The sequence below is a fragment of the Triplophysa rosa genome, unplaced genomic scaffold, assembly GCF_024868665.1.
Source record: "Triplophysa rosa unplaced genomic scaffold, Trosa_1v2 scaffold402, whole genome shotgun sequence".
NCBI classification, from domain to species: Eukaryota; Metazoa; Chordata; class Actinopteri; order Cypriniformes; family Nemacheilidae; genus Triplophysa; species Triplophysa rosa.
The window spans coordinates 12,466-84,554 of NW_026634401.1; the positions used below are offsets into that span (position 1 = coordinate 12,466).

Below are 72,089 nucleotides of genomic sequence, written 5' to 3' on the forward strand. Positions count from 1 at the left end.
TCCCTTGCGTTGTCATGAAAAAGTTTCTCCAGTGTGGCAGTGATCGTTTTTCTAGACGGAACAGTAAACTCGGGCTGTACAAACTCCATAAGATTTTTAAAACCCTCTCCTTCGACAAAGCTGATCGCAAGCATATCCTTAGCGAGCATCTTAGGTGCATGAACGCGTTTGGATGCATGAACATGTTACGCGTGAAAACACAGCGATTTTTTTGAGATGGCACACACTATTTGAAATTCTATAGTTAAATAAACTAATCGAATATTCAAAATTCGTGACTCATCCCTAGCCTTGGGAGGGATCGTCTTCAATTCTGTGCCTTGTGAACTTTTGTAGACTGTGAACGTATAGTATAAAGAAAGACACAAAAGCCCAGATCAATGTTTCTTCAATTGAAGAGATGTCTTGGTGGTTTCAGTGTCCCAGTCCTCCAACACTATGGTTCCTATTAAACTTAATTTTAGTTGCAATTAGTAACTTTAAAAAAAAAATACACAAATCTGTTTTTGAGCATGGACATCAAACTCATTGTTCAACACTGTCGTATCACAACTCTGTATCACAACAATAAGCTAGTAATAATTTTAACATTTTACATAATTGATGCGCATGATTTCACAGGAGATTTTGTCATCATTTGAGTAACCTGCAATTGTAGGATTCAAACAGCGATGGCTATAGAAAGACAAAATGAGCAGACTGCATATTTAATTTCCTTTATGTGAAATATAATTTAATATGGATGTAACGATTCACTCAGCTCACAATGCGATACGATTCGCGATACTGATCTCACAATACGTTTTTTACGTGGGTTTTTTTTACAAAATGAGTTGAAACAAAGTGCCCTTTCATTATTTCTCAAATGCTGCACATTTCTTTGTAAAATAAAAATATATTTTATGTCAAATAACAAAACTAAATTGCAATTATTTAAAATGAAAACAAATTCCATATCAAAATAAAACATGAATAATACAAAAGTCTCTTATAATATAAACAAACTATGACTTTTTAAATTAAATATAGCATTTTTTTTTTTAGAAATATCATCCGAAATCATCTGTGAAATACGCTGCACACTCTTGAATATTCGGATTGTACTGTTCTGGAACAGTATTGTAAATAAAATGTGACCATTAGTTTTTAGTTGTCTCATCTTTTGGAAGGGCAATCAAAGAGGCTTTTTTTCGAAACGAAACACAGCGTCTCCACGACATGGCTGCGGCGGCGACGATACAATGAGATTTACAGGTACGCCCACCTTACTTGCATATACATTTGGGCGGTCTTAGTCAACTCATACCACGAACTGACGTAGATTTGTGAGGGTGTGGTTACACGAGGCGTTTCAGGCAGGTCTGGGTGAGCATTCGCTTTTAGATAGAATGCATCTTTTGTTTCCGACACTTTCATTTTTGCAATTTTAAGTGTCTAATGCGTGCATGGGCAACTTATAACACACCAAAGAAACAGAAAAACACCTATTTGCGCCATATGACACTTTAACATAAATATTTGTACGTGTAATGTGTATTATTAACTCATCTCTGACATTAGGACATGTGCCTAAAGCATATAAGGTGGCTGTTATAAGGCCCCTTGTCAAAAAAACCCAACTCGACCCTAGAGAACTAAGGAACTACAGGCCTATATCGAATCTACCTTTCATATCTAAAGTTCTGGAAAAAGTAGTTTCAACTCAATTATGCTCCTTCCTCGAAAGGAATGACATCAATGAAGAATTCCAGTCTGGATTTAGAGCATGTCACAGTACAGAGACTGCTTTGATCAGAGTTACAAATGATCTGCTATTGGCGTCTGACCGAGGTTGTATCTCGTTATTGGTGCTGCTAGACCTTAGTGCTGCATTCGATACCATTGACCACAGCACACTCCTACATAGACTCGAAAATTATGTCGGCATTAAGGGAATAGCTTTGAAATGGTTTAAATCTTATTTATCCGACCGTTTTCAATTTGTAGCAATAAACAATGAGGTGTCACGCAAATCGCAAGTCCAGTACGGTGTACCACAGGGCTCAGTCTTAGGGCCTCTGCTCTTCGCATTATACATGCTACCTCTAGGAGATATAATAAAGCGACACGGAGTTAGCTTTCACTGTTATGCTGATGATACTCAACTTTATATTTCCTCGAAGCCTCATGAAACACAGCAGTTCCATCGAATAATGGAATGCATAGTCGATATAAAAAACTGGATGAGTAACAACTTTTTATTACTGAACTCGGACAAAACGGAAGTGTTACTTATTGGACCGAAAACTGCTATAAGTAACAACCAAGAATACTGTTTAACTATTGACGGATGTTCCATAAAACCCTCGTCGTCAGCAAAGAATCTTGGCGTTCTATTCGATAGTAATCTGTCATTTGAGAGCCACGTCGCCAACACCTGTAAAATTGCGTTTTTCCATTTTAAGAATATATCTAAACTACGTCATATGCTGTCAATCTCAGATGCAGAGAAGTTAATTCATGCATTCATGACATCAAGACTAGATTACTGTAATGCACTGTTAGGTGGTTGCCCTGCAGGCTTATTACAAAAACTCCAATTGGTCCAAAACGCGGCAGCTCGAGTTCTTACACGTACAAAAAAGTATGAACATATTAGCCCGGTTCTGTCAACCTTGCACTGGTTACCTATAAAGCATCGCGTTAACTTTAAAATCTTGCTTATTACCTATAAAGCCTTACATGGTTTAGCTCCTCAGTACTTGAATGAACTCCTTTTGTATTACAGTCCTTCACGTGCATTACGCTCTCAGGCGTCCTGTCAGTTGGTAATACCTAGAATTTCAAAATCAAGTGCAGGTGGTAGATCCTTTTCCTATCTAGCGCCTAAACTTTGGAATAGTCTTCCCTGCACTGTCCGGGAGGCAGACACACTCTGTCAGTTTAAATCTAGACTAAAGACGCATCTTTTTAATCTTGCATACACTACTCTTCCATAATATAAATCTTCAGAGGGTTTAGGCTGCATTAGTTAGATCAACCGGAACCAAAAACACAACTGATGTACTTGTTGCATCAAAGAGTACAGAACAGTACTCTACTCTCAGCCAGTCTTGTCTCATTGTTCCAAGGTTACCACAGCGAGCAGGATGCAGTTCATGGCCTGACCTGATGGTAGAGCGGAGAATGGGAAGTGGGGACCTGACAAGAGCTGAGATGATAGAGCTGGATAAAGAAGGACGCGGTCTCTTGACATGTCTTCACCACAAAACTTCAAATGCTATTAGATTATTAATGATAATCTTAAACTATAATTTATTTTATTATTAAGTTTATTTATTTTATTTAGCCTTGTTGTGCAAGTTCTCTGGAGCTTGTGCAGAGGCAGCAGCTTTTGCCAGAGGGGAACTGGAATCCCCTGGTTGGGCCTGGGTTCTCCTGAGGTTTTTTTTCTCGATTAGAGTTTTGGGTTCCTCGCCACCGTTTGCATACTGTTTTTGCACTATCTGCCTGACCGGGGGGGCTGCTTTAGAATCTTAAAGTTTTACTTAATTAATATTGCATATAGGAATTTATTATCTGCTATATTTGACCTGTGCTTCTCTCTCCTTTATCCTAAATGTGTGCTCTCACTGAGCGTGTGTGTGTGTGTGTGTGTGTGTGTGCGTACTTGTCTGCGTATGTGCGTGTGTGTGTGTGTGTTGTGTGTGTGTGCGTGCGCATCCGTGTGTGTGTGTGTGTCTCTATGTCTATGTGTGTTAGTACGTGTGCATATTGTGTGTGTGGAGTGTTTTGTATGTGGGTATGTCTGTCTTCTGTGTTTTCAACCTTTTCTTGTTTCTGCAGGTACAACTTTAATTATTTTGCTTATAGTCAATATGTCTCATGTACAGCTGCTTTGTAACAATGAAAATTGTAAAAGCGCTATATAAATAAAGTTGAGTTGAGTAATGTAACTGGGATGGGTGCATAAATAATATGTTCATGCGATTCAGTAAACGTACTAAATATTAAAATGTGAATTTTTATGTTTATACTTTTGGACAGAATATTATTATGCATATTATTAACTGTAAGTGAATAAGCAGTTAATGATAAATTGTAAAAGAAATGTAAAGAAAATTGTGTACTTAAAATAAAAATATTAAAACTACTTTTTTATTTCAACTGTAAGCCCTTGTCAGATATTGTGTGCAAATGAAATCTGCTGTTTTTTGAGGTTCTCGGCTGCGTCTGTACTGGTTGACAATCACTGTGGATATGTTGGTGGGCTCTAATCGAAAGGTACTAATGAGTTTCAGAGCGGACCCTTATTGATATTCTACAGTGCTTGCACAACAGTGTCTGCAGACGTGATAAAGCAGCACGAGGCTGAGGCCGCGGGCTAAACGCTGAAGCAAGAGAGCAGTCAGGCTGCTACTCAAGCCACTCTAAACACAGTGTTTTCCAAAACGCCTTGAGCTTGTGTACGCCGCATCCAAACCGGACTCCACTAATCACTAAACCAGCAGTTTTAGCCCACCTGCCCTCTTTCTGCTGCCTATAGAACTGACACTACTGCCTGTCCTCTTCAAATTAAAGTTGCTTGATGTAATAGGATGGTCCTTTAATGTTATAGAAGAATGTCACACCCTGATAGCACACATACATCTTGGAGACGTCTAATTGACGTCTGCATTTACATCTGCAATACGTCTCTGACATGTTTCCTGTCAGATGTCTATGATTCAGAATGTTTTTAAAACCGCTGTTTCTAATACGTTTATCAGATGTTTTCCAGATCTCCAGATCTTTAGCAGACATTTTACAGACGCACCTATGAAATATGGGTGTGATGCTCTATTACCCTGATAGCACACATACATCTGGGAGATGTCTATTTGATGCCTGCATTTACATATGCAAGATGTACTATATGTTTTTGATTGTTTGCTCATCTGCAATACGTCTTTGCGACGTCTGCTGTCAGTTGTCATATAGACATCTAGAAGATGTCTGTAAGATGTTTATGATTTAGAATGTATGTAAATCTTAGCAGATGTTTTTACACAGCAGAGGTTTTCCAGACCTCTGGATCTTTAGCAGACATCTTACAGACGTACCTGTGCTATCTGGGTATCTGCCTTGGTGATCTAAACTAATCTGAAGAATGTATAGAACCATGGGACCATTTCAAGAACTTAATGAAGCAAAAAACCTTCTTGATAAGATTATTTGCTTCAAAGAATCTACGTAGAACCTGATTTTGGCCACCAAAATTATTCAAATCATTTAGAAAGGAAAACTCCACTCTGTTAAAAGTGGAATCCCATTTCAAGTCTCATGGATCTTGTCACACACTTTGGGACCTTGAGACTGATATTTAATCAATCTCTTATGTCTTGGATGGCTGCCAGTTTCTGTGATTTCTCATGATGGCTCCGACTTGACATTTCACACAGAGAATCCTGTTTTGTCATTTTCATCATAGTTCCATGCTGTAATGCTCAATTTATGATTTCCACACGTGCGGCACACAATGGGCGTCTGTCTCCGCAGAGACAATAGCAACTCGTGTGCCATTATTTCTAATGTCCCTCAAGCTTTTCTCTCAATTTCCAGATGGAGATGAAGCCTAATGAAAAGTTTAATGAGAATCTTCACTGCCATTTGACTTTTTGACACACTACAGCTCCACATCAGCTGTAGATTTCAATTTAATTGTTCTCCGCTGACGTTTATGGAAGCAAACGGCGCTCACTTTTCATTTGTAACAGCAGCCGTTCCTAACAGCCCACTGTATATTACACCGTACCTTATTTTATAAAGCGCTCTTATTTTGTGTGCTACAAATGTAGTATGTTTGCACGTCAATCATCATGTCCCCCTGGTAGCGTTTCATTGTATTTTTTATATTGCGTCATCTTCATGGGCACATAGTTACAAACAAACTGAAACTGTTACATTTATTTAGCTTTGATTGACATCCATTTAGGAAATTTCTCTAGTTCCCTTTTGCGTATCTAATTATTTGCAACAGAACTCCAAGGCCTGTGGAACATTATGATTTCATAGCACGACTGATATGTTTTTATTTAAGTTTAGATGTGTGTTGTCACCAGGGCCCTAGTAGCCAGACATGCCGGTCCACAGCGAAGTCTGTTCTTGCCAAGATTCACCTGTTTAAATAGACAGTTTGTTAAATTAAGTTTTGAAAAATTGGTTTAATCACAAAGAATAAACAAACTGAGGATTAAACAGAAAATAGTAGTACAAATAATTGGAAGCTGAACAAATTTAGAGCACGATTATAAGTACAGAGACATAGCAAAAGCGTTTTGAGTTTTTTTTATATATTCTGAATTAGCTTTTATTTTTATATTTTTTGTTAACTAAAACAAATTTGAACTTAAATTATTAATGTTAGCATTTTTGTTATGTGACTACCATTTTATTTGTTTTTTATTTTATGATGCATTTATTTATTTTTATTTATTTATAGATTTTGATTTCATTAAACAAAAAATGTTTTAATAGTTTTGGATTTAGTAAACTATAGACCATTTTGCAAGAGGAAAACAACACTGGACCAGAAGTAACTCAAATAGTAGAACAAAATACAACCAACAGAGTATTTAGAACTATATGACAATGTTAAACAGATTTTATATTTAATTTGACTAATTTGACAAATTCAAAGGAGGAAGAACTCACTTCAAAAAGGGAAGAACTCACTGACCACGTTTACATGGACGACAGTAATCAAATTATTTGCCTTATTCTGAGTAAGCTAATATTACGATTATTAAAACAGCGACATCTGCTGACGGACACAATGCTTCGTTCTCACGGAAACATGCCAGCTGAAGATAATGAGGAAATTACGTCGCTTCCTTTGCCAAGTGCATACCAAACGTCTACATAATGGCATGTAAATGCCCTGTTCACTCCAAAGTCTAAACTCCAAGGGCTCTGCCCTTCGGAGGGAGTAGGGCATAGGAATGATGACTTCATTTGGAATTTTCCCCGTGACGGTTCGGTACGAATACGCGTACCGTTACACCCCTAGCGTTTAGGATTGTCCTAATATAGTTTCAACAGATACTACGATGGACTGATACAAAATATATGTTTGGGACTAAATCAGCACTCTCGTCCGTTAACTAAATATAAAGTATACAGTATGTAATGTATACTAGTAAATAAAATTTATGGATGCTTACACAAGGACACACCATGTTTAATGAGAACATGTTGCGATTTAAGTGGCGTGTGGTATAGGCGAGAACATTTCCCAGGGGAATGTTTACTCCGCTTCCCTTTAAAAGCTCCCATCTATTACAAGGATGCGTCTTTTTAACCTCTGACACTCGAGCGCATTGGCATTCACCCCAGAGCTGAGAGCTTATTTCGAAGTCCACTGTGATGCTTTACACAGCAAAGTGCTTTATATCATAAGTGTGTCTGTCCTTGAATGTCCCAACAACATTATCAAATGCAATTCAAACACCACTCTTGTGGCTCACTTTATCCTCATGCGTTGTAAAGACCAACGTTTTATCTATCTGTTATCAATACGGAGGTTATCTTTAATATATCTTGGAGCTCTCCTATGGGAAGAACTCACTGACCACGTTTACATGGACGACAGTAATCAAATTATTTGCCTTATTCTGAGTAAGCTAATATTAACGTTAAGGTGTTTACATGAGTTGCTTTAAGAATATGTCGGGACCTGAGGCTAGCACTGTTCGTTTGTTCTCTTTGTGTGTGTGCAAGTATGTGTACTGAGCTGGCTGCGGTTGTCTTGGCAACCGCACACGCTCACTGTCGGCGTGTATGTGTGTTTATGAGAATCACCTGTCGCTCCGCATCTACCCTCATTAATCTGTGTTCTCACCTGGTGGTCATTAACTCAGCCTATTTATTCTCGGTCACTTTCTCACTTCCCTTGTACATTCGTTGTATTCAGTTGCCGTACCGTTAGTAGTAGTGGTTGACTACCCCTTGTCTTGTCCTTGTTATCCAGTGTTCTCTTGTCGTGTCGTGTGGATGTTTGTGTGTTGGATTATTTACCTTGTGGATTCCTGTTCTGTGTTCTCTGTGTCACTTCCCCCTTTACCCAGAGGACTGCGTTCGTCACAGCACCACCCGAACCTATCTTGCCAGGAGTACGGTCCCAGGTCTACAGTCTTTCCTCTGCTGTTGGTCGCAGGCGGCCTGGTTCACCAGAGGGGCGGTACAATCCACTTCGCCCTCGCCGCAGTTGTTGGAGTTATCCACCGTCTCCCGTTCTCACCGTGGTGGCAGGTCAACACATCACCTCTTCCGCCGTCCTAATCACATAGGGCTGACGCTGCCGTACACTGGGTCTTCCCAGTTGGCCTAGCAGTCAGCTAGGACGGTTGGACTTTTCTCTAGTGCCTGGACTTTTGGAACTCTCTCTCAGTGTTCATTTTGTTGTTTCAACTAAATAAACCGTGTTACCCCGCTATTGGATCTGTGTGTTTCTATACCGTGACAGAATATACCTTTCATGTTCCCGTTTTACATGTTACACTACATAGTTCGATTAATGGCATACATCATTACGTCCCTAAGCGACGCCATTCGACGTTCCCTCCATAATTTCCATAAAAACATACAGTTTATGGTTTTTCCTTTATTTTCTAGAATTGTTGGCATCTTTCTTGTTTCCCTTTCAGACCAAAAATGTGCTTTCTTGCTTGAAGCCATGTTGTTTGCCGTAAAACAAAATGGCTGTCCACTGCCGTGCGTGTGTGTAACCTGTCGCAAAGTGCAGCGAAAGTTCCTACGCGCCGGTAATAGTGCGATTAAGGTGTGTACATGTCTATACCGCACTTCCATAATGCGACTAAAATAGGAGTACTCCGCCCGTCTTAATTCGATTTGTGTTTACTACGATTATGAGTTTAGATGGATTAAGCTAATCAAAAAGCTCTGTTTACATGGTCCACACTTAATCAGAGTATTGTCTTAATCATGTTAATATCGGATTATTGTTGTCCATGTAAACGTGGTCACTGTGTTCTATGAAAAATTGAAATGCGGATGTCTGATGGTTTCCACGCTCATGGAACATTTGTGACATTAATGGTGTGTATGGACAACATCAACTTTATCAACAAGCACGAGTCCTCCGGTACTGTGGCTCTAATTGGTTGCTATGAAAAAAGCATCTGCCAAATGCATAAATGTAAAAGTATCATTGCGTATTCGGATGTATCACTGATCTGAAGGTACATTAAATATTTCCTCTTTCTGGTTTCAGGTGTTACAACTGTCCTGACAATGACAACGTTGAGTATAAGTGCCAGGAACTCACTTCCGAAGGTTGCCTACGCCACAGCCATGGACTGGTTTATGGCCGTATGTTACGCCTTTGTTTTCTCCGCCCTCATTGAGTTTGCAACGGTCAACTACTTCACTAAGCGCAGCTGGGCCTGGGATGGTCAGAAAGAGGCCCAGGAGCAGAGGGTAGGTAGAATTTAGTGCCAGAGTAATAAATGAGTGTATCTGAATACTTAGGGTGTAAAGATAAAGTGTTTAATTCAAGTGAAATTAATGCTTGTTTTGAAAAAGGCTCCATTGTTCTATTGTTTGTGCTGTTGGCCGCTCGGGATTCGGCACTCTTGTTTGCATTTAGACCAAATACTGATCCAGGCCGCTGTTAGATATTACAACTCTTAAGTAAAGGACATGTTCGCACAAGTGCATTCTTGCATTCAAACTAGATTGAATGCCACACAATGGCGCAAAACACTCTCTCATTGCATCATGCAAAAAACTGTGAGGCGCGGAATAGAAAATAATACAAATTCACTGCCTAATAAAATGGTTGTTATTTCTAAGAGCATAATTTTCCTCCTTTGAATTTGCCTAAAGTGTGATTGCGGGGGACTGCAGACTTTCAGAATCCAAGAAAGCTCAAGTTTTAGAGTACTTTCAGTTACGTGATCAATCACGGTTTAATATTCCAGCTATTTTTTACAGCGTACATCACAACGCGCAATAAACATTCAGCACATTAATCCCAAACAAAAGCGGGCTTTCTTGTTAGCAAGCTCGTCACCATTGTAATTTTCATTGAGGTTGTTCAATAGTTGGATGCTGCCGGCAATCTTTCTCTCTCCAGCGCCATTGCTTACTCTTGATTATTGCCAGCTTCTGTCCTGGACCTGATAACCTTTGAAAAATGAAGTGCTCAGAACTAATGGATGGGAATTGCAGTAGAGAACACTGAGTGAGGCGTTGTATCGCTCGCAGGATGAGGAGATGTTGTAATATAAATTCCTGTTTCGTCCCGCTGTAGTCACCCATGTGTAAGTGTCGAGAAGCACTTTACTTCTTCATTAACTGTTCAATAGAAGGGAAACTTTGTGTGTCTGCAGGAAGTTTTGAGAGCAGCTGCTGTGTTTCTCAAAAGACAAGAGAGAACAATACAATACTGATAGCAAGGCTAGACTTGGACAATAGAAGTTAAAGCCGACAGGAAAAATGTAGCATTTAAATGCTGTTTTATTATAGCGACGAAGTGAAACTTTTTCAAACTTTCTTTCAATTCTAAATCCACTTATATTAAATGTTCCATCACCAAGTCGATATTTCGTTTTTTAAAGGTACATTTTCGCACGAATGAAAATTCTCTCGTAATTTACTCACTGTACATTACTTGTTTTATATTGACAATGACGTCATGTTATCTTAAATGGAATCCAGCATTAAAGTAATACAAATGACTCTGGGGGTGGTTAATAAGTGTCTTTCGAAGCGAATAATTCTATTGAGGTTATTAAGCGATATTGAAATCAAAACACGCACATTTGAATGCTAAAATTAAATATGGAGCCACATCGATAGCTTCAAATCTCATCGGTTCTTGCGTGTCTCATAACTAGTTGTCATAGAATATACTGCACTGTCATGAGACGCACAAGAACTAAAGACATGTAAAGCTTTCAATGTATTTCTTAAAAGGGATACTCTACCCAAAAATGAAAATTCTGTCATGAATTACTCAAGTACAGTAGTTCCGAACCTGTATACATTTCTGTTGAACACAAAGAAAGATATTTAGAAGAATGTTAGCGACTGAAATTTCTGGGATAGTCAAAAAAATTTGTTTTCCTAAATTCTTCAAAATATCTTCTTTTGTGTTTTACAGAACAAAACAATAATAATTGTTTCTACTATGGTAGTCAATGGTGCCCCAGAAATTTCAGTTGCTAACATTCATCCAAATATCTTTTGTTGTGTTCAACAAAATATACAGGTTTGGAACAACTTGAGAATGAAATGACAGACAGAATTTTCAGTTTTTGGGATGGACTGTTCCTTTAAAACATGTTTTCCAAACTTGCTAAGCCCCTTAAAATGCATGTGAAATGAGTAGCAAGGATTGTTTACAGACAGGGTGATCAGGGCCACGACGTGAGATTTTTCTGCAGAAATTAATTAACATGACAGCAAGAGATACAAAGTCTGTTTTTCAGGACAAATTCATAATTATTTGAAAACCGTGGTTCTTTTTCCACATTGTGTTACAGACCTGTGTGGTCTCCGGGTGGGCCGCACGAGTTGAGCTGGTAATAATTGGTTGCATGCGACAAGCTTGAGCAAGCTCCTCTAATGACAGGCCCCGGGCCTCTTGTGTCGGTGGTCTGCCCAAAACAGAGCTATAGGAAGAGACAGTTCGAAATTGCTGGACCTTTGTGATAGAAGAAAATTGAATGGCTATTTATAACCAAAAAGAGAATGATAGAAAGCAGAAGAATGCACACAGATGAAAGATAAATTGAAAACAGGCTCACTGGGGTCTATGGCTAAAAAGAAAGCCGAAAACTGATTTTCCATCGCAGCACAAGCGATGAAGAAACTAGATGAGACAAGCAGGAAGAAAAAGAATATGTTTCGAGAAAAGAGCAAAGAGAAGAATGAAAAGAACAAGAAATGGGTTGGTATCGAATGTTGGCCCCGTAATGAGAAAGCAAACCGGCTCTTGCTTCACAGGAAGGGTTGATGAGGTCGCATGGTTGTCGCTGAGCAATAGGGTGTGATCAGAGCGAGGTGAATTGTTCCTTTTCTTTGTGTGTGAGAGCTGTGTAACTACAGACGTTACTAGACATCACTCGACACTAACTGGAGGCCGCTTACTACACTCATAGCAGACTGTAATTTCCCAGCACTGGTTTGAGTCGGACACTGACCCCTGTGCCCTACGGGGTTCACTCGTCTTTAAAGCATAGAATGACATTACAGATTGGGGTCAATGTGATTTAACCTAGCGGGAACTAGCCGTGCTAGTCTTTTAAAGTATCGCTAACACTGTTCCTCGCGTTGATCAGGGTCGTATAACAACGGATTGACTGCCGTACCAAAGCAAGGTTGCCTGCGATATACTGTGCCTCACACAAAATGAAAGGGATAGTTCACCCGAACATTTCTTTTTACCCTCATGGCGTTCAAAACCTTTAGGACTTACTTTCTGTGGACCACAAAAGAAGATATTTTGAGAACTGTGTCCCTGGATTTGTGTTCATAAAATGGAAGTCAATGGAGTCGATGCTGTTTGGTTACCATATACAGTATATACAAGTTTGAATTGACATGAGGTTGAGTAAATAATAAAATAATTTTCATACCTGAATGAATGGCAGTATATAAAAATATTAAACCACAAATGTTACTAGCGGGTTAGAATAAACCCTCAGATTAATAGTATATAGTACTGTATATAGATTAATATTAGATTAATAATATAGATATTTAATTTAATATATACCTATTATTATAATTTCCTATTAACGCTCTGCCTGGACATATACATGCTATACATTTTAAGATAGTACCCATAAATTATGCCATCAGTTACAGTTTTAAGAGTGCCATTGTTTCCATTTGTTGTTTAAATTTGGGTTTGTGAAGGGATTGGGATGCATTGTGACATGGGAAATGTTCATTTCGATTGTTGCATCTATGCTAATGCTTACCCAAATAAACACTGAAAATAGGTTAAGCGTGTGCGCGAGACAGCAGAAGGGGACTAAAGGGAACAGTCATGCAGAAGAGACAGCAGTTACCTAGATAAAAGACTTAAAGCATGTTTAATTCATTCTGCCTGACACACAGTATGTAACACAGAGCCCCATAATGAGGAAACGATACGTTGTCATCCCAGTCACCCACTGAAGCTGTCTACAAATGTTAGAGTTGAGCCTGTGCTTTGGCACATTTATTTAAATTCAATATGCAGGCTGAATGCATGACTGTAAAATGAATGGGTGCCACCCACTGGAAAGAAAAATTGCAAATGTTGAAATGCTATTAAATTGAGAGCATATTGAGACTCATTCTGAAATGATTCTCTTGAGTACAATACCCCGGTTTCAGAAGAGTTTGTCTCTAAATGTGTTCTGGTAAGTGTATTCACACAGATTTCAATATGAATTTAAACATGTCTTATTATATTTTCAATGAATCAATACACATCTATATACAATATACCAACCCAGAGGCGAATGTTATTGCTCAGATGTTACTATTCTACTCTAAGTTTCAGATTATCAACGTAGCCTCAGATGTTTCTCTTAAAATTGCTTAGGAGCTTTGCGCTTTGAAATGAATGTTTTTTAACATTGTTGAAATATTTTCTAAAACTTTTAGGTATTAGACATTTTTTTAAGATTTCTTTATTTTTCTCAGGAGAAATTTCACAGCCCCATGTCAATATTTTGAGTATTTGTCATCCAGAGAATTTAAGGTGATACTCTTCTGAGCAACATTCTTGTGTTCTAGTTTTTTGTGTGTGGTTCTCACAAACAGTCACTGAAAACATGATTTCATGATTCTTCGATAAAACCCAATGCTAGTATAGACACGTGTGCTGTTATCCAATTAAATTGATTTTATTAGCAATCCATCAAGATTTGAAATCAACTTAAAGAGATTCGTCTCTCTCTGTGAATATTGCAATCTGTTTTGCAGTGATCTGCCCGTCACATCACCAATGACTGTCAAAGCTGTCAGGAAATATGAAATTCTAGAAACATGTATCAAAGAGCAATTATATGTGTAAACCGGATCACCGTCATAAAGTTTCATTTCTTTCGAAGATGTTTGGCCTCCTCACGGTTTTGGCAGGGTTGAAAACCCCTGTTGGCACGTTCTTCACTTAATTTAAATTGACTGGAGTATATTACAGCGGTAATATATGAAAATGTGATATTTCCCCGGTGACCACTTATGGGTTTTGTCGTTAGATATACATCCCTACAGATATCTTCAGCATTATATTCAGCTCCTATTACCAGTGGCCTTGTAGATGGGGTATCCACATGAGAAATTGAACAAATGCACAATTCTTTGCACAGCAGGAATGCAGAGTCTGCCTGCATTAATCTGAGCATGTCCTCAGGAAAAGCCAGAGATGCTGTCAAGACGGGGAGGAAAACATATAACATTTTGGATATTTGATGAAGCGAATAGCGAATGGTGATATTAAAGGATTGCTAATTGAACACCAACCAGATATTTTTCTACATTCAATTATTGTATTGGGACAGTATACACCATATCAGTTTTTCATTAGGGGAGTGTATTGTAAAAGTTAAGTTAAAGATCTGGCCTGGTACACAATAGGATGCGGGTTCAATCTGAATTATCTCCATCTTGCCCAGAGCAAGCCACTACTCCAAGATCTCTCCAGGGAAACTGAACCACTAGCTGAAGATGGTATCATTGTGTATCACACAAAGACTGAATAGTTTGATAAACAAATAAAAGACTATGTAAATGATATTTCATGTTGATTTATTTTAAATAAACATATTTTTTGCCATATATAATTATATTTTTAAAATTTATTTTAATAATGTTATTAGATATTTTTTTGATTGATTGCAACATTTTTCACATATTTTTAAATTGTAATTATTTTTTTATAAAACAGATATTTTCCAGTCCTACATGCTAATAGCACTTCGTCATAATAATCCTGGAGGTATTCATTATACTGTATCTCACTGTATCACACAACCTCACTGCTTACAGTATACTGTATATACTTAGTACAATGTTGTGCTCTAAACATGCCCTTAAAACAGAAGTTCCTTTTCTGTCGGTCTCTCGACATTGTGTCGAGCCGACAGATGGGGTTCGTCCCTGAGAACCAATCGCTTCCGACTTCTTAGAAAAGGCCAATGAAATTGGCGAATGAAATTTGCATGCCGGACTCCGCCCCCGGATATCCGGGTATAAAAGGGAGACGGCGTGCCTCATTCATTCACCTTTTGTTCTTCGGAACCTTCGCTCATGATCAACAGACTTCGCTACAAGTAGCAACTACAAGACTGCCGGTTCTACAACGTGGTGCAGTGGACTGTCCCTTCCTGCGGCGACTTCCCCTGGGCGTTTCGGCGGTTCCAGAAGTGTTCCAGTTTTTTCTCTAAAAGAGCAAATTTCTCCAGCGTGGCATGTCCCGCTGTTCTCGTGGGTGCAACACACTCATCGAGGAGGGAGACGGACACTGTACGCTGGGGCAGATGTTGTGGATACGTCCTGCCCGCACTGCGGGCGGTTGACGGTTCAGACGTTGCGTCATGGGTGGCTGTGTTCCCGCGGGACTCAGCCACCGCCTCGTCTGCTTCCCGTTCCGTGACGGCAGGACTACGGCCCTGCCGCCCGCTACGGCGAGCAGCGAGGGTGATATGAGGATTACTGTGAGCGCTAATCCGTCAGCCACTGGCTCGCGGACCGTTCGCACCTAGTCTCGCTCGTCTGACCGTTCCCCATGAGACGGTCCCACCATCTTGTTCCTCAACCACGTATCGGACAAGGTACGTGATGATGAGATGTCTGTTGCAGCATCGGAGGGTGACTTACTGGCATCAGACTCCGACGATTCCTTGAAGCTCCCTCCCTCGGGGGGTCGAGCTCAGGAAGAAGCGGACGTCGAAATGTCAGCCATGCTTTCCCGGGCCGCCGGCATTGGGTTACGGTGCACCGCACTGCCTCTCCCAACGCTCGCGGCTGGATACACGGTACCTCGGGCTTGAGAGCGGCTCCAAGCCGTACTCACCCCAGTGCCGTGTTCCCCCGGAAGTGCATGACGAACCTAGTACAACCTGGAACGCTCCCCTTCGGCACGTACACGTCAACTAGTTCCATCGCCATTTCTTCCCTCGATGGTGGGGCAGCTAGAGGATACGTCGATGTCCCCCAGGGGCTCGACCTAGACTCCCGTCCAAAGCACGTAGGCTTTTCGGCATCTGAGGTGTCGAGAGCTTACTCTGCTGCGGGCCAAGCTGTCCCCTCTCTCCACGCTATGGCCATCCTGCAGGTCCATCAAGCCAATGCGCAGAGAGAGCTCCACGAGGGTAAGACCGACCCAGCACTTATGCAGGAACTCCGCGCAGTCACCGACCTCGCTCTACGGGTGACCAAGGTGATCGCGCGGGCCCTGGGTCGGGCGATGTCCACACTTGTGGTCCAGGAGAGACACCTCTGGCTGAACCTTGCACAGATGAGTGACGCCGAGAAAGTCCGCTTTCTCGATGCACCCATCTCGCAAAGGGGGCTGTTTGGTGATACTGTCGAGCTCTAGTTCTCGACATTAAAGGAGCAGACAGAGGATATCAAGTATATCCTCCCCAGCCGCGACTCGACCGCCCTCTGGCCGCCGAGATCCCGTGCACCGTCTGCTTCCCAGCAGCCCTGGTCCTCTTCGAGACATCAAAGAGGAGACCACCACCCCATCAGCAGCTGCGGCGGAAGCCAAAGCGGCCCTCATGGGAAGACCCCAGGGAGATCGAGAATACCTTCGGGCCCGACCCCAGCCATTCCATTGCTGGTTGGTCAATCCGGGACGGTTCCTGCCCCATACCAACAGCCCGCTTCTAAGAGTTTTCTCTCTCTCTGGGCGTTTATCACAACCGCTCTCACCCTCTACACGACGGTGTTCGGCAACTCGACGTTGCATCACAGCAAGACCCAATGTCGAGGATAATCGTCAGCCTAAGCACTCTCATTTGATGGTGCATTGTGCTACATCATCGCCAGGCAGGTAAAACTGCAGAGCCGATCTCCTCTCTGGGCCCCCCCACAGCGAGGGATCCGCACTGCCAGCCATCGAACCACCCCCAGGAGGTCGATGAAGCAGAACGTACCCCTAGCCTCCCTGTCTCGGTCCCTGGGAGCCTGACAAGAGCTTCCCAAACCGTCACAGTGACTATGGGATATGGTCCATCTCGGCTACGCGATCCAACTCCCCAGACGCCCACCCAAGTTTAGGGGCATCCTCTCAACCTCAGCAGAGGCAAGGATGCTCCCGTGCTTCGGGCCGAGGTCGCCACCCCTGTGGTGAGGAAGCGATCGTGCTCGTCCCTCTAGCCGAGATGTTCAACGGGTTTTACAGCCCGTACTTCATCGTCCCCAAAAAAGCGGGGGTCGCTAGATCTGCGTACCCTGAACAGGCACCTACTCAAGCTGCCGTTCAGGATGCTCACGCAGAAGCGCATCCTGGCATCTATCAGATGTCAAGATGGATTCATGGCAATCGACCTGAAGGACGCTTACTCTCATGTCTCAATTCTCCCTCGTCATCGCCCATTCCTACAGTTCGCTTTCGAGGGTCAGGCATATTAGTACAGAGTCCTCCCTTTCGGTCTGTCCCTGTCCCCACGAGTCTTCACGAGGATCGTGGAAGCCGCCCTCACTCCCCACAGGGAGAGAGATGTGAGGGTACTAAACTATCTCAACGACTGGCTCATTTGACAAACTCGCGAGATCTGTTAAGTACACACAGGGACCTAGTGCTTTGGCACCTAGATCGATTGGGAGGACAGGTCAACCAAGAAAAGAGCACGCTCTCCTCTGTGCAGAGCATCCTCTTTTTTGGTATGGAACTCAGCTCTGTCTCCATTAGAGCGCGACTGACTCAGAAAGTGCTCAGTCAGTGTTGAACTGCCTGGAATTTTTCAAGCAGCCAGCGGTCCCCCTGAAATTCAGAGGCTCCTGGGCACATGGCATCCTCGGCAGTGGTGATACCCCTCGGGTTGATGCACATGAGACCACTCCAACACTGGCTACAGAGTCGAGTTCCCTGGAAATCGTGGCACACGGGCAGCAGGCGGATGGTGATTACGCCTCTCTGCCGACGCACCCTAACCCCTGGTCTTCAATGACCTTTCTACGGATGGGGGTCCCTCTCGGGCAGGTCATGAGGCGCGTCGTGGTGACGACAGACGCCTCCCTGCAGGGTTGGAGTGGCGTGTGCAACGGGCACGCAGTGTCGGGGCGATGGACGGGTCCCCGCCTGCGCAGGCATATCAACTGCCTAGAGTTGTTGGATGTGCTACTTGCACTGAAGGGGCTACAACCTCTCGTGCAGGCCAAGCACGTGCTGGTCCGGTCGGACAGCACAACTGCCATAGCGTATATCAACCGCCAGGGTGGCGTTCGCTCACGGCAGCTAACACGACTCGCCCGACGCCTCCTCCTGTGGAGTCCGCAGGTGAGCAGATCCCTGCGAGCCACACATATCCCAGGCAACCTGAACCAGACAGCCGATGCGCTCTCTCGTCAATTGACGCCTCGAGGAGAGTGGCGACTCCACCCCCGCGCAGTCCAGCTCATTGGGTACAGTTCGGGCAGGCTCAGGTAGACCTGTTCGCCTCCCTGGACACCACCCATTGCCCGCTAGTGTACTCCCGTCCGAGTCCCCCGTCGGCACGGATGCTCTAGCGCACAGCTGGCCGTGGGACAAGCGGAAGTACGCCTTCCCCCCAGTGAGCCTCATTGCACAGACTCTGTGCAAGGTCAAGGAAGAGGAGCATCAAGTGTACTAGTTGCGCCATACTGGCCCAACCGGACTTGGTTCTCGGAGCTAAAGCACTTGACGACAGCTCACCCCAGACCGATTCCCCTGACAAAGGACCTGCTTTCCCAGGGGAAAGGCACATTATGGCATCCCAGGCCAGACCTCTGGAACCTCCATGTCTGGCCCCTGGACGAGATGAGGAGATCCTGAGTGGCCTACCCCCTGCGGCGGTTAGGACCATCACTCAGGCTAGGGCCCTGGCCACTAGGCGGCTATACGCCTGTAAGTGGTGCCTCTTCTCATCCTGGTGCTCTTCTCGAAGAGAAGACCCGCGGAGTTGCTCGATTGGGAACGTGCTGTCCTTCCAGAGATTCGAGAGTAATCTCTCCCCTTCCACACTGAACGTGTATGTAGCCGCTATTGCCGCTCATCACGACCCAGTTGCTGGTAAGTCTCTAGGACAGCACAACCTGATCAATTGGTTCATAAGGGGTGTGGGAAGACACTGCCTCACCCGCGCTCCGTACCCTCTTGCGACCTTGATGCGGTCCTGGAGCCTCTCGGAGATGCCGCTCTTTCTCACCTCATGATGAAGACGGCTCTCCGGATGGCGCTCAAGAGGGTAGCGGGCCTAAAAGCATTCTCCGTGTCCACAGATTGCCTAGAACTCGGGCCCGGTGATTCTCACGCTATCCTGAGACCCCGGCCCAGCTACGTGCCCAAAGTTCTCACCACTCCCCCTACACCAGGTGGTGAATTTACAGGCGCTCCCCACAGGGGAGGAAGACCCAACCCCATCCGTGTTGTGTCCAGTGCGTGCATTTGCTTGGACCGTACGCAGAGCCGCAGGAGCTCTGAGCAGCTCTTTGTCTGTTTTGGAGTTAGGGTTTTATACTACCAATTGTTTATTTGTGTGTTAGTTAAGTGTTAGTTAATCAAAAAAAAGAATGCTTATAACCAAACAGTTCTTGGACTCCATTGTAGGAAAAATTACTTTATTTATTTATGTTTTGTTCTCTGTAAGACTGCAAAAAGTTCTTGGGCATTTTTGACTACCATTGTCATTTTTCCTACTATGGTAGTCAATGGGGTCCAAGAACTGTTTGGTTACAAGCATTTGTCCAAATATCTTTCTCTGTGTTCAACCAAACAAAGAAATTTATACAGATTTGAAACACCTAGAGAGTGAGTTATTCATGACAGAATTGTCATTTTTGGGTGAACTGTCCCTTTAACTGGCCCCCATTCACTTGCATTGGTTTTGTGTCCATGGGGGCCAGTGCTGTTGCTGAACTCTCTTCAAAATAGCTTATTTTGTATTCTTCGGAAGAAAGGAAGTCATACAGGTTTGAAATGACAAGAGGGTGAATAAATGATGACAGAATTTTCATGTTTGGGTGAACTATCACTTTTAACTTTAATTGTTCAGATGTCCCATCTATTTGTTATATCTAAGCTTTCTTTGCATCTTTGTACATTTGCTGTTTTGTGCATTACATTGGGTAATTTATACTTTTAATTTGATTTTTAATAAGGATTTTTACAATCCAAAGAAACATCTTAGCACTTGTATTCATAATTCAATTTTCTCTCTCTCCTTTTGTCTCTCTGTTGGTTCTCACAGAACAAAAGCGCTTGTATTGCATCATTTGTAGTGTCGAACACGTAGTAATTCTCATCAAAGTATGTTCTCAGTGTACTCCGGGAGCTTATCTTGCCAATACACAATGCAAATGAGACCTAAGCCAAAAGTAACAGTTGTATCAGTGTGGCTCGTGTTGGGCTTGTACCAGGGATCTCTCCTAATGCTGACATAAGCCCAGACTGTGATTTAGAGACTCAGGTGCTGATGTAGCAGCAGGGATCGATGGCGGGTGATTGAGGAAGCAGCGTGCTCCAGCACTCACTGTGAGTTCCATCGCACAGATATATTGGCATTAGAAAACCGAGCCAATGGTCTGGCATCTCCCACTGCAGAATGCTGAGCTGAGCGGTTTCTCTTCAGTTTCCCATTTGTGTTGGTGTCAAGCGTTTCTTTTCTCTTATTGGAGGTCCACTGGGGCCACAAATTGTTTTTTTGTTCTTCCTTTGGCGTAGCGCTTTGTCAGTCCTGCCAGAAGATGCAACACAATGCGTTACGAAGAGGAATATCTGGACTCTGGTCGCATTGGACAATTTTAGACGAAAACGGCACTTCGTAAAAGTTACGGTTTTCTGTAAGAGCACGTCGTATAACACGATTGTTCTTATAATTCTTTTAACTTTGTCAAATCTCTCATATCCTCTAAAGCTAATCTCTGCATGCTAAATCTCTTTGCCACAGTGGATTTAGCTTCTGTTATCCACTGCGCTTTTCCCGTTTCATTTCTGAACTGATCAGAGACTTAAATAGGCATTCAAATGTATGCACGCAGTTACTGTGCCATGGACGATGATTATGGCATTTCAAATACTCGCCCATCAGATTCTCCTACGCTGCTTTAACGCCAACAAAACCCTTTATTGTGTCCAAAGTGTGTGACTAAATGACACATTAAGAGATCCTTATTGAGTTGACTCATCACAGCTATGAGAAACTGTGAAACCAGCATTTGAAGACGATATTTTGCCTATTCATGCCATGCTATTTTATGTAGATTAAAGGAATAGCTCTGCAAAAATGGAAATTCTGTTATCATTTATTCATCCTGATGTCAATCCAAACCCATATGACTTGATTTTTTTCTGTCCAAAATGCCGCGCAATGTTCACGCTGTTCTCTTCCATACAATGAAAGTGAATGGAGACTCCAGAATTCACCTTAAAAGTCTAGTCCTTGTAAAACTAGTACATGTATGGCTTTAGAAAAATACTGATTTTTTTATATGCCTCATATAAACCTAAACCTTTCATACTGCACATAGAGGTCAATACAGTGGATAGCCATACAATAAGCTTTTTCATGTATGGCCATGGGTTTTGATCAGAGTTATTATAGTTTTGAGTTTAGTTTTATTCATATTTTATATTAGCTTTTCATTTTAGATTTTGGTTTTTATGTTAATTTTAGTGAAATGTTTAGCCATTTTGTTTTATGCTTTTGTCATTTGATTATTTATTTGATCCAGAAGTGTTCGAGTTTCTTCTCTAAAAGAGCAAATTTCTCCAGCGTGGCATGTCCCGCTGTTCTCGTGGGTGCAACACACTCATCGAGGAGGGGGATGGACACGATGTCTGCTTCCAGTACGCTGGGGCAGATGTTGTGGATACGTCCTGCCCGCACTGCGGGCGGATGACGATTCAGACGTTGCGTCACGGGTGGCTGTGTTCCCACGGGACTCAGCCACCACCTCGTCTGCTTCCCGTTCCGTGACGGCAGGACTACGGCCCTGCCGCCCGCTACGGCGAGCAGCGAGGGTGATATGAGGATTACTGTGAGCGCTAATCCGTCAGCCACTGGCTCGCGGAGCGTTCGCACCTCGTCTTGCTCGTCTGACCGTTCCCCATGAGACGGTCCGCCGTCTTATTCCTCAATCACGTATCGGACACGGTACGTGATGATGAGATGTCTGTTGCAGCATCGGAGGGTGACTTACTGGCATCAGACTCCGACGATTCCTTGAAGCTCCCTCCCTCGGGGGGTCGAGATCAGGAAGAAGCGGACGTCGAAATGTCAGCCATGCTTTCCCGGGCCGCCGGCATTGGGTTGCGGTGCACCGCACTGCCTCTCCCAACGCTCGCGGCTGGATACACGGTACATCGGGTTTGAGAGCGGCTCCAAGCCGCACTCGCCCCCAGTGCCGTGTTCCCCTGGAAGTGCATGAGAAACCTAGTACGTCCTGGAATGCCCCCTTCGGCGCGTACACGTCAACTAGTTCCATCACCCTTTCTTCCCTCGATGGTGGGGCAGCTAGAGGATACGTCGATGTCCCCCAGGGGCTCGACCTAGACTCCCGTCCAAAACACGTAGGCTTTTCGGCATCTGAGGTGTCGAGAGCTTACTCTGCTGCGGGCCAAGCTGTCCCCTCTCTCCACGCTATGGCCTTCCTGCAGGCCAATGCGCGGAGAGAGCTCCACGAGGGTAAGACCGACCCAGCGCTTATGCAGGAACTCCGCGGCTTCACCGACCTCGCTCTAGGGCGACCAAGGTGATCGCGCGGGCCCTGGGTCGGGCGATGTCCACACTTGTGGTCCAGGAGAGACACCTCTGGCTGAACCTTGCACAGGTGAGTAATACTGAGAAAGTCCGCTTTCTCGATGCTCCCATCTCGCAAGGGGCGGCTGTTTGGTGATACTGTCGAGCGACAGTTAGGGAGCAGACAGAGGATATCAAGTATGTCCTCCCCAGACGCGACTCGACCGCCCTCTGGCCGCCGAGATCCCGTGCACTGTCTGCTTCCCAGCAGCCCTGGTCCTCTTCGAGACATCAAAGAGGAGACCACCACCCCATCAGCAGCCGCGGCGAAAGCCAAAGCGGCCCTCATGGGAAGACCCCAGGAGATCGAGAATACCTTCGGGCCCGACCCCAGCCATTCCATTGCTGGTGGTCGATCCGGGACGGTTCCTGCCCCGTCACAACAGCCCATTCTAAAAATTTTCTCCCTCTCTGGGCGTTTATCACAGCCGCTCTCACCCTCTACACGACGGTGTTCGGCAACTCGACGTTGCGTCATGGCGAGACCCAATGTCGAGGATAATCAGCAGCCTAAGCACTCTCAATCGACGGTGCGTTGTGCCACATCATCGTCTGGGTATTATCACAGCCGCTCTCACCCTCTACACGACGGTGTTCGGCAACTCGACGTTGCGGCAAGACCCAATGTCGAGGATAATCATCAGGCATCATCGCCAGGCAGGTAAAACTGCAGAGCCGATCTCCTCTGGGGGTCCCCCCCACGGCGAGGGATCCGCACTGCCAGCCATCGAACCACCCCCGGGAGGTCGATGAAGCAGAACGATACCCCTAGCCTCCCTGTCGGTCCCTGGGAGCCTGACAAGAGCTTCCCAAACCGTCACGGTGACTCGGGATACGGTCCGTCTCGGCTACGCGATCCAACTCCCCGGACGCCCGCCCAAGTTTCGGGGCATCCTCTTAACCTCAGCAGAGGCAGGATGCCCCGTGCTTCGGGCCGAGGTCGCCACCCCTCTGGTGAGGAAGCGATCGTGCTCGTCCCTCTAGCCGAGATGTTCAACGGGTTTTACAGCCCGTACTTCATCGTCCCCAAAAGAGCGGGGGTCGCTAGATCTGCGTACCCTGAACAGGCACCTACTCAAGCTGCCGTTCAGGATGCTCACGCAGAAGCTATCCTGGCATCTGTCAGATGTCAAGATGGATTCATGGCAATCGACCTGAAGGACGCTTACTCTCATGTCTCTTCTCCCTCGTCATCGCCCGTTCCTACGGTTCGCTTTCGAGGGTCAGGCATATTAGTACAGAGTCCTCCCCTTCGGTCTGTCCCTGTCCCCACGAGTCTTCACGAAGATCGTGGAAGCCGCCCTCACTACCCTCAGGGAGAGAGGTGTGCGGGTACTAAACTATCTCGACGACTGGCTCATTTGACACACTCCTGAGATCTGTTATGTACACACAGGGACCTAGTGCTTCGGCACCTAGATCGATTGGGAACCCGGGTCAACTGGAAAAGAGCAAGCTCTCCTCTGTGCGGAGCACCCTCTTTTTTGCTATGGAACTCAACTCTGTCTCCATTACAGTGTTGAACTGCTTGGGTTCAAGCAGTCAGCGGGAAGAGGCTCCTGGGCACATGGCATCCACGACGGTGGTGATACCCCTCGGGTTGATGCACATGAGACCGCTCCAACACTGGCTACAGAGTCGAGTTCCCTGGAGAGCGTGGCACACCGGCAGCAGGCGGATGGTGATTACGCTTTTCTGCCGACGCACCCTATCCCCTTGGTCTTCAATGACCTTTTTACGGACGGGGGTCCCTCTCAGGCAGGTCGAGACGCGTCAGGGTCGCAGACGCCTCCCTGCAGGGTTGGGGTGCCGTGTGCAACGGGCACGCAGTGTCGGGGCGATGGACGGACCCCTGCCTGCGAGTTGTAACTTGCCTAGAGTTGTTGGATGTGCTACCCGCACTGAAGGGGTTACAACCTCTCATGCAGAACAAGCACAAGCTGGTCCGGTCGGACAGCACAACTGCCGTAGCGTTTTTAGACCAGGTAGCTCAGGTAGACCCCTTCGCCTCCCTGGACACCACCCATTTCCCGCTAAGGTACTCACTGCCTCGGCACGGATGCTCTAGCGCACAGCTGGCCATGGGACAAGCGGAAGTACGTCTTTCCCCCAGTGAGCCTCATTGCACAGACCCTGTCAAACAGGCGATCCCGAGCCAGCACAATGACACACTGCGTTCCAAATTATTATGCAAATGATATCTTTCTCTGGTTTTCCTAATTTGTCGATGCAAATGACAGTCAGTATAATTTTCAAGTAATCAACAGTTAGGGTACATTTGGAATTTTATTGAACAAACCTCCCACTGACAACAGTATTTATTTAAAAAATGAAAAACTCAAAATGCACTGTTCCAAATTATTATGCACAACAGAGTTTGAAAACATTTCATAGGTTGTAAAAAACTGAAAATGGTCATTTGTTGAATTTGCAGCATTAGGAGGTCATATTTACTGAAATCAAAAGCTATTTCAATCAAAAACATCCTAACAGGGCAAGTTACATGTTAACATAGGACCCCTTCTTTGATATCACCTTCACAATTCTTGCATCCATTGAACTTGTGAGTTTTTGGATAGTTTCTGATTGAATTTTGATGCTAACTGCCTCCCACCATCATAGATCTTTCGCTTGAGGATGCTCCAAAGGTTCTCAATAGGGTTGAGGTCAGGGGAGGATGGTGGCCACACCATGAGTTTCTCTCCTTTTATGCCCATAGCAGCCAATGACACAGAGGTATTCTTTGCAGCATGAGATGGTGCATTGTCATGCATGAAGATGATTTTGCTACGGAAGGCATGGTTCTTCTTTTTGTACCATGGAAGAAAGTGCTCAGTCAGAAACTCTACATACCTTGCAGAGTTCATTTTCACACCTTCAGGGACCCTAAAGGGGCCCACCAGCTGTCTCCCCATGATTCCAGCCCAAAACATGACTCCGCCACCTCCTTGCTGACGTCGCAGCCTTGTTGGGACATGGTGGCCATCCACCAACCATCCACTACTCCATCCATCTGGACCATCCAGGGTTGCACGGCACTCATCAGTAAACAAGACTGTTTGAAAATTAGTCTTCATGTATGTGTGGGCCCACTGCAACCGTTTCTGCTTGTGAGCATTGGTTAGGGGTGGCCGAATAGTAGGTTTATGCACAACTGCAAGCATCTGGAGGATCCTACACCTTGAGGTTTTCGGGACTCCCGAGGCACCAGCAGCTTCAAATACCCGTTTGCTGCTTTGCAATGGCATTTTTGCAGCTGCTCTCTTAATCCGATGAATTTGTCTGGAAGAAACCTTCCTCATTCTGCCTTTATCTGCACGAACCCTTCTGTGCTCTGAATCAGCCACAAATCTCGTCACAGTACGATGATCTCGCTTAAGTTTTCGTGAAATATCTAATGTTTTCATACCTTGTCCAAGACATTGCACTATTTGACGCTTTTCGGCAGCAGACAGATCCTTTTTCTTTCCCATATTGCTTGAAACCTGTGGCCTGCTTAATAATGTGGAACGTCCTTCTTAAGTAGTTTTCCTTTAATTGGGCTCACCTGGCAAACTACTTATCACAGGTGTCTGAGATTGATTTCAGTGATCCAAAGAGCACTGAGACACAATACCATCCATAAGTTTAATTGAACAATATAAAATTAAATGTTTACGACACTTAAATCCAATTTGCATAATAATTTGGAACGCAGTGTAGTTGCGCCATACTGGCCCAACTGGACTTGGTTCTCGGAGCTAATGCTCTTGACGACAGCTCCCTCCTGGCCGATTCCCCTGAGGAAGGACCTGCTTTCCCAGGGGAAGGGCACATTATGGCATCACAGGCTAGATCTCTGGAACCTCCATGTCTGGCCCCTGGACGGAACGAGGAGATGCTGAGTGGCCTAACCCCTGTGGCAGTTAAGACCACTACTCAGGCTAGGGCCCTGGCCACTAGGCGACTATACGCCTATAGTGGTGCCTCTTCTCATCCTGGTGCTCTTCTCAAAGAGAAGACCCGCGGAGTTGCTTGATCAAGTGGGTGCGGTCCTTCCAGAGACTCGAGAATAATCTCTCCCCTTCCACACTGAACGTGTATGTAGCCACTGTTGCCGCTCATCACGACCCAGTTGCTGGTAGTCTCTATGACAGCACAACCTGATCATTTGGTTCCTAAGGGGCGCGGGAAGGCTACCACCTCACCCACGCTCCGTACCCTCTTACGACCTTGATGCGGTCCTGGAGCCCCCTCGGAGATGCCGCTCTTTCTCACTTTCGATGAAGACGGCTCTCGGGAGGAAGCTAAAGAGGGTAGCGGAACTACAAGCATTCTCCGTGTCCACAGATTGCCTAGAACTCGGGCCCGGTCATTCTCACGCTATCTTGAGACCCCAGCCCGGCTACGTGCCCAAAGTTCCCAGCACTCCCCCAAGACACCAGGTGGTGAACTTACAGGCGCTCCCCACCGGGGAAGAAGACCCAACCCCATCCGTGTTGTGTCCAGTATGCGCATTGCGCCTCTGCTTGGACCGCACGCAGAGCCGCAGAAGCTCTGAGCAGCTCTTTGTCTGTTTTGGAGATCAGCAGGGAGGGCTGTATCAAACAGAGATTGGTGCACTAGATCATGGACGCCGTCACTTTGGCGTACCTGTCCTAAGATCGCCTACGCCCACTGGGTGAGAGCTCTCTCCACATGGAATACAGCCTCCTCGTGGGCACTGGCTCGAGGCACCTCTCTGGCAGACATCTGCAGAGCTGCGGGTTGGTTTACACCCATCACCTTCGCGAGGTCCTACAACCTCCACGTAAAACCGGTATCGGCTCGAGTCTTGCAGGCATCAGGCAAGACCGGCGGCCGGTAGGGTGTACGCCTATGACAGTACCTTCCCCCCTTTCTCCTAAGGGGGTCAGCGTACTACTAGCCTCCCTTCTTCCCCCACTGGGTGAAGAACAGGCACTCCATCCATCACTAGCAAGCACCTCCTGCGGGCGGACTGGGCAGAGCAGCCCTGCCCCTTAGGCCGGGTATCTCCGGAGTTAATCGCAACATAGCTCTAACCGGACCTAGCGCTACCAGACGTTGCAACCCCCCAGTAGGGCGGTTCCGTCTGATGTATCCTCATGCTGGTTTCCACCTTGGTAACCACCTCCACCTCGTGGTTTTCTCTTCAACCGCTCTTTCTTCCCATGAGTTCTCCCCCATCGGTGAGACCATGTTGGTATCTCCACTAGACTCCTCCCTGCGGTAGGATGTGGTCTCTGTAGTGCAGCCCCCACTTCTCGCTGTTAGAGAAACAAGGCCGCCGCCTGTGAGGCCGAAGGTGGGGGCCTTCCCACCTTTCAAGAAAGCTCTGGGACCCCCTACCTACCCACTGGTAGGTTACAATTTCGCGGTAGCGCTCACGGCTGACACGCCCAGGCCAGTCACCGTCGCTTCGCTAGAGATTGTGACAGGGCACAGTGTTATGGCGTTTTCCATAGGAACCCCATCTGTCGGTTCGACACAACGTCGAGAGACCGACATAAAGGGAACGTCTCGGTTACGGATGTAACCTCGGTTCCCTGATGGAGGGAACGAGACGTTGTGTCCTCCTTGCCACAACACGTGCTGTCCACTGCAGCAGTCGTGAGAGGTCTCAGGCTCCTCAGAACTAAGGTGAATGAATGAGGCACACCGTCTCCCTTTTATACCCGGATATCCGGGGGCGGAGTCCGGCATGCAAATTTCATTCGCCAATTTTCATTGGCCTTTTCTAAGAAGACGGAAGCGATTGGTTCTCAGGACAAACCCCATCTGTCGGTTCGACACAACGTCTCGTTCCCTCCATCAGGGAACCGAGGTTACATCCGTAACCTAGATGTTTTGATGGCATACAGTAGTTGCACATCAAACACTCTAGTGCATCGTCCTATAAGCTGTGGAAAATATGGACAAATACTGAAAACATGCGTTTAAAAAAGTTCAAATCTTGTTTTTTCATGCCTTAAAAGCAATAAGATTGCATGATAAAATCAAATCCCGACTAAGGTTTTTATAAATTCACGCATAAAAGGGTTAATGTATGGAAAATACCTTCTTTTGATATCCATTAAAGACAGAAAATCATAAAGGTAAATAAACGTAAATATATATTTCTGTAAACTATTTCTTTAAAAACAGATTCTTCGGGCCAAATAAAAGCAACACAAAATATAATATGAGCATGCATGGTTAGTTTGATGTTTGTTTCTCCTGTAGGTCTGCTTTTTAAAGGCTTTGTTTGTTTACTGGCATACTAAATTTCCTGTTCTGCCAACCATACAAATGTCTTCTCTGATAGTGACACAAAAATTGAAGCTCGGTTAGATAATCTCAGAGACGTGGGAGCACCGACTACCCAGACCACCAGCGTGTGCGTGCGTGCGTGCGTGCGTGCGTGTGTGTGTAACTGTATGATCTGTTCCAGGGCTTATTTTGCTTATGGTCATATTTCAGCAAAAACAGCTTCCGTGATTTACCACGAACACGCATTCATTTAGCTCACTCAAGCTGTCAGCTTGGAGTCGTGCCTTCTGTCTGATTCGTCTCCGCTTTGAAATATCCTCGCACGTGAAATAACAAAAAAAAACGTCACTTTTGGGAATTGACAAAGAATGAAACGTACCCGCTGATAGCGTTATCGGCCCCTCAGGAGCTTTATGCGACTGTACGCCGTGGTTCCACCCCAGAGGCCCAGGAAACCCAGAGCCATTGAGAGAGAGTTTTTCACTGCAATGGAACAATTAAAAGAATTGAAAGAATTAAAAGAAAAAACATAACTGAAGGCTCCATGAATCATGTGACGCTCTAAAATTGCGAACTTCCATCGTCGCGACTCTCTCTCTCTCTCTCTCAACGGCTCTGAGGAAACTGAATCAGATCTTAAAAATGCATAAAGTGTGCTCATCTGCTCCCCCCATCTGGATAAAAGGCCGGTTACAATGCTGTTCTTCATTATTTAATCTTTATTGAATGAATTACTACTGCCATAATCAATAGGACAACCAAATTTCTTTCAGCACCTGCCCTCTGTATAAGCTCTTTGGCTTCTTGAGGTTTATTACTTGAATATTTTCAGATGGATGTCTGACTATATTGAAACTATATTGTGTACAGATTTCATTTTGTTTTAATTATTAAACATTTGATTATGCAGCAGACATTAACACAGTTAAAGGGATACTTCATCCAAAATGAATATGATCTCATCATTTTTTCACCCTCATGTCATTCCAAACCTGTATGACTTTCTTTCTTCTGCAGAGCACAAAAGAAGATATTTTGAAGAACGTTGGTAACCAAACAACATTGACCCCCATTGACGTCCAATGTATGGACACAAAGCCACTAAGACATTTCTTCATTTTGTGTCACAATAGAAGAAGTATACAGGTTTTGAACGATATAGGGTGAATCAATTATGACTGAATTTTTATTTTTGGGTGAACTATCCATTTTAAAAAGTTTGTTATATGAGCCTTCTTTATACCATAGCTGAAATATTTACAAATTGATCAAGCCAATACATCTCTATTAAATGTGCATGCGGCAGGACTATGTCAGCGCTGATAGTTTTTGCTTAAACTGGATTACAGGTGTTTACTAAAGAAAAATTACTCAAGGTTAACTCCTGAAATTGGCTTATTGTGTGGAAAAATACTGTACATGCCGTGTTTAGCCGAATGGAAAAGCATGTCACTACGCATGTCCACTTTTGACCCGTATGCTTGTTATAAGCCTCCGTGATGGCTTTGGGATTCTTCGCGCTCCTTTTGATTTATGTACAGATTGTGGGGCAGATCGCTGTTATTTTCCACTTACATTTACCTACACAAAATCTCTGGCCTTTTATCTGGAGTTTGAGGATGCCCACGGTTTCAAGGATGAATCCCACCATAGCCTTGGCCAGTGAATCACAGCTGTTGTCAAAAGCGAAATGTAAAAGCGCTTTTATCGGCCTGCAGTCATAACATAACAGTACCCAGATATTTGTTTGATTGGCGAAGTGGATGAGCACGTCGTGCTTTAGCTTGAAGGTATTTCCACACAGTACATAAATGCTCAGTAAAGCAATAGCAAACAAGCAAAGCCTCCGCTGCGGGGCAGGGATAATAGCATAACGCAAGCCAGTGAAAATATCGCAACTAAACCATTGTGTATGCTACAATTTGGCGAAATCAGTAATATACATGTTTATATCTTGCCGCAGTATTATTCCCAAAATGTCATTACTTTAAATACGTTATCAGCAGAATGAATTAAAAGTTGCATTTGCTTTTCAGATCAGATGCTATCGTGAATAAATCATTTCTTTAACGTGATTCCCTCTCCAGTCAAATATAAAGTAGATAAATTGTACATACATTACCCCAAATGGTTCAATTTGTTGCATTTTGTGCAGTAAGAGGAAAAAAAGAAAGAGCTGTTAGTTAGACAAATAATGTTGAACTTTTGCACGAGAGATCTTACGCTGCACTTTCCCTTTTCTCATCATCGTCCTCATTTTTTCCACAGAGACGAGAGTCTGCTTCCTTCTCCAAAAAGACCAACAACACTTTCAACATCGTGGGAACCACCTACAGCATGGGCGTGGCCAAAGACCCCGGACTGACCACCGTCGCCAAGAGCGCCACCACCACGTCCACCCCGTCCCTGCCGGTCAGAGAGGTCCGGTTGCCCAAAATGGATGGCGAGTACGTGCCGGAGGGAGTGAGTAAGTCGTACAATCGCGTCAGCAAAGTGGACAAGATCTCTCGTATCATCTTTCCCGTCCTCTTCTTCATCTTCAACCTGGCGTACTGGGCCACTTACGTCAACAGAAAGCCGACCATCATCCGATCCAGCCCTCAAAAATGAATGCAGCAACCAAATTGCAAAAAACTGCCAGTCCAGTCTTAGCTGGACGTGAGGCTACTGCTTTCAAAACACACGTTTACTATTTTTTTTTACAATTCATAGGTTTGTGTGTAGAAACACAGTCCTGGTTTACTGGTTTGTTGTTTTGGTTTTCCAGTGTCACAGTTCCTGTGTTGCATGAGTTCAAGTATGATTTGTTTTATTACCGGTCTTGTACGGATGATCATTACATACCCACTGTATCACACTGTGTATCACCCGGAGGACAACTCCAGTCACCATTGCTGTCGGTCGCCCCGGCGAGCACCTTCAGCCTCTCAGCAGCCAGTAGCGATGTCTGTAAGCATCATTAATAACCGTCCTTTCCCAGTACACCGCAGACCCAAAGCAAAATCACCTAGAATCATTTTTTTTGGGCTCTCTCTGTGCATTTACCTGTCCAGTGACTCTTATTGTTTAAACAGCCTGAGCAGGCTGCGAGATAAAGAAACTGTGCCTTTTTTAATCTCTCGCCCGCAGAGATGAATAGTTTGGCACATGCTGACATTGTCTTCGAGCGTACGCCTACCTAATGAAAAACGTCAGCGTTGAATGAACTCTCACAGGTCGGTATTAAACTCGGTGTTCTGCTGCGTGCGAGTTGATTTAATGCTGACGGCTAACTGTGAGGTGCTGGGCCGGTCGCCGTTGTTTTGATCATGGCAGACGGGATGGGAAAAAGTGTTCGGTTTCAATTATTTCACCGTAGGAGGTTGTAAACAATTTCAGTTGTGAGGAATTTCAAGGCCTGACTTTAGACCCGGGCCAGTGCCACACCAGGAGGTACATGCATCGAATTCCATTACCTCATGCTGAAGTGTTGCTGGCTTTGATATTTATACCGATTTCTTAATTTGTTTATCGAACAACCCAGTATTCATCTTTGGGAATGCACTATTTTTATCGCTGTTAATATTTTAATTGTACAAACTCATTACTTTTGCAATGGCAAGCCACCATCGTTGTTTACCGCTGTGAGATATATCGATGTTTTGCGAGTAGTTTTCTTAGTGTTTTTTTAATATGTAATCTGAGTACATACACACAAAGTGGATGTGTACATATTTATGTGTTACCAGTGGTCCTCTATCAATGTTTTTATTTATGAATATTTATTATTTATTCACATAGTGTGATCGACTTTCTTATGGAACTTGAGTTTGAAAATATCCTTTGCATTCACGTAGAAAGTGCCAGGTTTACATGTGAAATTAAAATCAAGACATTTTTTTGTAGATAAACAAAAAAAGTTGCGTAAAGTATGTACTTATGTGACAGCAAGCTATATTAAGCAAAAAAGCATTAACTTTAACATTTCATTCATTTCACGAACCATTAACGTAGCTGTTGATCGATAGCTTTAGACGCACTACGTTGAATCTCACTCGTCATTTTTAATATGAATATTTATGAGTAGGAGAAAGAATAGGGCCTGGTTTTATTTTAATATCATACACTCTAAAAAAAATTTGAGTTGTTTCAAAACCCATGGTTGGGTAAAATATGGGCATCTCAAACCTTGGATGTCCATTTTTGACCCAACAGTGCGTTGAACCAACCCATCTTTTTTTGAGTGCAGATAAGGCATGAGGAGGTTTTTTCCATGACATAGTACATGGGATGTATAAAGAATAAATTAATGCATGACAATCTCTTCATTAGCTACATCACCAGACACACACGCTAATGTGTTATCTTTCTGAATTACGGTTCATGGTTTTATATCTTGTAGTGGCCGTTAAAATAGCCGTGTATCTGGAGTACATATCTGTAGGCTCCTCTTCATCCTATATGAGCTACGGTAGGGCTAGATCAAACAGTGGTTCAGTATTGATTGTCTACGCAATTAGTACTAATCATAAATAAAGCCACATCTAAGAAGTATATTTATATAGGAGTTAAAGCATTTATTTATGCGAACTGCATATAAAATGGCATACATGATCTATGTTTTTTACCGTATAAGATATAACCTTTATAGCGTCAGTACAAATGTAAAAAAACAATATTGGGTAGAGCTATGTAGTGGCATGATAGTCGATTCAAATATAAGAACAAGTTGTAATATTTTAGATATCGTCAGCCCACTTGAAATCAGAGACTTGGGAAACATAGTCGTGTCGATTACCGTAATCGTTCTGTAAACGTCAACGTATTCGTCAGTTATGTGGGATTTCTCACACACAGATCAGTGAAATATTACGTGTTCAAGAGGGTGACAGTAAAATGTACAGTATATGTTAATGATGTTAGCGTTTATTAGCGACGTTTTCGCTATCATTTGAGTGAAGCTTAATGGAGTACAAATGCTAATTGGTCATTTTATCACTGCCGGACGCTAATTGAAAAACTGCTAAAAATTGTACTGATCTATTCCATGTCTTGCTTTAAAACGTGCATCTTACTGCCCCCTTGTTCCAGAACCGACCCGGATCATTCTGGATCATGTTTATCGCATCGGCTAACAAGTCTAGCCTAGCGCTACTCTGCCAGATGTACCACCTTGTGTGCACTTTTCAAAAGTTTACTGTGAAGAGGCAGATGTTCAATCTGCCAGGCTCCCTGTACATACTGGATCCAAAAAATACATCTTCAGCAATTTTACTGCATGTCCCAAAGCGTCAGAGTCGAGATGTCTGACTCAACCTTGCGGTTTCATAGACAAGTGATTCCTGGTAGATGTTATCTTATAAAAGTTCTTTCACACTGTCTGGCTTTGATAAGCGAATTACTCTTTGTGAGAAGCCTCATTCTTGACAAGCTATAATAAACGACAGCGGAGAAACCCAGAGGACGTTGTATGTACTTCTGTTAATATAAAAGACGGTACGAGATGAACGTTATCAACTGAGGACGGTCGGTTTGTTTTGACGACATCAATTTCGTGCCTCTTGGTGGTTCGTCACGTCATGTGAGTTGTACTCTGGCGCATGCTAGCTATTTCGTTTCGTCGTGTTACACTGTGATTTAATACCAAAAGGCTGATAGGACAAGTGACCTAGAACGTGTCTAGGAAACGACTCGAGTCTCTCTAAATCTTGTTAGTGCGACACTTCTCAGCTCGTGACTCGAGTCATATTGAACAGTGGAAATTGCTCTGACACGCTGGTTGATTCGATGTCCTTGATATAAATGCGGTTTTGAGATGAGACTCACAGTTGCTGAGATTTACGCCGTGAATACAGTATGCCTTCGCAATCAAAGCCGCGCCGCTGCTGTCGGAGAAGTCAGAAGGAATCTCAAGAAAAATGCTGTGCCGGAGCGAAAGTGAATTGGTGAAGCCTCCTGCCTCAAAACAAACTGCTATGTTTACTTGACTCGCTGCCTGGGCCATACATCATGATTATTGCCAAATTATCAGCTGTGCCAAATGACCTTTAGAGATAAGTGAAGGGGGGATGATTTGCCCATGGATATCGCATGACATGTGTGGGTGTATACTGTATACACACACACCAACACGCTACTCCGCGATTTGGTTTCTTGCATTAAAATGTCAAGAAGGCATTTGTGATTGGACAATTTGAGAAACGCTAATGACACAGATCACATTTGCATAGCGTGTGATTTGCCAGCACATTGGGGGCGGACCGCAACGATTGGGACATTCCCCAACGGTGAAACATCTGATACGTTTGACTGCATTACCGATTCAGACCCTCAGATCGGCAGCCAAGCTCAACGCTGTTGAGTCAAACACAGTTAAGTGAATTGATCCAAATTATTTCTTTTTGCCCAGCGGAAACCACAGAGTTTGGTCGATCTGTGTTTTATATCCATAATATGCATTTTTGAAACTGACCCAAGTGTAACTTTTTAGTTGATGCTGCAGAAATGAGGTTGCTTTTTGCTAGATTGTGCTTTTTGTAATGAAATCTATGTTCTGTTAATTATTAAGAGACTTGGAGCTACACTGCGTGCTATAGCTGGGACTGTATGGAAAATGGACTGAAACATTCTTTTCTTTGCACATGAAAGCAAATGCTTCTAGCTACGTAAGTTCGATGGCAAAACGGTGTTGTGTTCCAAATGTGCCAAAACGCAATTCATAACACGTAAACGTGTTTTGGGGGTGCAACACAGGACGCTAGCGTAAAATCGTATTTCTCTGTGGTCAGTTTTCAGGTCAGCTATTGTCATGGCTGAGCAACAGTTGGAAGAAGTAAATTGAATAATAAGGTATATGTACAGTAGTGCCTTTCGGAGATCAGCAACGATGCCAGAATGCATATCGGTGCGTAATTGAGTTGGCCAAAGATTTGCGTCTGCGTTCTTGTACAGACTGTTTCTAAGTGTGAGGTTTCTCTTACTGTGCTGATAGTTGCTGTTTCTATAGACGGTTTCAAAGCAGCAACATAAACGAACGTTACTGCGCGCGTTCGTGGACTGCCCTAAACTTCCTGCAGATTATTTCTGATAACAACCAAAAGAAACCGAGGAAAAACGTTACTTGGCTAAACTTGCCTCTCCAATATTTTGAATTAAGACTGCAATACCAAGCTTAACCACTAGATGTCAATGTACCGTAAGGTTTCTTTAAATGCGACAAAACTACAAGTCGCATTCAACAAATTGTTTATTTAATAAAATGAAAATACAACAAAATTCAACAAATTGGTGTACAATACAATAATAACATATATTAATATTAACAGAAATAAAAATAAATTAAAAATAGTTATATTATTAGACACTTGCCAGACCGATAAAAAAACACAGATCAGAAGTTTACTGCAGTCCGGGCATGCATCTGATAAAACGGTCTGTAAACTTCTTGCTTATCTGTTTTTAAAGCTGCAGTCTGTAACTTTTCTCTCTATCGTCATCTCTGTTTGAAACATAAAATTTATTCATGCACTTATCTTTACGTGGTTTGAAGTCAAATGGCATCTGACGTTTCCTGTGAAACATTGCAAACAAAACCTTAACCCCCCCAAAAAAAAGTTACTGATTGCAGCTTTAAGTACCGGCACATTTAGTAACTTTGCCAGAATGGTGCGTGTGCCATTCTGTACAAACTGTACAAACAGGAAGAGTTACTGTACAATATTCCCAAAATGTTTAGCACATGCACATTGCACACTGAGAATTTTTTTACAGTGATTACAATGTTGTGTTGTAATTTTGTAACATGCATGTTGCAATTAAAAGCGAACTGTTGTCAAACACATCTGAAAGCCAACACTCAATGAACCCTGGGAAATGATGTATTAGATTGTAAGGTAATGTACTTGGCTTAAGTGTGCAGATTTCTCTGAAGTATAGCATTTTGCTGTGTCGTAAACAGTATTGTAAAAAAGTATTGTGCTGATGTATGGCCAGCGTTTCTGAAATAATTGGAGCAAATTTCGTGAACGCTAGAGTTTGTTCGCTCATTTGATCTGTGGTTTTCTCTGCCTCTCTGTAGCTCTAAGACAGACAGTACAAGTCAAAAATGTTGCTTCTGTTAAATCTTGAATTCAAGGTGTTCCTTTTTGTTGTGGAAGTTTGTTTGTTGGGCTAATAGCAGTATCCTAGTGTTGTTTTATATCTTTATGTGTCCTGGTTTGCTGTTCTTTACGTTGAATAAAGATTTGGTCCATTCATTCACTTGGCTTTTGTGGTTTTTCTTGTTTCAGTCGTGATGGTGCAGACTGTGTATGTGTGTCTGCCTGTGACCTTGGTCCTCTCCTTTACACTCTTTCCATCTGGACACTCCACAAATATCGCACATACATTAACATTTTCTTTGTGATGCTCGCGTTGTGAGCGAATGGAATGCCGGACGGACCTACAGACTGGATTCAGGCTTTAAATATTTCTCGCACCACTTGCTACTTTTTTTCGCCTTTTTTTTGCTACCGTAGCAACTGAAAACAAACTATTTTCTAATGAGACTTTTTTAACAGATGCTTTTACAGATCTCAACATCTGTACCGCAGATTTAGTGCAGCACATGCTGAAGTTTAGATGTTCTTTTGAGAATGCGACGTGATTTGATTTCTTCAGACGGTGCCGTATGGATCTGTTTCTCATGCCGAGCGTAATAATGCAGCTTCACCACGTCTCATTTTTAAATTTATGCAATTACAAATTTGAATTCGTTTTCGTACATGAAAAAGTATTCATATATTCAAAGGAAGAGTTCACATTGTTGTAGACACAAAATATGTTTTGCAGATTGTACAAGCTGCTATTTTCCATACAATGAAAACTCCTAAAAAAATGACAAAAATTATACTTTTACAGTAAAACACGACTCAAACACTGATGTATAGTCTATGTTTTCTAAAGCCCTACAATAACTTCTCATTAGCCAGGTTTCCATTACAGATTCCGTATTGCGGAATGACGTTTCCATTAAACAATGTTATGCGATTAAAGTGTCATTTGTTTCTTCTCGCGATAAGTCATTTTGGCCACACTTCTTCTTTGTACGTTTTATGGCAGGTTGCAAACCAACTTTAGTGCGTAGTGCCACAAGAAATGTCTATATTTCCTTATATATTTTCCTATTAGGTAAGTTGGTTCCTAATAAATCTCCATACTGCACTCACTCGTTTTCCTGCATGTGGGCCATCATATAAGATATTACTTAATGTGAATTCCTTACATCCAATCTTTCCAAATGTTCTGCCAAAACATACCGCGAATAGTCATGTGACTTTTTTGTACACCACGTGACTTGTAAATATGAAAAAAGTGTTTCCATTGCAGGAAAAAAAAGTGTTTTCCATTGCTTTTTTGCGATACAAGGTTTATGCAAAATTGACGTGTTTGCATTGGGCGTATTTTCAATGCGCTCTCAATTTGCGCATTTTGAAGGGTAATGGAAATGCAGCTACTGATGACCTTGCTCTCCCTCATGGCTCTCAAACTTATTTTTGGATGCATTAAGCTGATTTTCAGTGAGAAACCAACACCTCATTGTTCAAAAAACAGCAAAAACACAAAAAAGAATTTTTCCATTTTTCAGTGAACTATTCCCAGAAGATGTCTTCAACTGCAGAGTTTAAACCTACAACCTCATGGTTTCCCGTGCGTTCTTTCCAGTCTTTCCTGTAGCCTCCTCCTCTTTCATCTCAAGTCGCTTTTCCCATTTCCTGAACGTCGTTCTGGCAGCCTTTGAGATCCCGAAGTTAAATAATCTCCTTGTTCTGAATTTCCAGCTCCACCCTTTGAAAGCACCTGGCTAATGTCGTTCACCCTGCTTCGCTCAAGCCCTCTTCCCTGCCGCTGCAGCTATGTTATGTTGCTGCCGGCCTCGCCTTCATGAAATATGCATTATTGTGATGTTCTATTCTTTTTGAGCGCCACATCCTGGCAGCGAATGGAGAGTGAAGGGGCAACATGCACGTGGAGACCGTATCCATCATTTACAGGACTTCAGACTCGCCAGCTCCTTCCCCTGTGATGCCGGGTTCAAAAACACGCCGCTAACATGAAAGCAACAGGGCAATCGGACTCCTCCGAGCGATCAGGCTGCCATCCTTTATTATGTTGGAAAATCAATATGACGCACAGACAAACAGAAGAAGATGAACATCTTTCAGTGATTGAGCTGGTGATACAGGGTGATGTGAGCTATTTTTTGATGTTGGTTTTTCTGTTGTGATTGATGTTTTCTGTGAAAACGAAGTAAAAACAGCCACACACGCCTGCCACACGTAATCACTGAAGTACTTTTCCCTGTAATAGAAGACATAATGCGGTTTGTCTGGATGTGAGGTTACAAGATATTACTGTAGATACAGTACATTTCATTTTACATCAGAATATTTTAAAAATAATATTTTATAATATGACTCGCTTGTAGATGACAAAAATGTTCTGGATGAAATAGTCCAGCTGTGTGGACAGCATGTTACATGCATGCTGCTGATTATTGTAAAGAAATTAATCTAGTCTCTGATGTTTAAACAAAATGTGTTTACGGTAATCCACTTCCAATGGATATCTATGGGGAAAAATAAACAGCCGAAAAGTATAGTCGCTGGATTTATTTGTGTTGACATGAGACATAATAAATATTGGATTATAAAAATTATATTGAATATTTTGACTTCTGTCGTTATATTTTTCATGCTTCCTAGCCCACATTCTAGCAGATTCTATTCAAATGTATACACTTTTCACATTATTGCATTGTTATACCACGGGGCTGTTGAATGCTTCATTCTGATTGGCTGACGAACGTTCGACGGGTGTGCATTATTTTTCAGTTAAACGCACACCTATGAAGGTGTTCCAGGTCTGCTGACCGCATTACAGTTCCATATCACTTCGCCAAGTTTAGCCTACTGTCCACCAGTGAATATGTATTTAACAACAGACACAGTGACAGGCAAATTCCATTGTCTGAGAAGAAATAACTATTAATATTTATGGACAGCATGAACATTTGAACAACAATGGCGAGAGCACTGTACAGGACTGTTCAGACGAAAAACTAAAGCATGTATCAAAGGTAACGGCAAACTACATGACACAATCAGCGGGTTAAAGATAAAACACGAAGCACAAAAATAACAACAACAACAACATGTTAAATTCGTCTGTGGAATGGGTAAACGGGACTTAAAACACGCAGGAAGCTTTCTATGCCACTGAGAGAACCGCAGCTGGCGCAGAAACCTCCATGTCACTTTTTTCTCTTAATACTCTTCTTATACGACAGGGGTGTTAAATACGACGAAAACAAATCAAATATACTGTAAATACTTGTCTTTTCACTCTCAGTGAAGCAAACGCGTGTGCACGTGCACTGTCTGTCTTCCTCTCAATCTCGGAAAACTGCATGCAGGCTCAAGCAACGCCTTCAGATGAGATGCGTAAGAAATTAGTCCTACCAGCAAGTGCATTCCGGGACAAATACCATACAAATGTCTTGAGATAAAACATCGTAACAACGTCTTGTGGTATCAGAACAACGTCTTGTGGTGTTGTGACCGTGGTATAAGCGGAATAATTGACTCCGGTCCGTTCAATTATCGAAAGTTAATGCACACCCGAGGTGTAACGGCCACTCCGCTTCGCGTCGTGGCCGCATTACCACCTCGGGGTGTGCATTAACTTTCGATAATTGAACGGCCCGTCGTCAATTATTCCTTACTTCCTAAGCACCTTTATATTTTAGAACAAATAGTAGGGACAAAACAGTATAGAAATAAGAAAAAGTAAAAAAAAAACATAGATGCAAAGAATAAATTGTATTATTGCACATTTTTCATAAGATGGCCATTAGCTTTACTACATACAGTAAGTGCATAGGACTGTAACCTGATGTTATATTCATAGCAAGTCTATGTGTCTTTATATACTGTATGGTCACATACCACTAACAATATCCATGCATGCTACGTTTCAAAAATTGCCCACTAACTCTCTGAATAGAGAGATGGCTAAATTGATGACATTTAAAAAAATGAATTATGATCAAAAATACATGTTATCCATCTGAAGGCTTTACCCTTCTCATTGCTTAAGAAGAGAACAATGCATTCTAAGAAACTATATAGTGTAGAACCATAAAAATGATCAAATACATGATAAATTTGCAATAAAATTACGAAAGGTACATTAGCATTAATAACTGATAAAAAAAATTATAGTGTCCATACGGTTGTAAATGGACTGTTATATTAAAAGTGATATTTTACTAGGCATTAAGTATGTGTCTTAATATATTTCAGCAATCTCCCAGTAAGCACGCCAAATGCGACAATAATCAAAACTCCAATAAAGTGGAGGAAAAACTGGCACATTAACAAAACACTCCTGCAACTAGACAGAAGATGAACACTGTTCAGAGAAGCTAACCAAGCCGTAAGAATATAGAGAAAACAGTCAAGGTTAAGCAGGCAGATCAATTATTAAAACATTATAGTCTATATCATGTTTACAAGTGGCACATGTTTGATGTGTGTGGCAATGATGTTGAGCTTCTGGCCAGATACGACTAGGGTCTGCCTGTGTCTTATACGGACGCAAAGTTGCAGGTCATTACCACATCATTGCCATACACATCATTAAAGTGATACTTCACCCAAAAATTAGTTTGATCAGTCATCATTTACTCGCCTTCTTGTTATGTCAAACCTTTATGACTTTCTTTCTTCCTCAGCACACAAAAGAAGATATTTTAAAGAAAGTTGGTCACCGAACACCACTGAACCCCATTCACTTCTATTGTATGGAAACAAAACAAATGCAAGTGAATGGGGTCCAGTTAAGAACATTTTTCTAAATATCTTCTTTTGTGTTCTGAGGAGGAAAGTAAGTCATACAGGTTTGAATTGACAAACGCAAATGAAAGGAGTAAATGATGACAGAATTTTCATTTTTGGGTGATCTATCACTTTAAGTAGCTCAAGAAGATACTGATGACCATACTATAGAATGCTTTATAAAATATAAGCAAGATTTTACAGAACTTAATACACTGCCAGCGCAATTGCTGTAAAATGAGGTGGGTTTGATCATTTTCTTGGATGTAGTAAGCACTCTTCTGTGTTTTAAACAAGCTGAAACTTATTCAAGAGCCCTGCAGGACACACACCCGTCAATGAATTACACAGTAATCTACTCATGACGTCATAAAGTCATGAATAAGAATCATTTGAATTGATGCATCAGCTAATATCAGATGGCAGACAAACCAACTGCAGCCAAATGTAAATGATCAACTCTGAACAGTAATAAAATGCATCTGCAACATACTTTATACGCTAATAAAAGAAAACAGTATTTCTTGTCCCTGGTGTGTGTTGGCTCATTTGCCTCCTGGCCGCTGACGTTGATCACTGGCTGCCTCATTTCAACGGGACTTGCTGTTATATAAGCACTCAGTGTAGGTCACCGAACTGGGATTTCCTTTCATGTTGCATTCATCCGCTTTAGACAGGACACATTCGCTGGGACACTAAGGCCGGGAACATCAATGTGACATTAGCTCAGATTTCCTTTCGACTCGAGGCTTAGCGAGAGGGCGTACATATACTGGATGGATGAGGGATGATAAGGTTTCAAGCACCCAGCAGGTAAAGGTCACGCTGGTGTTCATCCTGTTGTTCGGTATTGTACCGGTGATGCGAAACATCAAACCATGGATCAATTACAGCTCATCCGGAGATACAAACCAACTGTGCCGTCCACATTCCTTGCCAATTGAAAATATATATATATAGGAAATTGAAACTGAAAAAGTAAATTACAGTCACCTGTCTGACCTTTTACTTTAAGCAAGATTTCCATCTTGAAGTCAACATGAAATGACATTTCTTCGATAATGCGACATGCAAGGTTTTTGAGAAAAAAATAAAAATCGACAATACATAGAGACATACCCTTTTACACGTGGTTTTTTAATCGGTTTATAGGTGTGTAAATAATAAGCTTCTACAGGTCTTTCGATCTAATGGACAAAATAAGCAAGTGCTAGTTTGCAGTAGGGATGGACGATGTCTACAGTGAAACATCGCGATGGATGATGACATCACCCTGCGGCGTTATAAAGTGAGGCGCGTCTTTATACAATACGGGCTACGCAGACACGAGTCTTCATTATACAACACGGGCTGCGCAGACGCGAGTCTTCTTCAGGACATCACCAGGACAAGTCAAAAGCTACCCAGCGCTGGTAGAGTTCCAAACTGATAAAACATCCAATGTTTTCCTTCATATTTCTGAGTGAAACAGGATTTGATTAGCTCATGAATGGAGAGCTGAATATGACATGAAGGTCACAGCATCTTCACAGATCAAAAAGATGACTCATCTTTTGAAAAAGTTGTCATCGTTTACCATTGATTTTGGTCGTGATTTTCTAAGTACACTGTCAGAAGAAAGTTAACCTTAAGTTACACATTTTTTTCTGACATAGGAGCTTTTTAATTATTGGTTACCGTTAAACCTGGGTGAGAAAGTCATTTCTGGTGCTTTTATTAAGTGTTATAGACATACAATTCTTTGCAATAATGTGCACTGATGAATCATGCACAATAAATCCTAGTTTACATCAATGCATTTGACACTTTTAAAAGTGCCAACAACCTACACATTTTACTGTACCAGCCTGTATGTTTCCTGGGAATCAAACCCATAACCCTTGCACTGCAACACAATGCTTTACCAATTGAGCTACAAGAACACCTGACTTCATCTTTGATATCGTATTGGCTTAATTATTATCCTTTCCCAATCGATACGGATTTACAAGTAAACACACACCATCTGGCCATTATAAATATGGTAGCTGTTCAAAAATCGTCTCTCTTTGCTTCGTTTTTTTCCTAACCGCAGTGGGATTTATTCAAGGCATTACCTCAACACGAAGTCTGAGAACAATAGCCAATCTTCCAGATAATTAACAACAGCTATATTGTGGCCTATAGCAGCTCCAATACTTCAGTCATTGTAGTGGCTCAGTTAAAGAGATGGAAACCAAGTGACGGGTGTTAAGAAAAAGATGGATGTAGCCACAAAGTTAATCCTCGCTTTAATAAATTCTCTAGAAACTTGATCAGTTATTGATGCTAGTCACCTTAAGATAGTGATCATTCACACGCACAAACTCACACATACGCTCGCACTACCTTTTGGCCTGCGGGAGGGTGTCAGATGAATTGGATTAATAGACGAGAAGGAAAGGTTATAGAGTTTGATCGACTCTGATGTAGTAAAGATCTACTCCAAACTGGATGACTGCAGTCCTCACGGTGGGGTAATATAAGGCCATACACACACAAACTCACAAACCAGCCTTCAAATGAAATAAAAATGTGTACCTCCAAACTGCAGTCAACAGTCTCCGGGAAATAGATCTCATGATTTATACTTGTTTTTCAACGTTGCACGTAGCATGAAAAATCTTTCCGTATTATTTAGCCCAAGGTCACCGTATAGCAATAAATATTTACTGAAACCTTTCATACATTGCAGCTGTCGTTTATTCTGTTATTAACCATTAGCCACAGGGAAAAAGAGACTGACGTGTACGTTAGATGAATGCTTTGAAAATATCCAGTCTATTACTTTTATGAGCGTGAAAGTCATTTATAATGTAAATGTCTACGCGTTTATCATGCATTGCCTGCCGTTATCTCAATTGCTTGTGGTTTTACATTCGTTTTCCATGCCTATGTTCTCGAATGAGATGGGAAACACTCCAACACAGCGGAGGCAAAATGTCAAAGCCATAACTAGAAGAAAAATCGTCACAATCATAATAATAAAATCAATATTGAAAGGTGCTGCATTTCTGTGCTGTATTGATTCGTTCGCTCATATCTAAAAGACTACAGTTTTATTGCTGGACCATTTCAATCGAGTCCACCGTTGTGATTTTTCAACCTTTTAATAGATTGGAGGTGCTTATATGGTGTATCACCCTGTGGCGACTGAGGCTTCTGAAGAAGTGAGGATTTAATGACTTGGAGACGTATGGAGGTCGAAAAACAAGCTCAGAAATGAATACAAATGGTTTCATTTCATTGTCGTCTCATTCTGCTGTTCGAGATGATCTGTCAACAAACAGTGCCAATAATCCGAGTAAAACAGAAGTGGGTTATGCATTTTGCCTTGGGAGGACTGATTTATAAACCAGCTGGAGAAATGTCCAAATGTTTCCAATGTCAAATGTTGTGGATATCAGCTTATTCATAACTCCTGAATTCAACGTGACACTGTGCTTTGTGCTGTGAAGCTTTCCACGAGACATGAGCAGAAGCATAGCCTTCAATATTCGCTGATGCGGCCGCTGAGTTAAGCACCCTGGACTGAGTAATGACTGGAACGGAGAGATAAAATAAAAAGAGGAATAAAGAGAAATTTAATGGGAATTAGTAATACAATGTGAATGTATCAAGATTAAGAGGAAAAATTTCACACTTACTGCCATCTTGGCTTTTTAATGACAAAGTCCTACAAAAGCACAGAGTTCACTGGATATCTGGATTGTCTCTCTGCATGGTGGACCACAAATGCACAGAAAATACAAGACAAAAAATGTTTAATCTTATGGCATCTTTTAATTATTTTATGAAGTATTTTTGTTAAAACACTATGTTATTTGTGCAGATCCAATGTCAGTGAAGGTTGCATCCCAGATGAACATGTTATTGTTCAGAGGTTGCTCTTTAATAGCTCGGGAGATTTCTCTGTTGTGTTTCATTTAAATATACTAAATACTAAAATTGCTAGAAGAAATAAATACAGTAACAACAAAGACCATTGTTAAAATACATGAATATTATGCAGGTGGATTTTGGATGGCAGACTTGGCAAATCTGAGCTTAGTTTGTGACATTGGTGAGATCTCTTCTGAAACTCTAATGGAGAAATTTGTTAGAATTTCAAGACTTTCACTCACCACCGCACAATACAAACGAGACAATAAAAGTGTCTTTGGCAGGAGAAATATCTGAGATGCAGGAGACTCAAGAAAAAGTTTCCATTTTGCTCTCCATTTATTCTCATTGATGTCTAGTAGCAATAATTGAGATATTAAAAGGTTTCTCATCGGGATTTTTCTTTGGGATTTTCCTTTTGCTCTGCAAAATTAAAGACGTTCATTAAAAACTAAAAACTAACTGTTTGCATTCCCATTTATCAAGTCAGTCAATTGGACCAATCACCTGAGCCATTAATGCCATGTGACTAATTTCTCTGAAGCTGATTGGATAATATGACCACAAGAACAGACACATGCCCTGCGTTCCATTTCGAAGGGCTTATCCCTATGCCCTAAGCCCTTCAAATGGTTTACACTCCGGAGTGAGAGCTTTGAAGGGTTAACGGGTGTAGGGGACCAAACAACTGTTTCTTGAAGTGCCCTTTTGCGTCATCATCCCACGCCCATAAGGAGGCGACGTCACCACACAAAGAATCTGTGTGCAAAGAATCATGGGAGCCCGAAGTGACCATCAGTTGTACCCTTCGAAATCCTTCATTCTGAAGGGCCCTTTGAAGTGGCCAGTTATGAGCACTTCGGTTTGGAACGGCCCTTCAGTATGGCAGCCATGATTGTTGTCACTCCGAAGGGCGATATATCCCAGTTGGAACGCAGGGATGATGTGTTCTTCTTTACACCGTGTTCTAATCAAACGCGATGCGACGCCACGTTAAAAGGTACATTTAAGATGTTAATCAGAGGTTTTGTCCCAACCAGCCGAGACAGACGTTTTTAGAAACGGTTTCTATTTCTGCGACGTCGCGGCTGACAGCTCCGCTCACACAACGATCTCATTCGATGTAAGTTCTGCACCTCATGAATATTAATCAGCAAACATGGCTGAAGACAGGCTATATACGTTTTATTACATCGCAGGAATCTCATCGCATCGCGTTTGGTTAGGATGCGGTTCTAAACGGCGCACTGACCTTTTGCCGTATGACATCAAAGTATTGAGTAATTCTAGAGAAGACTGCTTCATGCTTTCTCACAGTATTTTGATGTCATACTTCGATCAGTCTGCACAGTGCTGCATGAAGTCAAACAGACTTTTTTATTATTGAGCTGTGATATCAAAGGCAGCGCACAGAGAAGCGTAACTGGGAAAGCATTTAATATTATTTTGACAGTGTATGTTGCCAACTACCTTTTCGAAACTGCTTTGCATCAGGCTCGCATCTCTTTTGTCTTCAAACTGTGTCTAGTTGGTTATCTCAGAAGGTTTTGGGACAGAGCCACACACACACACACAGTTTGGAATATAAAGGCAACAGTCTCACTGGACCACTGGCTCACGCCCTTGACTCACAAAAGGACAGGTTGCCATTTGGAAATTACAGCCCAAGTGAGATGGGATGTACCATCGTCTGCTTGCCAAGCTCACCTCACCGTGACTTTGCTAAAAAACCCAAGTTGCTCAAAGGATGCGATATAAGAAGGCGTGGTGTAAATTATAAACATTTGACAAGAACCTCCTCCCCCAGTGCCTTGTTTACCCTCTGCTCTTCTTCACCTACTCTCATCTCTCCCTCAAGGGCTGTGTTTAGAGGTCATGTAATATATTGGCATCATGTTCTCACAGGCTCCCGTTTGACAGCCCATCAGCTTTTTCTACTAAAGACCTTCTCTACACCAAGACAGTATGTGTCGCCCAATTAAAACTTGACCCATGTGCCGATGTCCAATCCAAACTGGCTTTGTCAGGAAAGGAGATCTTGATTAGCGCACGGCGTTCTCACCGTGGACTTTGAAAATGGCTCTGCCCATTTAGTAAAGGTGCCAGTCCAGCTGTCGAGCATGTTCCAGCGCAGCTGCTCGGTTTGTCACCCCGCCAGCGCTGGTGGAGATTTGACAGCTGTCACTGGCCCATGTGACAAGAGAAGGTGGTTGTGTCCTTTTGCACTCAGATAAACAAGCAAAAAAGTGAAAGTTCAAGAGAGAATATTTTCCACAAATAATCATGTTAAAGTAATATAATGACTTTTATATGTAATGCCTTCGCGTTGCCTCTTCGTTCAGGCAGTTTAACAGCATTATTAAAAATGGAAACTTTATCATTCAATCATTCAAATGAACTGTACACTTAAATAGACAAATCAGCTGGATTAACACAGTAACAGTAAATCATTACCTCCTGGCTCAAGTCAGCCAAATTGAAGCGCGACTCAATTCCTTACAACTCACTGAACAATTCAATATTTAGACTATATTCATATATATTATTCAGTGTTCAAACATTTGAGAGTGACAAAATGACATTTGTTGACAGTTTTTTTTACTTTAAAACCTTTTTAGACAACAAACTTTGTAAAGCAGCAGTTCACTAGTTCGCCTATGCAGATAATATTGATGGTAGCAGGAGTAGCGAGGGTATGCTTGTTTGGCGTGCTGTCCGGGGGGGCGGGCCTCGAGCTCGGTGGTTCCTGTCGAACCCGGATCACTCCCCCTCGATGAGGGGAGTGCGCCGAGCTCGGAACCGGCCCGAACCCTGTGTACCTCCCGGCGTCCTGCGAGAAAAGTTAGTTCGGGGAGAGGAGCCGCGGTGGTGGAGGGATGTCGAAAACTGAAAAAGTGCAGGTAAGACAGTTACCTATTTATTGAATAGTTCGCTGGGTCTGATAGGGTCGAAGTCATGATAATGATGCAGATCAGCTGCGATTGCTGATGCGCATCAGCCGGCTTGATTATATGCTCCGTTGTTCTGCCAATTTATGCTACCCATAAATTTGTGCTACCCTCGTGTTGTGATTGGGTTGGGGGAGGGGTTATTTAGGTGTAAGGGTTGGGTTGGGGGAGGGGTTAGTCCTGTTTTGTCTGGAGGTAGCAAAATTTGATAGGGATGCATAAATTGGCAGAACACCGGCTCCTCCCGAACTTTGTTAATAAAACATCATTTCCTAATAAGTTTTACGAAAAAATTTGCGTAGTTCAACTTAACGAAAAATGTCAAACCTTTTTATAAATGTTTTCAACGAACACTTATTACTCACCCTGAAATGTATTCTCGCGGCTCGACGGTAGCAACCGTAGAAGATCGTAGCATCTTCATGGTGGCTAACGTTAGCGTTTACAAATTTATCGAATGATCCTCTTAGTTTTTTCTGAAACTCTTCTTTCTTTTTCTTTCTTTTCCTTTTTTCGCCCCCTGACGAAATCGATCACGCTCTCGTGCTGCAGCCAACATTTTTTATTCTTCCACAAAGTAAGCAGCGACAGCGACGTACATAGAACAAGCACGCCATGGAGCGAGCACGCAGCACGTACATAAGGACATATCGAAATGAATAATACAATGTTATAATTTTTTTCATGTGTTATGAAATTAGAGATAGAGGAAGATGCATCAGAAAATTGTATTTTGCTGAGTGAGAAACAAAAAAAAACACGAAAAATTATTTTTTCAGGTCAGGCATGAGGCCTTGTGGGGCACGAGACCCTGTGTGGTCGCACACCTGGCACAGCCCTTACGACGGCTCTGGTCTTCTCGGTCGGTCCGCAATCACGTTCCGGGGGGTCCTCTCGGTTGTCCGATCAGTATGAAACGCCCCATGGGGACCCCAAAGGTGTGTGGGCCCTTAGAATCAATCTAACCTCCTCATCCCCCCCAGGCAACCCCTGCACATAAATAAACTACTGTTATCTCCTATATGCTTGGTATAACAACACCAATGAATCTGTTTCTAGTCAGGCAGATTCTTTCATCACTTTGTGTCCTGCCTGCTGTTCTTTACCTCCATCTCTGTAAGTATTCACTCACAACAGAGTTTCACTATCGTTGAGTAACAAAGTCGTTTTCCTTAAATAGAAATCTAGTGAGACCTAGTGCAAGAACTTGTGAAACGTTTTTATTCTTGCTGTTTTATGCATTAGATAACATTAAATTGTATATATATAAATTGGTTGCACAGCACAAAACACCTTACACTTACACATTTTAAAACAATTACTTTAGTTTTGAAACAGTTCTAATCCTGAGTTATCCATTTTTTTACTAATTGTAATTGTAATCGTTTTTTATGTAACTCAGTCCTGATTACTGTAATCCTTCAATTACTTACCCAACCTTGATGAATACTTAGCACAACACTTGGATGTGTGAGATTCTGAGTAGTAACCGGTAAGGCCTTGCCTTCATAATCCAATGTGATGGAAACAGCCATGTGGGAAAATGTCAGTCTCTAACCTTTCATGCAACGCACACACGTCCCATTTCATCAAGCGCTCAGGCACTAGCATGAAGATGGAGCAGACGGATTATTTTGAAAGGATGTGTTAAAAATGTAAAAATATGAAATGATTTGTCTGTCATGGCTGCTTTGCCCCACCACGCGGTTTTGCATAATTATGTGGATGCTAATAATAAGGACATCGCTCATTCAGTGCTTTTGGCAAGGCTATTGCGCGTGGAAGGTAGAAGTGATTCTGGCTAAATTAGTTCCAGCTTAATGAGTAGCCTTTCATGGATTTGGGCCACAAATGATCTGCAGTTAAGTTCCTACTATACTGTGAAGGATGACGGCTACCTACATCTTGAGAAAAAGCGTGCTTTTAGCACTTGCAACATTGGGCGAGATGTTGCCTTAAAATAAAAAGGCTCGGACATTTAAAATGTGAAACTGTAGCTCACCAGCTTAGAATAAACATAATGTTATCATCTGAATTCAGTGAATATTGTTATCTTTAGCTTGAAATGAACGCATGTTTAGTCACCATACAAACAAATTGTAGTTAGTGCATTCATCACTACTTGGGGTGTAACGGTTCTCGGTAAAAAATTGAACAGCACATGTTGCTGTTTAAACTAAACTCATTCGAGGTTGCCAATTTAAACATTTAAGTGCAAGATGATGCAGAAGAAAACTCGCTTGTGCGCTGTGAGAAGATTCGAAGCGTGCACAAGGAAAGTCTCAGACATGGCGCAAATATTGAGTTGTCTTTGAAGTCTTGCGCTTAAACGGACAAATTCACACACGAAGTAGGTCAACATGCCCCTCTTGTCGAGTATCTTAACAAACATAGTAGGTTATGTCTTAAGTGAACGCATGAAACAGACGAAAAACAAGGCATGTGTACAGTACTGGATCTATTAAAAGTCAAGGAAATCACTCACTGCTTGTGACTCAATAGCTTCTGTACCTTCAATTATGATTCATCTTTATTTCATTCGTATATTTGCAATGTTTTATTTGATTACTTTAATCCATTTCTACCTTAAAAGGTATATTATACAGTATCTTATTTTATTTTCTGCTTTGCTCTGTTGTTTTATTGGTGCTGTTACTTGTAGCTTGATTATTTCTTCTTATTTTTATTTGTCAGTAATCCCTTTTCCCTGAACATAGCACGAACCGAACCAAAACAGTGACCCTAAAGCCATGACATAAACCGAACCGTGAGTAATTTGAACTGTTACCCCCTAATCACTACGTTTAGTTTTTAACCAAGGACAAAGATATCCGAGGCGGGCAATATAACAGGTAAGTGTGTCCTCAGCATCTGCTATCTACAACATTATCTGTCCTCATAAAATGAATATAAAGTGTCAGTCTCAGTTCGAAGTTAGCAAAGTTAGCTGTTAGCAAACATGCTTACTGGATATTGTTGTTCAGCAGGGACATGTGCATGTGGCGCCACGGCATAATGGGGTGTTTCCTAGCACATCAAATTTCACCCATGAGCAGTGAGGAGCACATTCACAGTCTTCACGCAGATGTTGAAAGCAGGGCCATTGTGAATAATATCTGCACGCTCTCGGGATAAATAAATTTCATCTCATGCAGAAAATTAAACAAAAGCTGTTTGCTTTGGCACAACGGCAGATTAGCTGAGAGGAACAACGAAAAAAGATATCAGGGGGCTTGTTTCCTGCCATCCAAAAAAGGGGAAAAATAAACAAGTTTCAATTCCTTATGAACATGGCCTGTGAATCTCCACGGCACCAGTGGCCCGCTGTGCTGACAGCTAAGCGTATGAAAGAGCACATCGGGTGTGTTGGAGCCAGAAGCCAGAATGGAGTAGAAGTTTATGGAGTGCAGATGTCAACGATTTAACACCATCGGTGGAGCCATTACATGCGCATGTAGTAAGCAAACAGGCCAGCATCGCTATGCAGTTTCTTAGCAACAACCACATGGAGGGATCACCACGCTTATGGGCTTGTAGAAAAAGCGTACTAATGCCCGGAACAGACTACACAATGATTTTATCTGTTACAATAGTCAGATTATGCGATTTTGACTTCTTTTTTGCCGTGTCATGGACAAGAAACTTGTCAGGCTAAATGTTACTTTCTGACCAATCATTGCTTACCTTCTTTAATAACGTGTGTGATGTCATCGAGAAGGCGGAACTAGTGACTGACTTGTATGATTGAGCATAGGCAAACAATAGCTAATGAAACGTTGCTGAAGTGTTTAGAACTACCATAATGAAGGAATTGCTAGCTAAATGCTAATTCCAATACTCACCGGGTTACTGAAGCACCTCTGCTACTGTTTGTCAGCATTCATCTTGTTTCACTCTGTCATGATAGTTGCCCGAGCAAACATCATAAAGGCAGGAATATTGTCACAATAGTACCTCAAATCTTTCAACAAAATATTACCCAGCAGCACCAATACCATTACCTCTTTTTTTTTTGTTTTGTTTAAAAGCTGTTAGCTTCTGTGCTCCTATTGGTCAACGTCACAGATGTCACCGAAACCCTTAAAAATATTAAACATGCATCTTTGGTGATGTTGTGAAGTGACAAAGAGTTGGTTGTTGTCTACTATGTCAGAGGTTTTCAATTTTTTAGATGTCACAGAACCCCAAGTGTGATCATTCTCATTTGAGGGACCTCGGGGTCTGTTTTTTATAAACACCCAAGTTATACAAAAATATTAAATATTATCAATCTAAAAGGAGCTTCTATTAAGTTACATTATTATATATAGCCTATTCGCTGTTCTTCTCTCTATTGTATTTTAGTATTAAATTTGTTAATTATTTGTTTTTATTTAGTGTTAATGTACTTATTATTTAAAATAATCATTGTTTTATTACTTACATGTTGTTTATACAGTGTGTTTCATATGTTTACATATATGTTATATTAACATTACTTTCACATATTTACACATGATTTCAGTTTTTAAGAGTTATTTTCTAGACTTTTCCACAGAAGCACCATCTGGCCAAGTTACTGGACTACGGTTCTTATTTTCGCAGAGCATTTCTAAGATAACTTTTCCACAAATCTTTCGTGAAGTTTTCAAGTTCAGCACCAGACCAGAGAAGCCCGCGAGCACTCGGCATTGATTGACAAGTGAAACGCAGTGGAGTGTGATAGCTCAGCTTTTACACTGTAATATCTGCAAACGACAGTAAAAACATTGTCAGTTTTGAGGTTTGCTGCAAACTATGAAGTATTGCTTATATAGGGAAGCAAATGTATTAACACTCGTTGAGTAAGCAATATCCATTCCTGACTTTCTCATTCTGCTTTGGAAAAGAGCCTCCTCTGTCTACCCAAGAAGATACGCATATTCCCAGGCAAATACATTCCATTAGCGAATGCCACTCTGGTCAGGGTTTCCAATAGGGAGGGTAATGAAATAGCAGCAAACAACGGCAAACTGCACAAGTCGGGCAAAACCTTCTGCTGAAATTTTTTACTGGCAACAGAGGTACATGATATGACCTGTAAATATTTTTGCTGTCACAGCACAGCCACAGCAGATTAAACAATTGACAATTTATAGATATATAGAGAAAAATGTGTCAGACTTTATACTGTGTACAGAAAGAGAGAACTTTCAGGATTGTTGGTGTTATCGGAACTCCAACCCTCCCTTGACCTTGATAGGTGGGTTTGGAAAAGGATGATGGATATATGGACTGAAATTATGTATTTTTATTTTAAAATATTTTACTATTTTATTTCAAACAGTGTTGCAGTGCAAGGTTATTTAAGTTTACTAAAATTAAAACTTTGAGAAATTGAAATGTTGCCTCAAAAATAAACTGAAATAGGTTTGAAGCACTAAAATTATAATAATAAACAATAACTGAAATAAAACTAAAATAAAAATTAATTCATCATATATAGCAACATAAAAAAATTAAACACTGTACATTTCAATTAAAATGTCAAAGTACAACAATATCTTATAACCACAACAATATTTTATAGTTGTATAATTGGTAATGAAATATTAAGGACGGTTTTATTCTATTGGTGACATTTTTATGCATTTAGGGGTCAAAGAGAACATCCTCAACACTTCACAGATGTCAAATGTTTGGAGGTTTGGTTTGCAAAAAATGACTGGCCATCAATTCAAAACATTTTATAGAAAGAGCAATGTATATTTGCATAAATCATTTTCACTGTCCTCTAGGGAACTTTCGGACTTGATTTAAAGACCTAAGATTTATTAGTGTTATTAATAGAAAATCGAAAGAATTTATGTTATTGCTACTAGTAATCACATTAGCATAAATGCTTCAAGTTGCGCGTCTTTAAGAATTGAGAACATTAGTTTGAAATCGACTCTTGGGAGCAATGAAAAATAATTGTAATCAAAGAGGCCTGATGAGATGCGAGTTTGGTTTAAGAGATCTATGATTTATTACACAAAAGTACATTGACATCTGCTGCTGCTCATTAGTAGTTTAACCTCCGTCCGTCTCTTGGGTTTCAGGTAGGTAACAGAGATTTGCTAAATCCATTTGCCAGATGTTCTTTATCCATAGGAATGAGTAAAACAGCTGTTATGTAGCCTGGGCACTGGCTGTTGGTAAGAGAATGGTAAACATTTGTAAAATGTGATCATTTCACAAGAATAAAGGACTTCGCTATTAAACCCCCAGGTAACGTTTCCCCAGCATGTCAATGTCTCGTCCACAGTTTGTTTATCAGTTTTATCTAGCTTTTTTTTATCGAGCTTTACACTAAGAACAAATAAACAGCAGACTGCAAAAACCAACAACAAAGCACTGGTTTATATTGTTTGCTCTTTTGTGTTTTCTTTTCTTTTTGAGGTTTTTTTTTAACTGCGTTTTGCACATTCAGGACAAGTAGTTAGTCATATGGTGTGTGTCATCCTGCTTACGTCAGACTGGTGCTTGGGTCTCAGGCAGTGTCCTTACCAAGTGTGTCCTTCAGGTTAAAAATAATAATAAGACAGTACATTAGCAGAGCTGGGTAGTAACGGATTACATGTAATCTGGATTACATTATCAGATTCCAAAAATCAAGTACTTGTAATTAGAGTAAACTACACTTTAAAATACTCATAATCAGACTACAGTTACTTTTTTATGGATTACATGATTACATATTATTCACAGAATGGCAGTAAATTGTTTACAGTTAAGTGTTTCTCCTACATTTTTTCATTTTTTATTTCAATTTCTTTTCAATTTTTTTAATAAACATACCTACCACTTAAATATGTTTGTGATTCTTCTAGCTTTTTCCGGCAGAGAGGTGAGGGGTTTGAAATCGCACAGAGAAGCAAAATGGAGCAGCATTCAGCATTTGATGGCTGGATGTATAGTCACTAGGGGGTATGACGAGACATTTAAGATGAGATGAGACACAAGATTGGGTTCACGAGAACAAGACAAGACTTCTACACTATTTTTAAGTAATCCTCAATGATGAAATAAATGATAAAATGGTCTTTTATTCAACTGAAAATCACAAAATGCAAAATCGGTGCATTTTGAAAATGTAGTTTAAATGAATGTAGTTTTACGTCTATTTTTATTAATTAAAATATGATTGAAAAGTGGCAGGGCATCTTCAATACTAATTTCACCATTAAACTCCATCATGCTGATATCACGAGACCTTGACAAGAAATCTTGTCATATTTTAATCTTGCGAGATCTTGTGGCACAAGATCTTGTCACACCCCTAATAGACAATCTTTCAATTTTAAGGAAACTCATGAGAAAACTGTTCAGTGTTATCCGTAAACACTAACAACAAGTTAAATGGTTCAAATTCTACCTCCAGCAGATCCTTCAGGGTGTCATGGAGGGGCTCGCTGTCCACTGCTCACCACATGATCACTGGGGTCCCTCAGGGATTGGTGCTTGGACCGCTGCTTTTTTCCATCTACACAACATCCCTGGGACCCATCAAACGGGCACATGGCTTCTCGTATCACTGTTATGCTGACGACACCCAGATCTATATCTCGTTTCACCCAGACGATACCACTATAGCAGCTCGCATTACAGCCTGCCTAGAAGACATCTCAGCTTGGATGAAAGAGCATCCAGCTCCTCCAGCTAAACCCTGCCAAGACAGAACTACTCGTGTTTCCGGCACACCCCATGGTGCAACAAGATCTCACCGTCCAACTTGGCAATACCACAATCACTCCATCCAAAACAGCCAGGAACCTCAGAGTCATATTCGATGAACAGCTGTCCTTCAATGATCACATTGCAAAGACAACGCGGTCATGCCGATATGCCTTATTCAACATTAGAAAGGTTAGACCCTATCTCACTGAGCATGTGGCACAACTCCTTGTCCAGGCCCTGGTGATCTCAAGGTTAGACTACTGCAATGCTCTCCTTGCTGGTCTTCATGCGAAGGCTATCAAACCACTCCAGCTGGTTCAGAACGCAGCAGCACGCCTCGTCTTCCAAACAGCCCAAAAGGGCTCATGTGACACCCCTTTTCATCTCTCTCCACTGGCTACCAGTTGAAGACCGTATCAGATTCAAGTCACTAATGCTTGCCTACAGGACTACCACTGGATCTGCACCGGCATACTTTCACACCCACCTACACTCCTACACCCCATCAAAAAACTACTTAAAACCCATCTCTTCTGTGAATACTTGACAGACAAATGAAAAGAAAAAAAAATCCTCTCTAAATCTCTAACACTAACCCTCTCTCTTTCTCTCAACAGGTAGTGGTCTAGCTTTTGTTGAAACCAGTAACTTTGTATTGGCACCTATAGTATTATTGCTCCTGTATGACATATCGCTTATTGCTCCTTAAACTCTTTGTAAGTCGCTTTGGATAAAAGCGTCTGCTAAATGACTAAATGTAAATGTAAATGAGTGTTAGTATTTTGTCCGTACTGTACTTTAAAATGTCGAGGCTCTTGTTGGTGATAAAGAATGGAATATTTTTCCTCGTTGTATCTGTTAAAATAGTACAAAATCAACCTGATTCAATATATGTAACATCAAATAAGATTTAAATCAAAGGTAATCTAAATATAATCAAAAAGTAGACAGATTACGTTACCAAAAATATGTAATCGAAGAGATTACGTTACTAACTACAAATTTTGTCTTGTAATCTATAATCAGTAGCTGATTACAATTCATAAGTAATCGACCCAGCACTAGTACTTTAGTGCAGAACTGCTGATATATATATATTGTATGAGAACTAAACCTTCACTTCTAAAATAATTATTCTAACTGCAGGTTTTTTCAAACAGCCAGACAGGCTAAATAAAGTCTGCTCTGTTTGTTTCCTGTGCTGTCATTGATTTGGAAAGCAAATGAAAACCTTCCAAGTGATCTCATATTTTCTTTATAGTGGAAAGCGTTCTGTATCATTGGTACTTGCGCTGGAATCATTAGCCTTGGTCTTGGAAATATAGCGTACAACTGAGGATTTTAAATTAGATGGTTCAAAGATAAAAAATAGAGAAACCCCACATCAGCTGCTGCATTCCCGTTATAATAAACAAAACTGTATGAGCGTGGAAGCGCTTTTCATTCCTAAGAAACAGCAGACAGATGTTCTGAACTGAGTCTGTCAGATTCTTTCTCCTCTTTTACATATTCTGCTTTTCTATGATGAGCTTCCTCTTTCAAATCAACTACAGAGCAACATTTTGAAGATAATTTTTTTTAATTAGTTTTACCTTGTCGTGTTGTCGAGCTACTTGATTAAATATTTTTAAAAAGCCCCTTACTGAGTACTGAGATTAGTTTCAGCTGCAGTAAAAGCGCATCGATAACTTCAACCAAACTACGCACTTGCCATTTACATTTATTCATTTGGCAGACACTTTTATCCAAAGCAAATTTTTTGTCAACATCCCAAACAGTACTGTTAGTTTACAAGGCCATGCTACTAGGAGGATAAGCAAGGGAGAAAATGAACAACATGAAAGATATTTTTTATTAGACACAAAACATAGACACTTATTGGTTAGTCAAATTAATGCGGAACAGGTGTGTTTTGAGTTGTTTTCAGATCAAAGATGACGGACAGGGGATGTAGACCTGGGGCCTCATTTATAAAACGTGCATACGCACAGATTTGATCGTAAAGCGTGCGTACGCAAAAAATCCACAGCAACGTTAATATTTATAAAAAAGTTCTTTGACGTGGGAAAGTGCTTAGCGCCACGTCAGGGTTTGAGCAGACGTGTGCACATTTGCTTGTCCGAGTGCTGCAGGTTTTTGGAAATATAAGTAATTCTTGCCGCTTGTATAGCATTTGGACGTTGACAGGTGCTCTTTCATTTATAAATGACATTAATTAGACATCATTGAAAGGCGGAGATCTGAAACTGTTGAGCTGAGCGCAATTTCACGATCATTTGCGATGAATAGATTTCACGTCTGATAGAGAGGCATACATGCGTTTTCTGTGCGTACGTTCGTTCTATGAATCGTTTTTTGACAAGTTGACCATGTCAAGCATGAGAAGACAGCATGTTTAACATTACAAAGAAGTCAGAATGCATGAAACACTGTGGCACCCCACCTTTAACTTTTGGGGCATGGAACCGGAAGTAGGTTCAGTACTCGCTTTTGCGTTTTGCATACTAAAATACAACATCCCCTGCAGCACTACACAATGTTTTGCGAACAAATTTAAAATTCGTAACAACTTCCACAAGGGGGCATATTGTAGTTTTATCCGAAGGGCGCAGGTACACTCTTAAAAAAGGTGCTTCAAGAGGTTCATTGATGCTACAGATTAGTTCCGTAAAGAACATCTGAAGAACCTTTCTGTTTCACAAAAGGTTCTTTGTGGCAAAAAAAGGTTCTTCAGATTATAAAAAAGTGAGAAAGAGATGGTTCTTTAAAGCTGAATGGTTCTTTGTGGAACCAGAAATGGTTCTTCAATAACATCGCTGTGAAGAACCTTTTAAAGGGGTCATATGGCACGAATACGAGTTTTTCTGTGTCTTTGGTGTGTTATAAGTTGCCCATGCATGTATTAGACACGTAAAATTGCAAAAATTTAAGTGTTGGAACAAAAGATGCATTCTATCTAAAAGCGAATGCTCACCCAGACCTGCCTCAAACGCCTCATGTAACCACACCCCCACAAATCTACGTCAGTTCATGGTATGATTTGACTAAGACCGCCCAAATCTATACGCAAGTAAGGTGGGCGTACCTGTCAGTACAATTGCTTTGGAGCCTGATGTTCCAAATATGGTAAGAGGCGTTACATTTACGTCACACGCTTGCAGTATTCGACCAATCACTATGCATTGATTAACTGGCCAATCATAGCACACCTCGCTTTTCAGAGTGATGAGCTTTGTAAAAATCTGCACATTTCAGAAAGGAGGGCAAAGAGGAGATACAAACATGCACCGTATGTGGAAAATACAGCATTTTTTAACCTTAAATCGTGTATACACATTGCATTACATCTAAAACAAACAATAATATTCATTTTAGCCGTGTCATATGAGTGTACCGTAGTCTTCAGACAGGAGCGTTCTTATTTGTTGTATCAACAGCTTCCAGCATAGACACAGTGTCAGCGTTCACATTGCCAATTCATTTCACTTAAGCTGCTGGCATATTCTTGTTCATCATATTTGAGGCGGTAGGTCTAGGCGGAGATCTCTTGGTGGTAGAGGTGAAATTGCACACCGCTCTGCTCTCAGGAAACAAACGTCATGGTATGTCACCACCAGCTGTCACCTAATAGTTTCTGTCATCAGTGATTGATTCCACTGCACCAGCAGAGATGGCAGTTTCATTTTTATTGAACTGTGTCTCAAAAAAGATCCGCAGAGAGATGGAAATATAGCGTTTTGACCACTTACCTCATCCAGCATTCCCATTTCAAGAAATGATTCAAACTTAATTTACAATCGTATTTTTACACATTTAGCGTACACATTCTCTCAGCTTAGAGTGCTTTCACACCTGACTCATTTAGTACGGTTGAATCGCATTAGAGTTCATTTTTCTTCTTGGTGCGGTTCGTTTGGGCAGGTGTGAATGTAGCAATAGCACTCGAGTGCGCACCAAAAGTGTGCACCTCTTGAAGAGGTGGTCTCGGTGTGCTTTCAAACGAACCCTGGAGCTTTTTTGGACTAAACCAGCTGCTGTACTCAGCTGCGTTATGCATCATGGAATGAGGACAAGTGTTTGTTGACAGTTTGCACTAGAATGGCAGCTCAGAGACAAACATGGAGTTGTGCCTCATAGAAATTTGACTTTCGAAAACTCACAAAAACAGTGCGATAGTTTCATTGTTTAGCAAACAACTGAGGGAAAGGGGGTTTAATAGATCTGTGGAACAGTGCCGTGTTATGGTAAAGAAACTCCGCCAGCAGTACATCCAAGTGCGGGATGTGCAAGTTCTCCTGGTACGATGACCTCGATAATATACTTGGGACAAAACTGGATGTTGATCCGGTGCGAAAGATGCTAGCACAGTTGACCGGGCAAACGTAACCACATCTGACACGCGATGTTGGTGGTGAGTTTATACGTTCTCACCAACGAGTGATGTGGATGTTGTCACATGACTGCATTTTGGTTCGTTTCAACTGTTTCGGACAAAATCAATCAGTGTGGTGTGAACCAAATGAACTGAACTAAAGGTGAGAAAGGGTTCTTAAAGGACGCCAGGCCAGCAACAGATGTTTTCTGTCAATGGTGTCTGTGCCAATATAGGAAAACAGTCAACGTAGTCAAAATAAACAGCCAATGCCAGAATACAAAGTACAGAAATGTGCAATCACATGCAATGATGACCATATAAAATGCATTACAACATACAAAATATCATGGTTGGTATCCACAAAGTGCCAAATATTTTATTTAATTTAAACGTTATATCTATCGTTTCATAATTTCGGACACATTTAACATTTTTCTTGGCTAAAAGGAGGGCCACCGTGTGTGGTCTTCTGCTGCTGTAGCCCATCTTCTTCAACATGTGCGTTCAGAGATGTTCTTCTGCATACATCAATTGCAATGAGCGGTTATTTGACTTACTTTTGCCTTTCTATGAGGTAGAATCAGTATGGTAATTGTCCTCTGTAAGAAACGATCCACTTTTACCAACAGAACTGCTGCCAACTATTTTTTTTTTTTTGGAGAACGATTCTCAGTAAACCCAAGCGATTGCGAATCAAAGTAGATCAGCCGTTTCTAAAAGACTCAATACAGCCCATCTGACACCAAAAACCATACCACATTAATCACCTTTCCCCTGGATTGTCTAATTGGATATTTGCATTAACAAGCAGTAAGTGTATACTTATTTCGTTCCCTGGAGTGGCTGGTGAGTATACAAGTATAAATTGGATTTTTTAATCATTTAACAAGGTTATGGTCCATCTCAGGCTGCATGTAACAACTTCTCAAGCAGACGGAAGGATGATGCTACACAGGGAACTGAAGGAGACTGGTGATAGTTTATTGCAGGGAACAGGTGAACAGAAGACAGGCAAGTAATTCCACAAACAATAGGTAACATCCACGGGCAAGTAAATTCACAAATAACTGGTAACATCCGCAGGTAAGTAACTCCACAAACAACTGGTAACATCCGCGGGTAAGTAACTCCACAAATAACTGGTAACATCCGCAGGTAAGTAACTCCACAAACAACTGGTAACATCCGCAGGTAAGTAACTCCACAAATAACTGCTAACATCCGCGGGTAAGTAACTCCACAAATAACTAGTAACATCCGCAGGTAAGTAACTCCACAAACAACTGGTAACATCCGCCGGTAAGTAACTCCACAAACAACTGGTAACATCCGCCGGTAAGTAACTCCACAAACAACTGGTAACATCCGCGGGTAAGTAACTCCACAAACAACTGGTAACATCCGCGGGTAAGTAACTCCACAAACAACTGGTAACATCCGCAGGTAAGTAACTCCACAAACAACTGGTAACATCCGCAGGTAAGTAACTCCACAAACAACTGGTAACATCCGCGGGTAAGTAACTCCACAAATAACTAGTAACATCCGCAGGTAAGTAACTCCACAAACAACTGGTAACATCCGCAGGTAAGTAACTCCACAAACAACTGGTAACATCCGCGGGTAAGTAACTCCACAAATAACTGGTAACATCCGCGGGTAAGTAACTCCACAAATAACTAGTAACATCCGCAGGTAAGTAACTCCACAAACAACTGGTAACATCCGCCGGTAAGTAACTCCACAAACAACTGGTAACATCCGCGGGTAAGTAACTCCACAAACAACTGGTAACATCCGCGGGTAAGTAACTCCACAAACAACTGGTAACATCCGCAGGTAAGTAACTCCACAAACAACTGGTAACATCCGCAGGTAAGTAACTCCACAAACAACTGGTAACATCCGCGGGTAAGTAACTCCACAAATAACTAGTAACATCCGCAGGTAAGTAACTCCACAAACAACTGGTAACATCCGCCGGTAAGTAACTCCACAAACAACTGGTAAGTACAAAGTCAGCGCTAGAGCAAACATAATACAACAAGACCTGACACTGAACAGAACAAAACACAAGGAATATAAAGAGTCCAGGGAATGAAGATCAGGTGCGGGTGTAATCAAAGATGGTGACGAACTGATGCAAAGGATTATGGGGAGTGTAGTCCGTGACTGTTAAAGGTTAGGCGAATATGAGTCCATGGGGTGAAAACACGGGGAAAGCTGGCAGGGGAACACAAGGGGGCAGACAGGACTGTTACACTGCAAGTATACAATATATACTTAGCCATTGGCACTAATTTAAAAATTAAAGGGGACGCCACCCCTGAGGTAGTCCACCAAGGATACTTCAAGCCTGAGGAGGAAAAATGGATTACTACCGTTTTTATTAAATGATTCTATTTTTACTTTTAGTTTACTGAGATAGATAATCATAATATTGCCACATGCTGAGTTAATCCTTGAAAGGAATGTTTATATCTTGAAAAATTATTCCACTGGGGGAAATGCATGAGCAGATTTTTTGCATATTTATCATAAGTGAACTTGTTAACAGCAATGAATTTACATACAGCTGAAACTGAATTTACAGACCGAGGGCCACAGAGGATAGGAACCAATAATAATGGCTGCAAAACATTAAGCGTCAAATTAATGAGATTATGACCATGCTTTAATGAATATAGCAAATATATGATGATAGTGATCTGCATCATAATTTGTGTCTTAAAAAAACAGAAAACTCAAGCAAGAGTCTTGTTCAAATCAAGTTTCATAGCACAGCGACTAATAAAATAATAAACTTATTTTGGTCTCCACAATCCACAAAATGATCAGTAGTTATTTTTGACAGATGAGGTTTCTGATGTGAATTATACCGTCTAAATCTAAATGATCTCATTTCAATGATGAGTCCAACACAATGTAGACGTTGTTTGGCTGTGTGGCACTGCAGATGTTCTCAATCGTGCAGCTGTGACGCTTTAATCAGACACAGTTGTTAAGCGCTGGGATCAGTCCCAGCAAATCTATCACATCTGAGCCATAACTAAAGCATCAATTCTCTATAATAATCCTTTTTATCTAAACCTTATTGCATTGGCATGGACAATACTTGCCTTTTCACCGCTAGGCATTTTAGAGCGCCGGTTATATTTTCAAACAAATTATTAGATGTGCTTATTGTAGCGTGCTGAGGTTTACAATTACACTTATGATCTAATGCTGAACAAACGGCGGGTACCTTTTTAATAATTCATTTACAAAACGTGTCTTGTGATCACATTGTACGCAATCAGCATGTTATATGATATGCTCTGAAGCAGACACAATACAGCATTAATATTGCAAGAGCTCATTGTGTCCGAATGCAAGAATAAAGCTGTATCTTTTGTGTAATTTAAGTCAGTTAAGATAAGTCAACATTACTGCGGACGGTGCAGTTTAGCCCCAGCGCCGTGATCATTTTTCATTTTATCTACTCTCTCGTGTGCCTGGATTGACTTCTCACTATCGGTATGAAGTCATGTCCTTTGTTCTATTTTTTAAATGCCTATTTAGACAAGATGAGACCATATACCACCATACAATACAAATACACTTTACAAAAAAAGTGTGATCCATTATGCATTTGGAAGATGCCTTTGTCCAAAGCGACAATACTTTTTTCAGCATGTTCCTTGGGTATCTCACCCACGACCTTTGTGTTGCTGGCACAAAGCTCTGTCAATTGAGCACGAACATCAGGAAGGATTATATACTCATATATTCACTACTCTCTGGATGGGTTAAATGCAGAGGTCACATTTCGTTGCCTTGTACTTGTACATGTGCAATGACAATAAAGTTGAATCTAATCTAATATAGTGCACAAGGAAATTAAAAGACATTGAGCCTAACAACTAATTGATGACTTTTCTTTTGTTGTATGAAGCATTTGTCACTATAAGTGCTGTTGTCGCCCGAGCAGAAATCAATGGATGCACGGATGTCCAAACTGTCCTGTTGATGCTTTACTTTCCGAGCTTTGACGTGACAACGTGTGGAACATCAACCACAGGATCCAACATCGCCCGCAAAGACTCCCTTGGCTATTTCCAGTGCCGGAGAAGACAGATCTTTAGCCCGCTGGACTTTGATTTGAATTGTTGTTACCATCGCAGACAATGAGAAATGTAGCAAAGCGCTGGTCCGTCTAAACTGTCCATTTAAGACCAGTTTAAATACCATCTCCCATTAGCATAACCATCTGGCTGCTCTTTGCCATTTATTTTCCCTTAACATGGCTTCTAATAAGCCTTTGAGAAACAGAGAAAAATCACCCCTGGATGTGCATTACATACCAATGGGGTTTTCAAGCACTTGTGCAGTAAATGCGTCTGATGATTTGTTTGAACGAATATTGTCCCTGTTATAACCATTGAGACACTGAAAATGAGCTGTTACTGTTTGTCAAGAACATGAAGGTAAATACAACCTGTACTTATGTTGGAATTGCATTATTTCACACATAGAGTGGGCTATTTTAGATATTAGGTTAAAATTGATAACATACGGAACCTGTATAGATTTTCTTTTGCTAGTTTATTCTTTTCAATTAAAAGTGCATATATTCAATCAAGGCTCTAAATTAATATTGGGTCTCAAAACTGCAGACTTTTGCAATTACCGAGAGAAAATCTGCATAAAATTATTTTTAATGGTAAGCATTTCATACCGCAAGACTTCCCGGGAGTATCTCATGTCAAACACCCAATTATATGTATTATACTTTTCTCTTTAACTGCTCTTATATTCATTTTAACATTAACTTCTTGGCTTAACAATTGTGATTCTGTCTCCACTTTTGTTCCCTGGAGCTTTCAAAGACAACATTTCATTTCCAGCAATTACTCCTGCATGCTGTGTTGCTGTGCCTTTGATAAACTTAGACTCAACTTTGACTTGATAATCGAGCTTTAATTTTGCAATACTTTAAACACAAAAGCAAAGCTGGTGTTGGTTGACAGTAGATTAGCGGTAACCATCCATGGCTCAGTTTGCATTGAGATACAGCTTTGTGGTTGGGAGGTATTTTTCCCAAGGCTAAAACATTATTCAGTCGGAAGATGTTCAAAACTTAATTGGAGTTAGAATTGTTGTGACATTGTTTTAATCTGCCTAGTGATAATCTATCATGTTTCTATAAACCAAATTATGTTTACGGAATTCGTGCCACTCGGCGGCCATGTTTACAACACCTCCGGGCAACTATTTCAATCATCGCAAGAGCATAGTCCTATCTACCTGAATAGTGTGAAGACAGTAATTGGTGGAAAAAAATCACAATTAAATAGCACGTTTCAGGCCAACAATAAAACCCGACATCAATGGTACCGTAACTGTTATTTTCTAGGCTTAAATTGCCACCTTTTTTCAAGGTCGCTTCAGCTACGGCACATGCTCACAAATTGGCAAGCACAAGACTCTGTGAGAATCAACACTCTTTATCAATTGACGATTGGCTTTTTACTGGAAGACGGGACTTCGTTCGCTAGAGCGGCCATGTGAAGTGAAGTGAAAAGTGAAAGTGACCTATTAGTCAGATATGGTGCATTTAACCCATCCAGAGAATAGTGAACACACGCACAGCAAGTGGTGAACACACGTACACCCGGAGCAGTGGGCAGCTATCACTGCAGTGCCCGGGGAGCAAGTAGGGGTAAGGTGCCTTCCTCAAGGCAAGGTGCCTTGCCTCAGTCGTTACCCGCCGGCCCTGGGAATCGAACCGGCAACCTTCTGGTCACGAGTCCGACTCTCTAACCATTAGGCCAAAACTGAATTTTACGTTTATTCACAGTTTTTATGTAAAAACGGGGGAAACATGTAATTTTACAGGGAAACTCGTTATTATAGAGTTTATTTCTGGCACCCCACCTGCGCCCAGCTGCCAGAAAATTTCTGTTTTTTAACAAGATTTCATTTTTTACAGTTTATTTTACAGCAAATTACAGCAAATTTACAAGAAAAACGGGAAAACTATTTATTATACATCCTTATGTCCTGTAATTTTACAGGAATAAACTAATATTTTACGGTATATTTCTGTCAATCCAGATGACAGAAAAAAATATGGATTTTTGTAGTGTTGTTAATATCTATTTGGTGGTCCAATCTATTTTACAGTATACTTTTTTTGTACTGGTCTAGTTGGTGTACCACCAAAACTGATCTCCTATCTAAACTGGTTGACCAATATCATCTTTCTAGTGAAGCTAGTTGAAACAAGAGAAAAAGCGACACCAGCACAACAACATTCAAAGCTCAATATTTTTCACGCTGGTCTCCTGATTCGCTGGTCTTTGCAGCAGGAAAAACCTCATGAATAGCCTTTTTCTCCCACACCCCAACATTCCAATAATCAGATTTCCAAAGCAACTCAACAGACCACCTTCAAATCTAGACCAGAGGCGCAAATTCACTCCTCACCTTGACAGCTATAAAGTGCATGTTTTGAGTTTTCATACATGTATTTTGGCAGCCCATTCATCTCCATTGTGCAATTTTGAACCTCCACCCCGGTAAAGAACCGCCACCGTAGGTAAAGCAGAGGCAAACCTCGTGTAACCTCGTGTCTGCATTGTGCTCGATTTTAAAGCCCGAAATATTCTGCCTAAGTGTTTCGTTTCAAGATGGCTTTAAGGAGAAAGTCAAAGCTGTCACAGCACTAAAAAAAACGACAGTCAGTAGCATGTGATTACCCATGTGCCCAGAGGTGAATAGCTGTAGGGTATTGTGCATCATTTGAAAAGGAAATGGCGCGGTGGTGTCTGATGGCTCTATAGCATCTGATTAAGGTCTCCTCCCTGACTCTTAATACAGTCAGATCTGTCAGCGCGAACCCCAATTTCCTCTCTTGTCCTTTACTGAATTTATCGTCTCTTGTGCTGATTGCTTCTGTTCCTGTACTGTCATCTCACTTCAGGGGCTGCTGGAGAGGAAGAATGGTCCTTTTTAACAAGACGGCTGAACGGAGAATGTGTTTGCGCAAATGGGCGACTGAATTGTGGGTGATGTTTAAGGAACAGAACAGATCATGGGAAATTGTGTCGAGGCATGCCGTGCTTCCAGCATAATACGTAGATTGATTGTAGGTATGGCGGGGCAATGTGACCGTGGGTCGTAAGATGTTCCATGTTGTACTTGTGTGGCAGGTTGAGCAACCTTTCAGCTGTTGGTCCAAGGTTTGGTATGATTGGCAGACCAATGAGGTGCAAGCAGTATACTGATTGGCAGACAAGTGAGGTACAAGCAGCAAACTATTTAAGCACACTTATTGGGACAGGCGTAGTGATGTTTAGTTGGCCCTGAGGTCTATCCCTGGCATTCCCTTTTCGTTCCTGTTGGTGTTCAGGTAGGATGAGATTTTACCTATGACATGCGGATATGAAAGACTCAAGGTTAATTTGGGCTATTTATAGTTTGAGTAGAGTGGTGCTGATGGCATCGGCATTGTGGCAAGTTGATGGCGGAGCTCGCTTGCAGGTACGTGGTTGACGCAAATTGCGTTCTTTTTTATTTGTTTGTAGTGGTGGTATTTATTGTGTTACTTCCAGTAATGGCAACAAAAGCGGGTGTGTGAGTACTGCTTGGTACATTAAGCTACGGCGTTTGTTGGAGCAACCATATAGTTCCGGGTGTGGTCGTTTACTCTAATTGTAAGTATACCTTTCCTTTTCTTTAGGTAAATTAGGTTAGTAAATTTAGCTGAATGTTTTGTTTCTTTGTTAAATGTAAAGAAAAAAACAAATATTTCTCTGGCTCTGGACTGATCTTATGCTGAAGACTCAAACAGCCGCTGCTGTTTTGCCTGAGGACAGCTTTACTTCCTCTCCTATGAAACTTTGCATGTAATGCTTACGGCTTGTTGTTTGGGGGTCGTGGAGTTTGATAGCTTCAACCTCGTGACTCCGCACAACTATTTTCTTTGTTTGTTTTGATTATATTTGAGTTGATTTCTTTTCGTTATTTGTTATTTGAGTTGATTTCTTCTGTTACCTTGGTTATTTGTTTTTGTTTCTTTTATTCCTTTCTCCAGGAGCCAGTGACGGGCAGGGAAGGCTAGTTGCTTTCTTGGTGCGTGTTTCACAGATTGCTGTGTGTTGTGACACAACCTCTTCACGGTGTGAGTGTGATTTGGAGTTGATGTTAATGGTGGTAGGTCTAGACTACCTCCCGAGTAGCAGTCAGCCTACCCTGTTCCCGCTAAGCTGGGCCCCTGGAGAATCGTTTTTATGATCTGTGATGTGCTCCTGAAGGAGACAATTTTATTGATGTTTATAGAATAAAATATATTTTTGTATTGTTACTCACGTCTCACTGCGCGTTATTCTATTGCCTTCAATTGGTGTAATGTACCTGTATCCTTATTGGGAGGATTTCCCTGGCTGCCCCCACCAGGGTGGCGTAGTCGGTTGAAATAAACTGTTGTATATACCAGTGAATGCCACACTTGGTTTCTGTATTCTGGGATTAAGTGGGCCTAATTTCTGAGAGAAACATTATGAAGAGGGTCCCTGCAAAGAATCAGATTGAATGACATGTTATGTTCAACTCTAACATAAGTTATTTTTAATGTTCCTGTCCAGTAAATTGATCTCAAGGGCTGAAGAAATGACATCAGGGATCAGCATCTTCAGGTACTCACGCCAGACCGCTAGCCATTAGCATGAGCGATGTGCAATTGTTTTATTTAGTGGTTTATTTCAGAAATGTTGAAGTCATTTGCATCTGCATGTGAAACTATATTTTAGCAGCCTGTTTTATTGAGTTCTAAACCATATGGGAAGGCGGGCGCATTTTGTCAACGAAAATGAAGCCTTTCGAAAATGCTCTTCAAAGTGGATACATTTTTTGTTGTAGTGTGATGTGGGAAAACTGAGGATGATGCATTTGTTGTCGTGTGACCCTTTTAGCACAGACCAAAGTCATCAAATGTAAACTTCTATTACTTTATGTATTATATTTTTAGTAGGCTTGTCTTACCCACAGCAACAACTTTACCTCATTGTCTGTCAATTTTCCTCGAAATTGCAGAGAAATGTCAAAGATGCGGTAAATTAACAGTTAAATTACTTTAAAATTTATAGATAGTATTGTATTACAATGGACAAGGAATAACAATTTTCAGTTTGTTGACAGGAATGCAAGTTTTATATTCCGGACTCACGTATTCATTTTGGGAAGAAAAAAGCAATGAGAACAAGGGAAATCCCATGGTTCATTTGTACTCTGCTGTAATTCATTTAACTCCGGTCTGACTACATTTACATTGAAATGTCCTCAACGGTTCATTAGAATGCCCTCAATACTCAGAAAAATCCATCACATGCAGCCTATACTGACAGCGACACATTTAGGGCCCTGAGGTGACGTAACAAATTCATGATGCTTGGCAGGACTTTGTAGATGGCTGGTGCCGAGAAAAAATGTTGTGACGGTCATTAAGTGTAGAGACGCCAAAAAGGGGACGGCAGTTAAAGAAAAACACAAGGTGCGCATAAGTCACATCCACCGACTGTGTAGCATGTCACAGAAGTTTGTCTCCGGAAGTGAGCTGAAAAGAGAGACAGTGTTGAGGAAGCGCGATTAAGATCCCGTGTTGCTCGGCTGCGTTACGCTTCTGTGGCATGTATCTGTCAGAATGTAATTAATAATGGAACATGTGAGAGTCTGGGCCAAAAAAGCACAGACTCATGGAAACAGAGTTCAGAACATGTTCAGAAGCAGAGAGAAAAGAAGACTGGTTGTTTTGTTTAGTTTTGGCATTGTCAAAGGGAGGAGAAGATTGACTGAAGGAAAAGAACAGGACCACAGGGGCTTAACTACAAGCGAACTGCACTTAATGCAGACGGCAAGAATCTAACCCGCAAATCTACATGAATCTGGTGTACTGATGACATCACACTCCCTACAGCAGTGGTTCTCAATCTTTTTTGTTCTAAGGTCCCAATTGTGTAGAGTGCATTTCAACCCCCTCCCCCCAATAATGATTTATAATCTTAAATTTATAATCTTAATTAAACCAAAAACATATTCAGTTATACAATGCTGGAACATCAATTCTTTTTGGTTGGTGGTTTTATTTTTCTGATGTTTGATTCAATAAAATTTATGATAAATGTCTGTATTTCTTGAAGTGCCACAAAATCTGTGGACCCCCTGGATCCATCTTGGGGGCGCCCGAGGGGGCCGCAGCCCCCAGTTTGAGAACCACTGCCCTACAGAGTGTACTTCTGGTTCAGGCGGAAACTCAAACCAGGAACCTTTTTTGTTGAGGTGACAGCGCTACTCACTGCAAAATTCAGCATCACTCCATATGCTTGGAATGTGATTGACAGGACTGTACCGAACCTCTTTTTGGAATTTTCTAAAATGATTGACAGGTGAAACGGGGGTGCTTGTTTAGCTCTTTTGTTAATAGAAATACTTATAGAAAGGTGAGGTTAATAATTCAGTCAGTTCATCAGAGTGTAATGTATAAAGGCACAGGTTTGATGCCTCTGTACTCCTGCTGGGCAGAAACAGGTGCAATACTTCTGCCATGGCTGTCAGAGCTGGAGAATTTGTTACACTATAAAAATCTGCAAGGAAACCAACCATTAGTGCCCTTGATTCCTTTCTTTATTCTTCTCTTGCTCTCTCTGACCTGTCCCTCCCTCTCTCTCTCCCTCTACCCTAGGTGATGTTTGAAACCATATTAATCAAAAGATTCATCTACTTTGTAGCCTCCTGTGGACAGTGAGCGCCCTGAAGGAAGGAGTCCATTTCACAACACTGAGAGAAACCTGTTCATTTCATCTCAACACACAGATGAATTACGACCAGAGCGTAAGGTCCGAAGGTCTAGGTTGTACATCTTGTGACAGATACTGGCTGGATCTGGATTCATGTAATCACAGCACAAATGCACTGTTGTCACCACTGTGATATATTTGGATGGGTTTTGTTTGGGTCAGAGGTGTAGCGGGTGTAATAGATCAATTCATTGGCCATTGATCAAGATTATTGACTGTTAAAAGGCAAATGTGTTCAGAAATCATTTACATACTGAATGAAACAGTAGATCCAATGTAGCTTG

The 72,089-nt window shown here is 41.8% G+C and overlaps 1 protein-coding gene across 1 annotated transcript; it reads left to right on the plus strand.

The window, feature by feature from the left end:
- The first annotated feature begins 9,024 nt into the window (after positions 1 to 9,024).
- On the plus strand, positions 9,025 to 37,512 carry LOC130550696 (gamma-aminobutyric acid receptor subunit alpha-3). The gene is made up of 3 exons (XM_057328194.1): positions 9,025 to 9,121; positions 9,251 to 9,456; positions 31,485 to 37,512. Exons 1-3 carry the CDS (start codon positions 9,025 to 9,027, stop codon positions 31,824 to 31,826), a joined length of 645 nt encoding a protein of 214 aa, XP_057184177.1. The 3' UTR covers positions 31,827 to 37,512.
- The last annotated feature ends 34,577 nt before the right edge of the window (positions 37,513 to 72,089 follow it).

What these genes read in the sequence shown, in the direction of transcription:
- LOC130550696 (XM_057328194.1), top strand. Translation starts at nt 9,025, where the DNA reads ATGCGGATGTCTGATGGTTTCCACGCTCATGGAACATTTGTGACATTA. An exon ending in CAACAAGCACGAGTCCTCCG is followed by an intron (nt 9,122 to 9,250) that starts GTACTGTGGCTC and finishes TTCTGGTTTCAG; the next exon opens with GTGTTACAACTGTCCTGACA. An exon ending in AAGAGGCCCAGGAGCAGAGG is followed by an intron (nt 9,457 to 31,484) that starts GTAGGTAGAATT and finishes TTTTTTCCACAG; the next exon opens with AGACGAGAGTCTGCTTCCTT.